The sequence below is a fragment of the Mytilus edulis genome, chromosome 9 (assembly GCF_963676685.1).
Source record: "Mytilus edulis chromosome 9, xbMytEdul2.2, whole genome shotgun sequence".
Taxonomy (NCBI): domain Eukaryota; kingdom Metazoa; phylum Mollusca; class Bivalvia; order Mytilida; family Mytilidae; genus Mytilus; species Mytilus edulis.
In genome coordinates, this window is record NC_092352.1 from 33,931,185 (window position 1) to 33,997,704 (window position 66,520).

The 66,520-nt window shown below is 32.2% G+C and overlaps 2 protein-coding genes across 3 annotated transcripts; both read left to right on the forward strand.

Moving 5' to 3' along the window:
• The first annotated feature begins 4,920 nt into the window (after nucleotides 1-4,920).
• On the forward strand, nucleotides 4,921-16,312 carry LOC139488190 (uncharacterized). 2 transcript variants are annotated; one of them, XM_071273644.1, is made up of 5 exons: nucleotides 4,921-5,336; nucleotides 9,534-9,617; nucleotides 10,422-10,575; nucleotides 13,375-13,445; nucleotides 14,720-16,312. In XM_071273644.1, the coding sequence occupies exons 1-5, from the start codon at nucleotides 5,129-5,131 to the stop codon at nucleotides 14,920-14,922; spliced, it is 720 nt and encodes a 239-aa protein (XP_071129745.1). In that variant the 5' UTR covers nucleotides 4,921-5,128; the 3' UTR covers nucleotides 14,923-16,312. The 2 variants fall into 2 exon arrangements, with proteins under 2 accessions (XP_071129745.1, XP_071129746.1); XM_071273645.1 differs by having other exon boundaries at nucleotides 4,968-5,336; nucleotides 14,723-16,312.
• Nucleotides 16,313-18,661: 2,349 nt separating this feature from the next.
• LOC139488191 (uncharacterized) lies at nucleotides 18,662-25,933 on the forward strand. Its single transcript, XM_071273646.1, has 5 exons — nucleotides 18,662-18,955; nucleotides 24,221-24,289; nucleotides 24,541-24,661; nucleotides 25,185-25,225; nucleotides 25,459-25,933. Exons 1-5 carry the CDS (start codon nucleotides 18,787-18,789, stop codon nucleotides 25,617-25,619), a joined length of 561 nt encoding a protein of 186 aa, XP_071129747.1. The 5' UTR covers nucleotides 18,662-18,786; the 3' UTR covers nucleotides 25,620-25,933.
• The last annotated feature ends 40,587 nt before the right edge of the window (nucleotides 25,934-66,520 follow it).

Here is a 66,520-nt window from a genome sequence, read left to right on the forward strand (position 1 = left end):
CACAAGAGCCTTAAATTCCGAAAGGCTTTGCAAATACATATGAGGTAAATCTATTCCCGGGTAGAACCCTACTTTTTTTATCAATTCAAAGTCTAGTAACAGTTGATTTATAAATTTATAAATATGATCATTTGAATAATATTTCAGGTCAACACAGAAGTGCTGAATAATGGGTTAGTGATACCCTCGGGGATGAAAACGTTTACCAGTAGTTCCCATCGATCAAGCCTTAGTGTTTATTAAAAAAGTTCGTCAAAATCACCATAGAAAAAGCTAACTCTGCATTACCGGTGTACAAGAATATATAAACACATGTACAAGTAGCACAACAAAAATAAAAGGAGTCGTATTTATTGGCAAATTGTATCCCAAATTGTTTTACTCATACAATCTTTTTAACCTGTTCTCTCCTCCAATTTCATTTTTAGCCATTGTAAAAGAAAATAGTTTAAGATATAAAGTGTTTTAAATTAGAAAAAAGTTTGTCCTCAGTGGAGAAATAAATAAATGGGGAGAGTTCATGGGACACAGATGATTTCCACACTTGCATTAGCCATATAATGTTATAAAGGGACATATCTCAAGATTTGTAAAACTGACGCTACCCAAATTTGTACTTGATCTGAATTTTGATGCTATTAGCAATATGCATACGTTTCATAACATTTAGTTGTGGCAAACTTTAGTAAGTGAAACGAAACGAAAAATCCAGCAAATTTTCCATTTGTAAAGGGAAATAACTCTAGAACTTTAAAAGTGACACCACCAAAATTCGAACTTGATCTGTGTTTTAATTTGTGGTAATTAGCAAACTTGATCTGTGTTTTGGTGTAATTAGCATTGTGTATAAGTTTCATAACATTTGGTTGAGGCAAACTTAAGTAAGAGAACGGAAACAAAAAAATCAGCAACTTTTCTATTTGTAATTTGTAAAGGAGTTTTACTCTAGAACGGTAAAAGTGACGCTACCGAAATTCAAACTTAATCTGTGTGTTGTGGTAGTAAGCATTGTGTACCAGTTTCATAACATTTGGTTGAGGCAAACTAAAGTTACAGAACAGAAATTAATATTGGGACGTATGTACTGACGGACGTAAAGACAGACAAGGTTAAAACTTAAAATGCCTACTCCGCTTCGGTGGGGGCATAACAATCCCACTTGATCTTGTAACAGAGGTACAAGGTATATTTACAAAATGTACATGAATTCATCTCATACTGTAAAATTTAAAGCGCAAAAAAATAATTTTTAAAACATTTGTTGTATTTGCATTTTTTTCTCATTTTGTTTTCTTTTGAATATAAATATGTAAATACAACTTGTTAAATCGTTTATTTTCTATTTTAATAATTCATGTTTACAAAGGGAAAACTTCAAATTAATTTCTAGACTTACAAATAAAGATACAAACAAACAAAATTTGCAGTTAATCAAACTGATGCCTTTGAAATGAAACATACCGGTTTTGTATTGGCAACTGTACTTCAACGTACTTTTTATACACACAGAAACGACATACATAATCTGAAACAATAGAAATTCTGCAATGGCATAACAAAATCTGTTCAAAATGTAAATATACAAAATACAAAAGAAACGTTCATTAACCCCTCCTCCCCGGCTTTCTATAAAGGTGGCAGACTTCATTTTATTTTTGCAGTTGGCGGAAAAGCGTTTTGCATTTTTTCCGTCTGTCCGTTCGCTTGTCCTTCCATTCTTTAATATATCACACATTTTGCCGCAACTGCTCCTGACTTGCCAGAACAATTTGAACAAAATACTTACCAGGTTAAGTTGGGCAAACAATGCATACATGTATGTCATAATCAGTAGCACGTACAGGAACATTCAGGATTATTTTTTATATAAGGCCCGACAATAGGATATTTTAGCATGGGCAATGAATACTATGGCCTGGCAATAATTGAAAATAGCAAGTGTGTTTCCAAAAAACAGGATTAAAACAATATGCTGCCCTGCAAAATTGAGGACAATAGGTGTGTAAAAACAAATAATCCATTTTAGCAAATATAAAATATTTCATTCGCAAATAATGTTCCGTGTAAATGAAATAAAGCTAGACGTCTTTAATAAAATAAGTCAATTCTCACAACCGTATTTTTCCTTCTTTTCAAACTACGAATTTGTAATTATGTTAGGTAAGTTATCCGGTATAGCCAAGTAAGCAGTTTTGATCGTTTAAAAAAAACACTATACGAATGCTCTGTTGATGTTTTGTTGCAAGGCAGTATATCTGTACCTTTTCGAATTACTCTTGACCATCAACAATTTTTAACATCTTGCGGTTTTAAATTTTTTTCGTTGAAAAATATTCGCTTAAAAACACCTTATACATTGTTTTATCGAAAGTTTAAGATATAACTACTTCTCAAAGGTTCCCAACTAAATATTTTAAAATAAGTAAGCCATAATGCAGTAAAATTGATCCCGTAAAGCAAAATATGCACAATGCCTTAAAACGTTTGACAATGAACCCGTTTATATTCTGAGTATGTCATCCCAGCAGCAACAAACTATGAAACACTCTTAACTTAAACATAAGAAAATGTGAATCTATATCATTATTCAAAAGAACAAATGCGTACCCAAACTAGTAAGGTCCCAACGCATTATTATGTAGGATATCGTCTTGCTCAATTTTTTCATGCTCGCTTAAGAATGGATCCATTCAAGAAAACATATGATGAAGTGGCTGTCCCAAACGATTGGATTACAGCTATCATCACAGCACTTTTTAAAAAGGGAGACAAAAGCCTGTCAGTAAATTATAGACCTGTTTCATTGACGTCAGTTACATGCAAACTCATGGACCACATCATTTTTAAACACATTATGCAACATCTTGAAAAATATGAAATATTAGTCGATTACCAAAATGGCTTCAGACAGAAAAGATCATGCGAATCTCAATTAGTAACAACAATTGAAGATATCGCAAAACATCTAGATAAAAAAGAGCAAGTGGATATGCTTATATTAGATTTCAGCAAAGCATTTGATGTAGTGTCTCACATACAGCTTCTGCGGAAATTAGAGCACTATGGAATAAATGGCAATATCATAGAGTGGGTAAAGGCATTGCTCACACAATGACAGCAGTGTGTAGCAGTTGAAGGCGAAACATCTACAAATGCCTTTGTAAAATCAGGAGTACCCCAAGGTACAGTTTTAGGCCCATTGATGTTTCTTTTGTACATTGATCAATGATATTGGGGATGCCAGCAAGTCAAAGTTGCGACTTTTTGCAGATGATAGCCTATTATACCTAGCAATAGACTGCAAAGATGACTGTAACCATCAACAAAAAGATCTGGATAAATTGATTGACTGGGCATCTAAATAGCAGATGAAATTTAATTCCTCAAAATGTTATGTTCCAAGAATAACTAACAAGAAAAACCTATATTACATAACTATAACATGCATGGCCAATTAAATTTTAGAAAAATATAAGCCAAAACCCATATTTAGGAGTTCAGTTTACCAACAACCTGAAATGGGATATACACATCAACAACATCACGGCAAAAGCGAATAAATCATTAGGCTTCCTGAGGAGAAACATCGGCAAATTCCCAGAAGAAATTAAGAATAGAGCATATCAAGTCATTGTCAGACCAAACGTCGAATATGCAATCAGTGCATGGGATCCATATCAAACACCACATCAAACATACAGATAGGAATGATACAAAGAAGATCAGCACGTTTCATTAAACTCAATACAGCAGAGAACCTGGGTCAGTTACTAGTCTACTGAATGAGCTAAAACTACCAGCATTAGAGACAAGACGGAAAATAAAATGGCTTTGCTTGTTTAACAGAGCTTTACATAAAAAGATAGCCATACATATTCCAGATTATGTAGAACAACAAGGCAGGACAACACGGCAATACCACCGAAGTAAATTAGAAACCTTTAAACTTCAACAAACACATACAAATACAGCTTCTTTCCGCGTACCATCAAAGACTGGAATACCCTATCAATAAGAGTGTTATATAGAAGATGTAGAGGCATTTAAGAACAGCCTCGCATATTATTTAACAGAGTAGTCACGCAACAAACATTTGATTTTAATTTCACATGTAAATATGTTTTTAATGAGCAGCATATTGAATGACCAAATTATTACTTGCGTGATGGGTCTTCGACCCTTTGCATTTCAACGTAGTAGATGTAGATGTAGATGTAGATGTATATTCAAGTTCATCGAATTCTCGCCTATATATTCCTTCGCAATTTAGTACTCTCCAAATTGTCGTTGTGGTGATGTAGAAATAAATTCTCACTTCCTGATATTTTGTCCCATATACTTGTATCAAGACATGCATTAGCTTCTGTTTCAGTTCTTCCTATCCAAGTTGACACACACATTTTTCTATTTGGATCAACTGTACTCTCAGATAAGCAAAATAATCATTTATTTAGTTTTGTGTAGAAATATATTATCAAAAGCAAAGGTTTTAACCCTTGACACAAAGTATTTCACACTGAATACATTACAAAAAAATCATAATTATTTTTAAATCTTTTTCTTCTTCTCTAATATGTTTTCCAGCTTCATATTCATAGATTTATAACGGAGCATGCTATTATTTATATTTATGTATCATTGTTCAATATGTGTCTAATTATTTGTGTTAAAGGAGACAAACATACTTGTTGCTGAATCCGAATTATTTATTTTATTTGTATCATATCGTTTTGTGATAATTTATCGGAATAAATATTGTTTAACTAAATCCTTGCTAAGAGTCGCATATCATTTCTATGAATATATGGGAGATAACCATGTATGTTTTCATTTCTCAAAAAATATTTCACGATTTGTCTCCCTTTGTAAACAATGATAAAGCGCGTACAGAGTATTTCATCATGTCTAAAAATAAAAATCACTTCATTAAATATCGGCTATTTATGACAAACAATAAAATATTAATTATATTTGGTGTGTATTTCTATTAAAATTATGTATTTCGGCAACTGAATTATTTTTTTTAAATTAAAATTTGAACACTTCAAATCGTTTGGCTTCCTCTTATCATATGTTTTGAATGTGGATGGCTGCTTGTTTTTTGGTGTGTCAGTGAGCGATTGTTAAAATGGTTTTATTGAATCAATATCTTAGTCTTTTGAATGCTACTTATCTTACATTTCAATTTCAATGTTGTGATACTTACTGCACATTCCCGGGGGAGACGTGTGATAGAAGCAGGGCGGAATTCTGTGTTTGTAAGGCATGTTTCTGCCAAAACGATTCCACATTTCTGCAAAAGGAACCAAGAGAATGCAGAGCTCATTGTAGCATAGGTAAGCCATCGATTTATACTTAATATATAGTATTAAGATAATATAAGAAAAAAATATACTAGAAATTATTTTAAAAAATCTTGAATTTATCTTCTGTACTTTGAGAGACATGATAATTTTTGCCCTCCCCCTTTTTTAATTTTTATTATTTTCGGTGCTTGACTTGCATGATTATAAAGACACAATATTTATAATATATTGTTTTTACTATCTACAGCGACTACTGTTAACATATAGAGTTAAAAATATATAATAGTAATAAAAAATCTTTGGGGAAAACGAATATATGAAAAAGGGCGAAAGTGCGTAAGAACGTTATATGGTACATTTCACTTTTAAAATTATGGTTGAAAAGGCCCTGCAGTTTACAAATTGTCGAAATTATCTATAAAAACATGCATATTTTTTTTATTTTTTTTTAATACATGTATATTAAATAAATTAGATTTAATTTTCTGATCACACCTTAAATTTTATTTGAAACTGACCATTCATTGTTTTGGAAGCCGTCACTAATTTTCTTGAAAAATTATTTTGTCTCAGAAGGGAAAAAAATACATAAATTGTTTTCATATTGAACGTTTTGAAAATAAAGAAATTGATAATTTTAAAAGCCAAATATAAATTGTTCTGATCAGACAAAAAGAATGGTAGGTGCTCAAGTTTAAATTTCAAAAAAATTACTTTGTCCAAAATATCATTTTTTAAATTACTATTATTTATACGGCAGTGTAGAAGGAACGTGCATGGCGAAAATAGAAAAAAACAATATATTTTTATGAACATTTTTATTTTTGTAACTTCAATTCCAAACGGTATTTTATGTTCAGGTCCAAGATGAACACGTCGTGTTTAAATATCGTTAATATTCTGAAAATAGTATCTTTAATTAGTTATTCTTAGTCTTTCCCCCTTTAATTCTGTTTAATTTATTAATTGAACATGTAAACATGCGTTAAAATAAAACAAAATATAATACATATGGGTCTAAATTATATAAATATATACATTTGTAATAAGGCATACTAAATGAACACATGATGCAGTTGGTCGAGTTTGAATACGATGTATAGGCAAATTGACTTTTAAATCATGTCCGAACATGTTTATCTCTTGATAACTGAATCCTGTAACAGTTTTAACTTTAAATATTATAGTCTGTCATCGCTGTAAACTATCTTAAAATCTTGGCTTACATGATAGCATTTCAGTTTACGTTTGTGTGTGAGTGTTTGTGTAATTTTTTTTATATACGATATAATTAATGGTGAGTTCCATGCTTTATACAGACTTAATTATTATAATAAATCGGGTTTTTTTTCAAAGAAATTTATCCATTTTTTATTGAGAAGAGCTGTACATGTAAAATCAGAATATTCAGTACCCACGGTGTAAAGAAGAAAGAGACAGATATAAGCTTTATAATTAAAGTCTTTTAAAGAAATATACCCTTAATTTGGTGGAAGATGAACAACATTGTTATTTTTTTTTTTTAGCTTACAAGGATGATAGGTCTTTTTCAAGGATATAAAAAATTATTGTTATAGCTTTTCATGCTTTTCTAATTCCCAATAAAAATGTTTCTGTCCTTAATAAAAAAAAAAATGAAATACAAGTAACAATGATAAGCATGGTAAATATTTCATTGTTCCTGGTCTGCCTGGAATAAAATGACTATGATTAAATAATATATGTAGTTATATATGTCTATATGATCATGTTAAAATATTGAATACAATTTTATTAGTATACTTTATTAGAAAAAAAAACTTTTAAAACACGTTCAGACATGTTTATCTCTGACTTGACAACTGAACAGTGTGACAATTCGAACTTCATCCAAAGTCTGTCATCGGTATAATAATAAATATCTTGAAATCTAGAAATTATGACCTACACGAACGCATGAGTGTGTGTGCGAATTCTTTGTATACCAAATAATTAATAGTGAGTTTCATGCTGTATACGAAATCATAGTTTACTGTTTTGTGTGTATTAATGTAAATTAATGCTTGCTGCCCACTATCAACCCTTAATTCGACAATTTAATAAATTATTCCTATTCTTATAATATTAAATTGTATATTGGTTTTATATCATAATGATTTATCCTTTTTCAATATTCGTTGTAAAGAAATTATAATGTGACTTGAATGACCTACTGAGCTAATATGAGTAATGCTGAGTGAACCCAAATTTTGTTGAATCAGCATAAAATGTGGTTAGCGCTTATTTATTATCAATGACTAGCAAAGATCTGTGTTTATTGCTAGTTTTGTTGTCCTTGTTGAACAACTGTCCAGACCAAATAGTTCATAATTGTATACGTTTTAAAAAAAATCTGACTTTAAATTCATTACATAGTTATCAAAAAAAATTTTAGTTGTGTAGTAAACAGTATCCTTAATTTCTTATTCCGTGATTTTAAATACATATAATTATGCATAAATGCACGTGCATACAGTTTTTCAGATGTTTTGTTTATGATGTATAAATCTTATACGATCTCATTAATACCCTATAAATAGATAAATTGATTCATCACTTTTAAATCAATATTGGTTTGCTAGTCGTGCTCATCAACAAAAAATATAATATTATGCGTTTAAAAGTTTTCCTGTTAAACAATATTTGAACGCCAACTAAGTTAAAATTAACAGATTCAAATATTTATTGCCGTATTAACTTTAAACATTAAGTTTGTGACATAAAAAATAAGTAAACAATATAATTATACAACTAACATGAATTAGATTTTATTTTTAATTATAATTGTAAGTATTAATAAATTCTGATGCATTTCCTTTTGTGTCGACTGTATTGGAATTCCCGACACCACTGGTCTCCATTTTATGATTTTGCAATGGACAAGGGAAAGATCATTTAACTTCTAAAAAGGGAGGGGGTTTCTTTGCCAAAACAATATGCTGATCCCCAATTTGATAAAAAAAAAGAAGATGACAAAAGAAAATATTCTGAATCCAGTTTTTTCAAATACCTTAAAATGTTAAGTTTTGAAGAAAAGAAGTAATCTTAAGAAATATTCTGACTCAGACAAAAAAAACCTACCATTCTTTAAATGGTTTCTCCCTTAGAAAGATAAATAATTAAAATTCACATATATACTAAAGCATACAAATCAGTTATTATTTATCCTTTTTTTGTTACCATTGCGTTTACATGTTTACGATTTATCTAGGGAAACTTACTGTTAAAAATGCTACACAAAACCCGCTGCATTGGCTTATATGTGTGAACGTTATTCGATAACGTCAGGAACGATAACTCATGGCGTAACGTCATTCGGTATCGTGTTACCTTAATTCATAAGACAGTGATATTTTAAATAATATATAATTTATTCTTCAATATTGCACATTGTTTAAATTTCAATGTGCCATTTTTTTCTTCTGATGGTTGAGATGTCACAAACAAGGATATTTGCTACTTAAATTAACATGCTTTTAACAAGACTGTTATAAATTGATAGTATATAAATAGAGGAACTTTAAAGGCAGAAAAAATGAAGGGTCCGTGTGTGATTGTTTTCGAGATATAAATCATTGAGAAAATTTGGTGGGAACGGATTCTCTGTAGATTTTTCAAACATTTATCATTGGCACATTTATTACTGTTAAAAAGTAAGGAAATTTTAAATATCCAGTATTTAATGTTTTCAATAATTATAAACTATAAAATATAATTAAATTAATAAAAGAAAAGTAGGGGTAAGTGGCAAAAAAAAATGTTTATGACACTACATGGATAAAACCTGAGGATTCCGAATATCTAGCAGAAGTTCAAAAACTAGAGAAGCAAACATCCTTAAATCTAGCTGCGAAACCGTAGCTCATAGGTCAATATGATTTTTCCACAAATAGCCAAAAAATATCATAAGGACATTTGAGCCACGGTTCCGCAGCTACCCTAAAGCTAGCCAAATTCTTCGTGTGCAAGGAATCTGTAGATAATCCAGTGATTGAAACTGGTTGCTGTCTGTTATATTTGTTTTTAGTGATAAACAGACCGTTAGTTTTCCCTTTTAATTGTAGCCTTTACACAGAATGTGTTTTCCTCAATGTTGAATATACGAACGTTGAACTTTGTTAGATCCTATCTTTGTTCTTGTCTTTATACCACGACCCTAATATTTACTAACGTAAAACACTCTATTTTGTTATTCTCTCGTTATTTTAGAACGATTTCGGAAATATGCACTCGAAGATGACGAAAAAGCTGATGATAAAGACAATATTCCTGAAACAACTGAGAAACAACAAGGTATATATATTGAACAACCGTCTATTCTTCAAATCTCACACATATTATTTTAAAACAATTTTGGGTCTTTGTACTATTTAAATTTTCTTTTATTTGGAATAAATTGCATGAACTAACGTCTACATATTTTTTTTCAATAACAAAAGGGCCTTGTGGGATAGTCTTATCACTTTTTTTTTTGCGTCTGTCGTTGTCCGTTAACCTTACATATTTTCCTTTGAATCTAGCTACTGGGACGGGTCTATTGAAACCAAAATAGGCCACAATTATCCTTTGGGATATCTTGTGTTGAAAAGAATTGTTCCCGATTATCCCGCCAAACAATCTAACGAGACCACCAAGGCTAACACAAGAATATATGGGTAAAATGCAAGTGTTGTATATTATTTTAAAAACGCTTACAGTTAAAGAACTTTTATACGACAGGGTAAAAATTTTGTCCATTTTGGCCGAAAGGTAAGACAACTATTATTTTCAATATTCTATTTGTGGTAACTATTATAGTTGACAGAGGAAAATTTTAAATATTAAAAAAAAATATCAACAAAACAAAATCAACAATCGGGTCCAAAATGGCCAAATTATCAGTCGACTCCTTATAGGAGTTATTGCACTTGAATGACAAATTTTATTTATTTATGGTAACATATGTCTGAAATGTGATTCATTATATCTTTATGTTGTGTTCCTGTTTTCCTGTTGTTTTTCATTTTCTGTTGTATTCAAAGTGCTGTTAATTTTTGTCGGTGTATTCAGACATCCTTTTAATGTAATTTCCTTGACCTCTTTCTTTTCTATATGTAGATTGTGTATTGATAACCACACTTGGTATTGCAAGCTTCTGTGGCAATGTAATTGGCTTAATAATCGGTATAGGACTTGGTATCCGATATTGTCACCATGACTGCTCTCTGAAGAGGCATAACAAACAAACACAGAAACAAGCAGAAATTGAAAGGTACTTGCAATATCAGAGTTGTGGATATGGTTTCAAAAAGTTGTATTGTTAGAAAAAATGTCAAAAATCCTTGCCGATCAACTATTTTTATACATCCGTTTACGGGGCGTATTATGGTATACCGTTGACCGTCCATCCATCCGTCATTCCGTCCGTCATCAACATATCGGACATCAACTCAAAAAAGCTTTAACCAATTTGCATAAAATTTTGGGGAATTGTTTATATCTATTGACGTGAGCTTGTTTTTTTTTTAAATCAATTTTAGATTTAACGTTTCCGAGTTAGGGGGTTTTATTCATTAAAAAAAGGGATTTTCCCGTGTTTGGTCAATAACTCAAAAATGCTTTCACCAACTTGCAAGAAAGTTTGGTGAATTGTTTATATCTATTGACATAGGCTCCCTCTTGATTTTAAAAAGTAAAAATTTTACGTTTCCTAGTCACATTGTTTTAATTTTAAACAAGAGGCTGTCACAACGACAGCAAACCGGATTTATTTACATTTATTTGTGTCCTGGCAATATCACAAGAACCATTACTGATGAATAGTGAAATTGAAAATCATCAATATCAAATTTGACCTCCATTTTGTCATCAGTATCAACATTTTGAAATAATAATATTTGAAAAGCTTAGATTGAATGGTTCATGAGTAAATGCAACAACGTGAATGGAAACACCATTTTACAATCTTTCAAGAACCATAACTCCTGAACAGTAAAAGTCAAAATCGTCATTATGGAACTTGACCTCTATTTTGTCATCAGTAACAACATATTAAAATTTCAAAAGCTTTGGTTGAATGGTTCATGAGAAAATGCACGGACACGACGGGAAACACCATATTTCAATCTTTCAAGAACCATAACTCCTGAACGGTAAAAGTCAAAATCATCATTATTGAACTTGACCTCCATTTTGTCATCAGTAACAGCATATTAAAATTTCGGAAGCTTTGGTAGAACAGTTCATGCATAAATGCACGGACACGACTGGAAACTCCATTTTTCAATCTTTCAAGAACCATAACTCCTGAATGGTAAAAGTCAAAATCGTCATTATTGAACTTGACCTCCATTCTGTCATCAGTAACAACATATTGAAATTTGGGAAGCTTTGGTAGAACAGTTCATGAGTAAATGCACGGACACGACTTAAAACTCCATTTTTCAATCTTTCAAGAACCATAACTCCTGAACGGTAAAAGTCAAAATCGCCATTATTGAACTTGGCCTCCGTATAGTTGTCAGTAATAACATATTAAAATTTTAAAAGCTTTGGTTGAACGGTTCATGAGTTAATGCACGGACAACATTTGATTGTTGCCTTTCAAGAACCATAACTCCTGAACGGTAAAAGTCAAAATCGCCATTATTGAACTTGACCTTCGTATAGTTGTCAGAAATAACATATTAAAATTTTAAAAGCTTTGGTTGAACGGTTCATGAGTTAATGCACGGACAACATTTGATTGCCGCCCGCCCGCCCGCCCGCCCGACCGCCCGGCCGCCCGGCCGCCCGCCGTACATCCCCAAATCAATAACCGACATTTTTGTCACAAAAATCCGGTTAAAAAGGGAGATTTTCCAGTTTTTGGGCAATAACTTAAAAATGCTTTCATCAGTTCTTATGATACGTTGGCGAATTGTTTATATCTGTTGATGTAAGCTCCCTTTAGAATCTAATAATTTTACATTTTACATTTCTATGTTATTAGGTTTTATTCATTTAAAAAGGGGGGATTTTCCAGTTTTAGGACAATTATTTATAACTCAAAAATGCTTTCAGCAGTTCTCATGAAACTTTGGTGAATTGATTATATCAATTGATGTAATCTCCCTTTTGATTTTCATAAATTCAAATATGACATAGTGAAGTAATTGAACTTAGTTTATTCTTTCAAGTGTGACATGCGTATCATGCGCTCATGGCACAGCTGTTTAAGAGTGATGCACCTTAGAAACATAAATTTGATTTGCATTGTAAAAGCTTTCACGTGTACAATTTTTACTATATTTTTTTGTATCCAAATTATCAAATATCATATTGTTATGCGTTTACTTTTCTACATTGGTTAGAGGTATAGAGGGAGGGTTGAGATCTCATAATCATGTTTAACCCTGCCGCAATTTTGCGCCTGTCCCAAGTCAGGAACCTCTGGCCTTTGTTAGTCTTGTTTGATTTTTAATTTTAGTTTCTTGTGTATAATTCGGAGTTTAGTATGACGTCCATTATCACTGCACTAGTATACATATTTTTAATGGGCCAGCTGAAGGACGCTTACGGGTGCGGGAGTTTCTCGCTACATTGAAGACCCATTGGTGGCCTTCTGCTGTTGTCTGCTCTATGGTCAGGTTGTTGTCGCTTTGACACATTCCCCATTTCCTTTCTCAATTTCATATCAGACATTTCAAAGTCATATAACAGTAATGTCTCTGTCAATTTCGATATCAAGGGAAACTCATTAAAAATATTTGATCAGAGCTTTTATGTTTATTTTATGTGTACAATATCAAATGTATTAATAGATTGCAACGCAAAAAATTTATGTTTATAAAGGTTTTTAAAAGTTTTAAGGTTATGAGCACCCTGCTGTGATGATTGGCCTTAATAAATTGGCTCTGTCATAATCCTTTAATATCTATGAAGGTAGTTTCAGTGTTTCTTTTGGTGTCATCACAATCTTGTAAATATTAAATCTAAACTTATTTTTGCTCTATCATAATCCTTTGATAATTTGTGTTCCCTTTGGTGTTATAGTTTTAATAAGTAAGCGTACACTTTTTCCTTTTTACAGTTTCATTGGAAGAAAAGACAGTGGAATAAATGACGAAAGCGGAGATGAGTCGGGAGTAGGAACGACTTTAGGTGAGTTCGATATGAAATTAACCTTTCAATGATATTTCATAATTGGAATAACACAGAAATAGAGGTTATATGGTATAGAACTACATTGTATACAGTAAGGCCGAGATTACATTTCTCCGAAGACTAGAGAATTCCCGTGTTATTAGAGGAACAAAATTTTCATTGATGCGCTTCCTTTTGTAAGTTTTTGAGGTCTTATTTTAAAGGCATCGTGAAGATCTTTATAAGAAGATTTGAACAGAATTAATCCCAAAAAATAAAACGATTAAACTAAACAGTAATTTGCGAATACAATTTATATTAATGAAGTACACTGTATGACTAGTATGTAGATTATATCGACCTCGTTCTTCGTCTTCGGTAAATATCATTTGAACAGGTCCATATATATTTAACGTATAGACCTCGTCAAAAGTCCAAATTGAATCATAAATACTTTTCTAGATAACTTTCCCCCCCGATATCTGAAACGATGCTTTATAGTGATTGGTGAGTCCGTTCGTTCGTTTGTTGATATGTCCAACTTTTTTACCTGTAACTGCTCGACTGAGGTGCTTGGCTCGTTCGAAGAATATCGCACACATGATGTACACGTGTCCGTCGTCTCCTCCTAAACTCCTTATCATGATAATCTTCTTGAATTATATACCATATAGTACCTTTGTGATCTTCTACCATAATTTTTTATCTAAATACTTGTAGTTTTGTGGGATTTCCTTAGTAAGTTGTGGATATTATCATTGTTTATCTACATATAGAGAGTTCACAATTGTTTTGTATACAGAACGTCATATATAGTATACGAGACGCGATGTAGAGGTCCTAAAATTTTTGCAGAATATAACTTAAAGAGAGAACAGCAGAAATTCAAGCATGCATTAATTTTTTTTTATTAATTTATATAATAGGTTATATATTAGGTCACAATGGAATAGAAGAATCGTACAGTCAGAATGTAGTGATTATGAGTTTTGACGTTGGTTGATAACAATTAATAATTTTAGATTTTATTAAAAACAATATCAAAACGGAATTTATTAGTTATATAGTTAGAGAAATTATAAGAAATTCGCAAACCAGATATTTTATATTGACATGTAGTAACCGTTTATTGCAAATCTTTCTATGAGCTAACTATTCAATCCACTGACTTTGAAATAAACAAATGAACTACTGTGTCTTTTGTCAAAAACATAACTGTTAAATAAATATGGATATTAGTTTTAACTCGTGTATTTCAGACACCATTATCGATTCAGAAATCTTTATTTCAGTAGAGTTTAACACTAGAAGAATTCTCACAAATGCAGTAACAGATGACATCAATCGTCCATCAAAAGTTCTCATATCCGGCCAGCGACATGACTTGGACGACAGCTCTCACACTTTTGAGCAGAGCCAACAAGAAATACCACAAGAAACTCATGTGGTTAAAATGGTCAACAACGTACCAACTGAAACCATTCAAAACCCATGACACTGACCAGCAAAATTATTTCTATGTATATTTTTGTATCGTCTGCTCCCATATATAAATGCTTTACATGTTCACATTTAATGAAAAATTTAACGCGTGTGGTTTTTTTTTATATCATGCTTAGTTAGTACATGTATGTATATCATCCTAGCATATATATTGTTTTATTTTAAAATCAGTTAAAACTGAAATACTGGAGGGTAAATATAAGAATCTTGTTTATAAAAAGTCACAAACCATAACTGTGTTCAAATAATTTCGTTGATCTCTTTTTTTTTTGATACATTTAAAATGTTTAGGTTTTATTATGACAGTATATATATATGTATGTTTTTCTTGTAAAAAAATCAACAGATGGAATTTTGGTAACAAAACAAATATGTGTTTTTTTTTCTCTCTTTTCACGATTGTTTTATCTAGAAATTCATTATAAAGTTGATATAAATTGTGGCCAGTATTAACAATGTACTTATGAGAAAGGGAATAAAAACGCTACTGTTTCTAGCTCTTTAAAAAAAAATATTTATATTATTCGTCTTTTAAAAGTTGAAAAACTTTTATTTTTTGCTGTTGTAAAAATGTACAATTTACATGTAGATTCTATGTGTAATATCAATTGCTCAACAGAAGAAAATATCTTTTACTGGTCAGGTGAATGAAAATAAATGTGTATATGTATTATCAGGCGATAAATAAGTTGATTTTATTGAACTGTGTTCAAAGGGAGACAAATCTAACAAAGATCTGTCTGTGGCTTGTGTGATCAGTATTTTACACATGCAGATGCTTAGACATCAGGGAACTCATGTATTTTATTCTTTAGTCTTTTACACTTTTAAAAACAATAGGAGAAATTTTAAGTTTATCAGGAAGTCTAAAACTATTGAAAAGAAACTTAGGGTTACAAATGTAATTACTATCAAACATGTGTAATACAGTGGCGGATCCAGGAGGGAGGGGTCCTTTTTTGGACGATCAATGCATTTGAATGGGAACATGTAGTTGGACCCCCCACCCTCTGTCCTTGGTTAAGAAAATCCCCCCTTTTAAAATGGCTGGTTCCGCCCTGTAACTTCAGAGAATTTTAAGAACAGTGACTAAAAAATCCAACTAAAAGTGTTTTATTTTGTGTTGTGTTGTATTTCAAATTTTATTTTAAATTTAGTTTTGCTTGGTAAAAAAATAAATACAGACATTTTTTTTAAATCATGAAGATACATGTACTTATTGATTAAGATTTTACAAGTTTTATACAATCATTCATTACATTTCAATTTGTTCGGTGCTGTGTTATTGTTGATGTTAATTTTAGTTTACTGGCTCAAATTTTATTTCAATTTGTTAATATCATTTTGTAAGGTAGATGTATACAATAAATTTTATTTTCAACAATATTGTGTATTTTTTCAAAATTTGTGCATCTACCCATGTAGCAGCACCATTATGACTTTCAATCAGTTATAAAAAAAAAAAACCCACAACAAAGTATTAATTAATAATAACATATTGAATGAAATTAATTATCAAAAATTGACATAAAAAAATACAGGATGACAATTAAAAAAGGAGAGTACTTTTCTTATATTTCATTTTAGGATATTTTCTTTTTAGTTTTTAAACAGTCATGGAGACTTTGTTTAAATAGATATAAAAAGATGTGGTACGAGTGCCAATGAAACAACTCTCCATCCAAGTTATAATATGTTTAAGTAAACCGTTATAAGTCAAATGACGGCCTTTAACACGGAGCTTTGGCATACATCGAAAAACAAGGTTTAAAGGGTCCCATAAATGACTAGTGTAAAACCATTCAATCAGGAAAACCAACAGTCAAAAATATTTAAAAAAAAAAGAGAAATAAGAAACACTTATGGAATCACATTTACAAACGATAACAACAGGTTCCTGACTGGAACGCGTGCAAACAAATGCAGCGGGTTTAAATGTTTTAACAGGCGCCAACCTTCACCATAACCTGAAATAATAGTGTAACATCACAACTTAGAATTCAAAGACACACTCAAAATATCAAAACTCAATCAAAAGTCATCTGAACATAAAATCAAGTAAACATTCACTAATAGAATAAATGACACAATGTAAATACAAAATTAATTTTTAAAAAAGGAGGGTGAAATGTAAATCAAAATCAGTAAGACAACCATGACTTTGGACAAAATGCCGTTTAAATAAAATAACGTACACAGGAGAATAAAAATAATTGTGTTGTTAGAAGTACATGGAGTACAAGATGAATAAAGTTGTTGTCCATAGTACGAAAACAGAAGTGAAAATTTATAGTCATACTAAATACTTAAGGTGGTATATATTAGAAAATTTGAGACGAAATATAACACAAAATAAAATAACATCAAATAACAAAAAAAAAAATGCAGAAGTACGATCTGAGAATACTGGCAGTTACTGACAGCTAGTTAATAACCAAAAACAATTAATAATAATAAAAAATCATGGTTCAGAGACTAAAATCAACTTAAACACAGCCCAGGGATTAGTGGCTTAACGTTTAAATAGTGGTTATCTGCTCTTCTTCGGATTGTTTCTTTTTGACATATATTCCCCATTTCCATTCTTAATATTATTATAAGCTCCAATCCTCCCTTTTCCATATGAATCAGTTGAATAACAAAGAGCTCACACAAAAACCACAAAATGGAGCAGCAAGGAAAAAGTAATCAAATCTGAAAATAATTAAGAATTGAATGCTTCTGTTTGTCCAAAGAAATACTGGGTGTCTGTCTGTCCGTCCGTCCGCTCGTCTGTACTCCCAAATGTTATGACACTTATAAACAAATATTTATAACACTGTACCACAAAACACAGATCAAGTTCAATATTTTTGTGGTCACTTTATCCGTAATTAAGTTATGCTTCTTTGCAAATGGAAAAAAATGCTGATTTTTTTTTCTAACTTGAGTTTGCCTCAACCAAATTTCATGAATCATATACGGAAAGCTTATTACCACAAAACTCAGATCAATATTTTGTGGCGTTGCTTTTACCGTTCTAGAGTTATTTCTCTTAAAAAATGGAAAAAATCTGATTTTCTTGTTTCCATTCTCTTAAAATTAATTAGAATTGACTCAACTAAATGTTGTGAATCTTTTACATATTGCTTCCACAAAACTCGGACCAAGTACACATTTGGGTAGCGTCACTTTTACCGTTCTTGAGGTATACCCCTTTATACATGTATATTCAAGCAGCGGTGGTTAAGCAAACAAAAATCATTTAGACACATAGGCAATATTTCGCATGTGTTGGCTTGGACTTGGAAAAAAAGGAAACACTTGTAAGTCTCGGGTTGAACAATTTTTGTTTTTACTCAATTGTTAAAAATGCAGCTGTACTCAAAGGGAGATAAATCATATTTTATACGCTGTGCATTTAATTTACATGACTGGGTTGTGCAATAAGAAAATTTTATGAACAAATAAAAGCAAACAAGGTAAAAAAAAAAGTTGAAATAAAAAAAGAAAAGAATGATATAAAATTATTAAAACAGAACGAAAATACACAACAAGCAAAGTATTTTATTATGAAAATCAAAATGTATTCTATTTTTAGGAAAGGGGGTTATTAACATTCTGCTTGCCGATGTAATCCTTATTAGGGATGGTCATATCTCTTGGCTTACGACTGTGTTTAGATTTAAATTGAAGTGTTCTATTTTCTATTGCATATCACTTATAAATAGATCAATTGTGCATACATGTGCATGTACATAAAGATTTTTTTAGTTTAAGAGTCCCATCCCTAAATCTAAATTTAGTTGGGGAACTTTCCTACACACCTTTACATGATCAAGTCGTTTACGTATAATGCGTTAGGAAAACATTTGAAATGGCGACAGACAATCTTTCTAAAGGACTTCTTGAATTATTTTCACCTTTCAGTGTTCAATGTGGAGATACTGCCTGTACATGGCCTACAGAAATATGTAACAGAGATCGTAAACAATTTACTATTTGTAAAGGAGCGTCCCCTATGACTTATATTCAATCCAATTTTGGTAAGTCATTTTTTTTCTGTTTGAACCAACGTCCATCAGCATTTCTTTATGTGTTTTGTCTCTTATCACCACAAAACGACTCATTGCAAAGGTTAAAGACAATGGCAACGTATATAACGTTAATCTTATTGTAGGCTTATTATTGAATCAATCATCGTTGTTATTTAGAGATTCCGTAGACTTGTTATAATCATTTGAGTTTTAGATGAACAAATACTACTGAAATTTTAACGTAAATATAATTTAATTTTTATAAAATTTAATTTTGCTCCAAAGCTGTGCCCTAAACTGTAACCGTTACAACTCTGTAATCTGAAAGTTTAAATTTTTATGCACAATTTATCATAGTTGCCTGGGGCCGGTTTCACGAAGCTATCCTAAGACATGTCATAAGACATATCTTAGGACATGTCTTATGATCCTCTTATGACTATCCTAGGACATATCTCAGACCTCGTCTCGAAGCTGTCTTAGGATCATCTTAGCTAAGACATCCTAAACCTGTCGCAAGTTCTTTAAATTTTCAAATAAAAATATGATCTACGGAAAAAATTCATGTAAATGTAGTATGTCTTACCATAAATTATTCTAAACGTATTGATTAATATAATGACATAATTTGCAAAATAAATATAAAAAAATAAAAGTAATTTATATATAAATTATCTTTAAACAATACATCAATATAAATATGAAATTTTCAATGCAAAATTAAGAAAAAAGAATATAAAATTATGACATTGTTTTGGTACAAGTGAGTTGAATTCAATTTCGACTTTATTGGTTATAAAAGGTTAAGAGAAAAAATCGTGCAATTTTTATATCAATACATCGAATTTTCATTGTTGACAAATCCTGATAATCCGTCAATGTATATATGTTTTAATCAGGAACAGGAGAATAGATAATTAGATAATAATAAGATATTTTTTTTCTAAATTAATATAAAAAATGAGTGTAATTTATATAAATAAACGTATAACTATCCTAAGACCATCATAAGACACCTCTCGCGTTGTCCTAACTTTATGACCAACTTTAAGAGATGTCCTAATTTAGGACCGCTTTGTGAAACCCACTTAGGACTAAGATATGTCGTAAGACCATCCTAAGACATGTCCTAGTCCTAAGACAGCTTCGTGAAACTGGGCCCTGGTTTGCTGTTTTTTTATTTAATTGAAACAACCTACACATTCAGTTATAAAAGGTCTTTCCTTTTATGTGCTTTAGAAACAGGTACATGTACCTTTTTTTCCTGATTAGTGGGAAAAGTACCGTTTTGAAAAGTTTGAAAAGTAGAATGCAGGTTAGGAGAAATGGCGGGTAATATTGTTATCAATGCCCCGAGACAGAAGGATACATTTCAGGGAGCTTTAAAGTTTACGTTTATTAAAAAAAAATGACATTGTTTGCTGTACATTTATCTACTTTGAAAAAAAATATCGGTGATGTTTTTTATTAAAATTAGTACAAATGATCTTCATACAAAATCAAGCAAAATGCTAAATAAAATCAGTTGAAAATGCATCTGTTACTGATATATTACAGTTTGATGTCGCAAAAAATAGCATTTCACGTTAACCGAAAAAAAGTCACAAAAAGCGCTTACGACATCCACTGAGGTCAGATTTCAACCTGCCAGCGTTGAAATATCTTAACACGATGTTGAAGAGCTTGTACATTTAACATATTTACAATAAACGAAAGGACTGATCATGCAAGATTTACACCAAAACCGCTCAATCGTCAACAATCGGGTTAATCCATAACTCTCTTCCTATGATTGAGGTACACAATGTAAGGAATCGGCCACTTAAAGACGAGTACAAGATTGCATTTCATTAAGTAAACACACAATTGAATTATCCTTGAAACATGATAGATAAAGTGCTCCTGTGTAAACAATGATCCTTTCCTAAAATGAGAAATTATGCCTTCATTAACACATACTGATTTCAGGAACTAGTGAAACTTTTTACTTTTTTTCACTAGAGAATAAATATATAAATGTATGCGGGAAGATACATTTGACCTTGTATTGAACCGTAAATATTCTTATACATTATACTTCAAAGCTGATGACCCTTTAACAACTACAGGTAAAATACATGTATATATACACATATGGAATTGGAAACTCAAAACCTATATATAAATCATGGTTAAAAGGTGTTCCTTATGTAGCCATTCGTCGGATTCATATAAATAGAACCTACATAACAATGATTTATTACAACTTTATCTAAAAAATGCGTTAGAAATTTTGGAAAATAGAATCAATTATGACAGCTAAAACGTAGGTTTTTAAAAGTAAAATAGCGAAAATACCAACTTCTAAGGAGAATTCAAATGTACATGTAAACATACTAGTATTACCGCCTTTCAAGACACTGTTACTGCATCTAAATATATGTTACAGTGAATTTCTATAATCAGTGATTATGTAGAATCCCTGAAATTTTCAGGGATTATGTATAATCACTAGAAAAAAAGTCAGGGATTATACATACTAACTGAAATGAAGAAATAGTTTTAATTTGTAAAGAAAATGAATAAAAGTCAAATAATTTATGCTATAAATGATCATAATAAAACAGCATTACACTGTATAAACATAAACTGTAAAATGTTCAGCACAAATTATCAAAATGATAACCCTATTTTTTTTAATGTTAGGTACAATATATTAAAATATTAAACACAATATATTAAAATAAATGCCTCACATCTGTTATTACCACAATATCCACATTTTAGAAACCATTTTCATTCACATATCGAATCAGATTTTATGACCCGCTTAAGAGAAATAAAGTGTTCATTAAAAACATCTGTAGGTACCCCCCAAAAAGGGAATTAGCAACACCGAACTGGTTCAAGCAAGAAACCATGTTTTTTGGCCAGGCGATATCCTTTTTCAGACTTTTGGTGAACAATGATCATTAAGTTTTTTGGTATCCCCTTTCCTTTTTTACCCTGTGGAATCATGCTAAGAGAATATTGCACCAAATACCAGTTTCCTCTAAAACTTTTGTTCTAATAGTCAATCCTTAGTTTTTCTATACATTTAGATGCGTAAGTTCTCTCTGTTTAAATTTCTTGTTCATTTGAACAACAAAAAAAAAAAAAAACAGATGTTCCTCACCATTTGTTTTCCATGTACCACAAATAACATGCTCTGTGGATTTACAAATAGAACATGAATGTCCATTGGACTCTGGCTTTTAATAAACAAACAATACATGTAAAGTTATTGCTTTAAAGTGAATCTTGATAATATTAATTTTGAAAGTCTTCAACTTTATCTCTAAACATTCAGTTGGTTGTATCTTTAAGATCATCTTCTGTGTTTAAAAGCAAAATTATTTCATCTACAAGGAATATGAAAGTATGATTTACTTGTGTCTAATCCATTTTGCTTTAATTCAGCAAATAAAATATGTTTAAACTAAACTATGAACGTAAAAAATGATGATTAGTCTATATGTAGTTTTCTTTTTTATCAAACAAAGGATTCTTAAATTATTCATAATCCCTGAAAAAATATTAGGGAATTTGTAGAATAATTATTAAAATGATCAGTGATTAAGTAAAATCACTGGTCATTTTCAGGGATTATATATAATTACTAATGATTTTAGTGATTCTACATATTCCCTGAAAAATCAGGGTTTCTACATAATCCCTAATTATACAAATTCACTGTAACATATATATATGAGGATAACGGAACACTTCATTAAGGTAGTACCAAACATCTTCACTAGAATTAATTTGGTTCGTTTGATTTTCATAAAATATACAAAATATTTACTTTGGCCCTACGACAAAAACAGAAGAAAAAAAAAACTTGAACCACATACTTTAGCGGAAAATTTTCGTTGGACAAATAGCAGTTTGACTAAAACTTATTTTGATCATTGAGAAGCTTAATATTTCCTGAACAATAAAACGTAATTAAAACGTTCAGCTGATTTTCACAGAGGTATCTCCCTGTAAAGTTATGTACTACCTTAAGTGTGTTTTTCTCTCTTTTAAATTTAAATATCCTTATTGAAAATTTCATTTTAAGTTCATTAATGTTTTTAAAAGTATTTTGGTCTTTATGATAAATGAATACTATGTCTTGTCATGAGAGTCTATATATGGCAAGCCGTTATCGTCAAACTATAATGTTTAAACCATTTTTCGAAGAAAAATACAAATATATGATTTATAAATAATATTGAGAATTGAAATGGAGTATATGTCAGAGACAACAATAGACCAAAGAGCAGACAAACAAAGGCCCCCAATAGGTCTGCAATGCAGCTAGAAAATCCCGCACCTGTAAGTGGGTCTCAGCTGGCCCCTAAAAATGGGTACTAGTTAAGAAAAAATAGTTACATACTAAAACGTATATCCAAATTACAGAAAGTCTGATATAAAATAAACAATTAACAATGCATTGACTTGATAACATATATCAGTATTTCGTGTGCATTTTAGTCTTGACGTCATCTTATTTTACTTTCAGTGTTGACATTATTTTTCCTTTTTTTTAGATAAACACGCCTAGTACATGCGTTACTCATTTCCAGCTACGGATTCAATTGAAGTTCACACGAGGTCATATTATTCACTTGCAAGTCAATAATTCATCAGCGATGTTTTTTGTGCTTATTTTGACAAATTTGGTCCTAAATAGCTGCTTATAACGAAATGTTATTTCAAAATTACGCATTTATTAGTACATGAAACCGTAAATCGTAGCTAATGCCCCATTAAAACATGTTTTCTAAAATAAATTCCTTGATACACAAAAACATTTAATAAGGTTTGAGCTCTCTCAGAAAAGGTTGACCTAAGCTGAATTTGGCCAAGAACGTACGAGATTCATATATTTAGTGTTGTTTTCATTTACTATCCCTTGATTAATACCGCTGCATGTAGTCCCCGGCGCGTTCGTCAGTTTACAAGTCAATGCCTTGGCTCTAACATAATAATCAAAATTCCTCTTTGATCATCTAAAAAAATCACTTAAAAAGTTGAGTTTCACTAACAGGCAAATTTGGTCTTATCTGAATCTGGCTATAATTTTAAATGGTAACTTTTGGTTACTTAGCGACTTACTTTTTACGTATTTATATATCCCTGGCTTTCAAATGTTTAGGTGTTGGCCTTCTTGATGAACGTTAATACGTTTTTTTCATAGACAATTTAAAATGTACCTGGTATGACTTTTATGGAACTCATATAATGAAAGCATTTTTATTTTTCCTACAGATGAACATTTCAAAAGCCTATGCAGGAATTTTACAGAGGAGATTCAACCAATAAATAGTTATTCCTATGGTAAGCAGCTTCATGGGTTTCAACTTTAAAGTCATTAAGTTTATTCTCATAAACCCCTAGAAAAGTATTCTGGAAAACAATTTATTTATGTATTTTTTTTATAACAACATGTACATGACTGTACTTACATGCCAGACTGACCTTTAGTTCATTCTTTGGATCAATCATTTTAATTTTATGTTTATGTCCTTTTTTTTCCTTTTATTTTCACTCGATTTATATCTAAGGTTACTTTTTTTTTTAATTTTCAGCCTACTTATTTTATGGAAGTATCACACTAAATGTTTTACTGTTATTACTAACCATGTGTTTAGTTATCCGTTTTGTGCAAATGAAACAACAAAAGCACACAAGTTCGAAGGAGAAAGAGAGGTAAGCAATAACAAAATTCATGTGCATGTTTTAACTTTCTAATTAAAAATCTACGAGATATAAAAGTTAAATTTTCACCATTTCATTGATAACAATAGTGTATAGTATGAAATATTTGAGCTAAAATAATACCGCTTTACTACAGAAGAAATCATACTAGTGCAAAGACAACAAGCATATGACAATGCTACAAGCATGGAACAAAGCTTTGTCTTGTATTACTCTTCGATTTCAGATAGGGAGGCAATCTGAAAAAATCAGTTAATTAGATGGCGTCTAGACTAAAATACATACAAAACGAATTAAATATTATCAAGCCCATACCTGTAAATTGTTTATTATATTCTTTTCATAGTTTGGATAAATGTTTTACGTTGTTATAATAAATCAAATATTAGAATTTGAGTCAAATCGGTGAACATGAATGAACAAATAGAGTACTTAAGTATATTTGTATATAAATTCTCAAAAAAACAATGGTAATATTGTATAAAAAGTTGTACGTATTTTTTCTTCATTTCAGTGAAAATCAAGTGAAAAAGTCTGGAATTACCAGTACTATGTGTAAGTACGTCTGGGTGTTTTTAAATATCACTTGTGTGGAATTGCTTTTCATTAAGGCTGTTCAATTGGTAAGATGATTTGTGTTTTAAAGTTTGAAACTCAAATATATTATTTGTGTGTGTGTGTTGCTTATATAATAAGGTCACTATACATAGGTGATAATATGTAAAAAATGATAAATAAAAAGGGAAATAGATATATATTTTAGTTTGGTTCTTTTTTATTTTGTTTAGATCTCAACAGAGAAGAAAAGACTTCGAATACTATGCATCCAACGGAAGACAGTGGGAAGTTGCTTCTGAGCAGCAGTCATAACAGTTATGATTTAGAAAGTCAACAGTGTTCGTGCTGTTCCTCAGCTACCTCTACTAGCACTGAACCAAAAAGTGTATAAACATTGCTCAAAGGGACTATCAATGTCCCGTTATTTTACCGGTGGAATCGTCATTTTAAGAATTTTGAGAACATATACAGGTATATGAGAAATGATAACCACAACAGTTGAATTTAAATGTGTTCATCTTGGGTTGTGTCTTTTTTTTTTTTGGAGGGACGAGAAAAGTTTTCGCGATTCATTCAATAAAAAGATTCTTGTGTTGATATTGAAAAACTTATATGCTGTAAAACAATTTGATTTGAACATGTTTAACAATGATAGTTTTCTGTTCAAAATGCAGGGTATTTAATAAAGAGATAACATTAAGTTTTAAACATTTGAATTTCATCAATATCCAATATGGCCCCGTTTTGAAGGTTCGGCGATTGATGTAAAAACCATTTAGGTGTTATTTTTCCAAGTCCTTGATCTTTTTATATATCTTTTGTCAACATTATGTTTTAGCAATTAGGTCGGTCTGTGAATGAAACATGATTTTTTTAACTGCGCCTTGTACATGAAATCAATCTTACTTTCAAAAATACAGCTTGGCTTTTATTGATCAAAGCTATATTTTGATAAGGTGTTGTTGATTATACCTCATCACGTGAGTGTCCCTTTAAAACGATTTCATTCTAGACAAATTCGCAGACTTCAGAAAGAGAGTGACCCATGAACGTGTACATTAGTTTTTAATTAGGGGCCAGCTCAATCCCGCCTCCGATGCGAGATTATCTCGCTATGTGAAAGATGAATTGGTGGTATTGGGCTACTTTCTGGTCTGTGGTCGAGTTGTTATCTTTATGGTACAGTTCTTGAGACAGGCGCATACATACATAATGTGGCGGTGTTAATCATGTTAGCGGGACCCCAACCCTCCCAATAGCCTTTGACAGTGGTGTAACAGTACAACAGAAGAACGAACTATTAAAATCAGTTGATATAGGCTAAACTCATCAGATGGATACACATAGAAATACATCTAACAAAAAACACTAAAGTGCTCGCAGTTACTGACAGCTAGTTTAAAGATACTAACAAGTAATAAAAAAACATGCATCTTAGACTAAATTATCAATCAGTACACATCCAACATCCAATGGCTTTAGTGTAAAAGAATCATAAACAGTGAGAGAAAAACATGACCTTGCGCAAAGCCAAGATAACGACAGATTATAGATTCGTGAATGCTTATATGTATATAACAATAATATTTAGTTTGCTTTCAATTTACTGATAACAAAAACAATATTCAATGTTCTAATTAGTGTTGAATTCGTAATTAGTTATCAAAAGTACCAGGATTATACCTTTTAGAACAAGTTTATTTCAAGGATCGATAAGTTTAACAAGATCGTTTCTAAATCTTGAGCACGGTAAACAACATTTCCGTAAAAATGAGGATGTGTTATCCCGTTTAAAATAAGTTTTCTACGGATACAACCAAACTTCAAAACCAAATCTGTATTTCTATGGAAGAATTTCGTAAAGGTTTGAAGTAATTTGTCTTAACGAAACCCCTGGCTTAATAATTTACCAGTTATACATTTTTGTACATCGATTACGTTCGTAAAAATCAAAAACGGTCACAACAGACACGGAAATAGCGACCTAGTTGTGAAATATAAACACCGTTATATAGTGCCAAAGGAACATCATAATTCAAAAAGGGAAAATGAACAATACGGAACGAAAAATCTTCCTTTAGTCGTAATTTCAGTGTGGAGTTTCCCGTGTAAAACCGTAATGTCTAAATCTAGTAAAGTAGTAATAACCGTTTAAATTTGATTATTTAAAGTAAGTTCCTGTGGGTAAATTTATTTAGAAAATTCTTGCTTATTTAACAAAAAAAATCATCAAGGTAACGGTAAGAGTTGTTGAATTTATCACTTGAATGCAATTTAGGTAATTTGTTTTCCGAAATATTTGACAATATAATTAAATTTTTCAACTTGTTCGTAATAAAACCATTCAAACGAGAAACGAGAAAACCAACTGCCTAGATATAGGAAGATGTGGTGAGAGTGCCAATGAGACAACTCTCCATACAAATAACAATTTAAAAAGTAAACCATTATAGGTTAAAGTACGGTCTTCAACACGGAGCCTTGGCTCACACCAAACAACAAGCTATAAAGGGCCCCAAAATTACTAGTGTAAAACCATTCAAACGGGAAAACCAACGGTCTAATCTATATAAACAAAACGAGAAACGAGAAACACGTATATATTACATAAACAAACGACAACTACTGTACATCAGATTCCTGACTTAGGACAGGTGCAAACATTTGCAGCGGGATTAAACGTTTTAATGGATCCAAACCTTCACCCTTTTTCTGAAACAATAGCATAACATCACAACAAAGAAAAAGTCTAAGTACAAAAAAATGAAAGATAAACAAATATGTTATACAGCAACAAACAAAAACTACTACATATAATAGGCTCCTGACTTGCAGTTAGGACTGGCACGTACATACAGAATGCGGTGGGGTTAAACATGTTAGCGGAATCGGAACCCTTACCTAACCTTGGACAGTGGTGCAACAGTACAACATAAGAACAAATTTTGAAAATTAGTTGAAAAGGCTTAACTCATCAGATGAATACGAATAGAAATATACATCTCGGAAAAACCCAGAGTGGACGTTGTCATGTACTTTTACATCCCACCAACAAAAAGATACTAAGTACAGATCTGATAGTACTCGTAATTACTGATAGCTGGTTCAAATGCCAATAACAACTAATAAAAAAAATTATGCAACTTAGACTAAATATTTGTGACCCCTAAGTTTTCTAAAGCTACTGATAATTAATAGTTCATATACTTGTTTGCGTACAGTTAGCTAAAATTTTGAAACGAGGATATACAGAGATGCTAGATACCAAAGGGACATTTAAACTCATAAGTAAAAAATACACTGACAACGTTATGGCAAGGACAAACAACAGTACACAAAACACACCATAAGAAAATAAACACTGAGCATTAGGGAACAAATCAAAAATCTGAGGGATTGCTTCAGGTGCACCGAAAGGGGAACAACTGGTATTGGTTGCATTTCTCAAGCTTTATATATTTTTTTTAAGAATCCAGGGCCGGTTGTTTTAAAAAGAGACGGGGTAATTATGCACTAGATAAATTCAGTTGTCTAAAAATTGTCCAGTGTCTAAAAAAGCTTATCACCGGATAACGATTGTAGTGTCGGTCGGGTAGTAAGGGTAAATTCTTATCAAGAGGCTATGTATGGCTGCGTGTTTGCTTTATGATGTGAATCAAACCTATAGACAACAGATTTATGGTGAATTTCACAGTGAACCATAAACCGAGTCTGAATTTCAGGTGAGGTACAGACCTAGTTGACACACAGATCCAAATTGTTCTGACCTTTTACGGTTGTAGTAAATTTTATGTAAGTTAGCCGTATTTGGCACAACTTTTTGGAATTTTGGATCCTCAATACTCTTCAACTTTGTATTTATTTGGCTTTTTAACTGTTTTGATCTGAGCGTCACTGATGAGTCTTATGTAGACGAAACGCGCGTCTGGCGTATAAAATTATAATCCTGGTACTTTTGATAACTATTTATGATTATTGTCACTATCGGGTACAATTACTATTTTAATCAGAGTAGCAAGACATTTCGGCAACCAGGTTCTCAGACATAATGACATCCGTTTTGGAAATTTCGGGATCAGAACAATATTGAAAACAATTTCTTGCGTTCGAAGCGCTTTCTGGATTTATCTTCATCAGGAACGCTCAAAGCCAAACATTTGAAATCCGAAGATGTATAAGTACCGAAACCGTTGAAGAGCTATATGTAAAAAATACCTAAAATAAATAGCCAAATTCATCCAAAGCCAACTTTGCCTGAGGAAGTTTAAACCTTAGTTTTTTTTATAATTTCAAAATTTATAAACGGAAAATTTTAGGAAAGTTTGTTAAATCATGTCAGTATCGAAGTATTAACTACTGAGCTGATTATACCCTCGGGGACCGATAGTCCACCAGCAGAGGTATCGACTCAGTGGTGTAAAATATTGAAAAACAAAACGTTTAATAATTTCTTGCGTCCAAAGCGCTTTTCTTGGTTTACCATCATCAGGACAATTCAGGACCACGACAACTTATTTCAGATTCTCAGGTCTATTGATCGTCGTCTACCAGGGAACCTTCAGCTGCAATGTTTGTTTGGTGGTCGATTTCGGAAAGCTCTCCCGACGGAAATTTCCTGACATACTAGTACCTATTTAAGTCTGTTCTTTCCATAGGTAAAAGGAAAATGGTTTACAGATATTGTATCTGCAGTAACAATTAGATAAACCATTGTGAGATAATTAAACTAGAGGCTCTAAAGAGCCTGTGTCGCTCACCTTGGTCTTCTGCATATTAAATAATGCACACGGATAAATTCATGACATAATTGTGTTTTGGTGATAGTGATGTGTTTGTAGATCTTACTTTACTGAACATTCTTGTTGCTACAAATATCTCTGTCTATAATGAACTTGGCCCAGTAATTACAGTGGAAAATATTTTCTACAAATTTACAAAAAATTATGAAAAATGTTAAAAATTAACTATAAAGGGCAATAACTCCTTAAGGGGTCAATTGACTATTTTGGTCATGTAAACTTATTTGTAGATCTTATTTTGCTGAACGTTATTGCTGTATACAGTTTATCTCTATCTATAATAATATTCAAGATAATAACAAAAAATGGCAAAATTTCCTTAAAATTACCAATTCAGGACAGTAACCTAACAACGGGTTGTCCGATCCATGTGAAAACATCAGGGCAGATAGATCTTGACCTGATAAACAATTCAACCCTGTCAGATTTTCTCTTAATGCTTCGGGTTTTGAGTTATAAGCCAAAAACTCCATTTTACCCCTATGTTCTATTATTAGCCGTGGCAGCCATTTTGGTTGATTGGCCAGGTCACGCCACACATTTTTTAAACAAATTACCCCAATGATGATTGTGGCAAAGCTTAGTTTAATTTGGCCCAGTAGTTTCAGAGAAGAAGATTTTTGTAAAAGATTACTAAGATTTACGAAAAAATGGTTAAAAATTGACTATAAAGGGCAATAACTCCTTCAGGGGTCAACTGACCATTTTGGTCACGCTGACTTATTTGTAAATCTTACTTTGCTGAACATTATTGCTGTTTACCGTTTATCTCTATCTATAATAATATTCAAGATAATAACCAAAAACAGCAAAATTTCCTTAAAATTACCAATTCAGGGGCAGCAACCAAACAACAGGTTGTCCGATTCATCTGAAAATTTCAAGACAGGTAGATCTTGACCTGATAAACACTTTACCGCATGTCAGATTTGCTCTAAATGCTTTGGTTTTTGAGTTATAAGCCAAAAACTGCACTTTACCCTATGTTCTATTTTTAGCCATGGCGGCCATCTTGGTTGGTTGGCCGGGTCACGCCACACATTTTTTAAACTAGATATCCCAAAGATGATTGTGGCCAAGTTTGGATTAATTTGGCCCAGTAGTTTCAGAAGAGAAGATTTTTGTAAAAGATTACTAAGATTTACGAAAAATGGTTAAACATTGACTATAAAGGTCAATAACTCCTAAAGGGGTCAACTGACCATTTTGGTCATGTTGACTTATTTGTAAATCTTACTTTGCTGAACATTATTGCTGTTTACCGTTTATCTCTATCTATAATAATATTCAAGATAATAACCAAAAACAGCAAAATTTCCTTAAAATTACCAATTCAGGGGCAGCAACCCAACAACAGGTTGTCCGATTCATCTGAAAATTTCAGGACAGGTAGATCTTGACCTGATAAACACTTTTACCGTGTCGGATTTGCTCTAAATGCTTTGGTTTTTGAGTTATAAGCCAACAACTGCATTTTACCCCTATGTTCTATTTTTAGCCATGGCGGCCATCTTGGTTGGTTGGCCGGGTCACGCCACACATTTTTTAAACTAGATATCCCAAAGATGATTGTGGCCAAGTTTGGATTAATTTGGCCCAGTAGTTTCAGAGGAGAAGATTTTTTGTAAAAGTTAACGACGACGGACGACGACGGACGACGGACGCCAAGTGATGGGAAAAGCTCACTTGGCCCTTCGGGCCAGGTGAGCTAAAAAATATATATGGCTTTAGTTTGGTTAAATTGGACTGTTTATCGTTATGAGTCTTTATCTGTTCACGAGTTTTTGTATTTGTTCATTGATTGACCTTCTTTATAACTAATGTTTCGGTGTTGAATGTCATTTGTAAATTAGTATTTATGTTTGTTCTCGAGTTTTATTAAATGTTAGGACCTTATGTCTAATTTAAGAAAAATAAAAAAATTCTAAAAGTATTTGTAGATCTCGTCTTTAAACGAACATCAATCAATAAATCAATTTTTATTTCAAACATCTCAGTTGTCTAATATTTATTTGATAATTGTATATGGCAGATTGAAGTGTTGGTTCTGAAGTCTCATATACTGGCGATACACTTGTTAAATGAGCTGCTTGTAGGTGTAGACTGTGATGATGATATAAATGTTTCACTCCTGACGAAAGGTAGTGATCATGCTATTCCGAAACTTTAAGAAACTAGAAGGAGCGCAAGAGTTGATGCCGTGTCTTCACTTATGGAACAGGATCTGTCGATACATTCCGGGATGTGTAGAAATGAAACTGTAAGTTCAGCAGATGCCAGAACTAACGCAGGTGAATTGAGCAGAAAATATTTTATTCATCATGATAGTTTTTGCTCAGTTTGTGTTGAGCCTTTTTACATCTTTATAACTTTTCCTGTAAAAGACCGATTGCAACATGGTAACAGCTTTTGACGGAGAGAACGGATTAATTAGTTGAACTGGTGATAAACCCAATGACGAACAGTTACAACAGGAAGATAAAAGTAAAAAGTCTAATATTTGTCTTCATTCTTTAACCAGAGACTAAAGAAAGCACAACTTACCAATCCCACATTACCATTGAATAAGATGGAGATCATCTAGACATCAAAATATCTCCCTTTTTGTTGGTCCACTAGACTATGCATTGATTACAGAAATTTTAATCAAGTAACATAACAGGATTGTTAACCACTACTATTGGCGTATGACTCCCTAGACTACCTGTTAGGGGGAGAGGGGGTCTCAAGCCTATAATGAAGTTAAAAATACTTAATTGTTGCACATTATAGTCGTTCTATTAATAAACAAGAACATATTTATAAAAAATTCTTAAACCACCACTGCAATAGACTTCTGGTTGTCTCGCAGATCTGAATCGAAACAGAGACCAAATTAGCAGACAAAAAGAAAAGGTGAACATAGTTGATATACGTTTTCAACATTTTAAATTTTTTTTTACTGTTATAAACCTTTTTCTCGTATCAAACATAAAATAAAAGAACTAGCAAAAGATATGTTTTTGTCCCGGCCGATAAAGCTGCTGATAATATTATTATTATTTGACGTAAATTTTACATTGAGGTTCTGAAAAGAGAAATCATCAATTCACCAACACTCCAACTGACTCCGTTTTTAGAAAACGACTTCTGTAACAAACATAACCTTTTAACTACCGCTTTACTAGCAGAACCAAATACAATGAAAGTCCCAACTATGTATTGACTTCCGAAGCTACACAAAACTCCTTACAAATATAGATTTATTTCGTCTCTAGGCCATTGTTCCACTACTAAATTGTCTATTCTTCTTACCAGAACACCTGGTACCATCAAAAACCTGATAATAAATTGTTCAAATAAGGCCTTCGAAAATAGTGGATTTAATAACTTTTGGAGTGTAAAGAACTCGTTGGAAGTACTTGATAAATTGCATGCTTATATTTGGGATTTTCAATCTGTTCAAAGTTTTGATTTTTCTACCCTATATACCACATTGCCTCACATTCTCATTAAGAAAAAATTCACACAACTAATTAAATGGGCATTTAAAAAGTCAGAATGTGAATATATAAGTTCAAACTCTTTTTGTTCATTTTTTAGTAGCAATAAACAAAAAAACTATGTCAATTGGACATGCTTTGATACTATATCTACCCTTGAATTTTTACTAGATAACATTTTTGTTCGCTTTGGAGATTCTGTATATCGTCAGGTTATCGGAATTCCAACTGTGCACCACTTATTGCGGACCTTGTTTTGTATTGCTAGGAGATACAATTTATAACAAAAATCAGCAAAGACCCATCAAAACAAAATCTGATACACAAATTAAATAATACTTTTAGATATTTGGATGATATTTTGGCTCTCAATAATGACGAATTAAGTATGTATACTAACGAAATTTATCCTGTTGAACTTACTTTAGATAAAGCTAATACTAACAACGACCACTGCCCTTTCCTCGATCTTGATATCTATATCAATAACGGAAAGCCTAATACTAAAATTTATGATAAAAGAGATGATTTTTCATTTCCTATCGTTAATTATCCATTTTTAGATGGTGACGTTCCCTTGTCACCATCTTACGGTGTTTATATATCTCAACTTGTACGATTCGCTCGTGTATGTAACAATGTTTAGATTTTAACGAGAGAAATAAGTTTTATTGAAAAAATTATTACACCAGGGTTTTCGATATCACAAACTAGTCAAAACATTTCCTAAATTTTATCATCGGTATAAGGACATCATTCGTAAATATAGATCAACAAGCCGACTTCTTATACGTTCAGGTATTTCACATTCAATTTTTTATGGAAATATTCTTTATAAAGCACAAAAATGTCAGTATTCACCCAGAAGCTAACAAAACCTTTAAATAGACTTATTAAGAAGGGATATAGTTACGATACTGTTGTCAGGTAATTAAAGATCGCATATTTTGGCATAAATATTGATTCACTTATAGGGTGTTTGCATCGGAACTAAACGCATTTATTTAAAAACCAGTTGTTGGCATTACACGGGTTAAGTTCTTCTCATATATGTTATAATGGTATGATACGGGAAGGATTGTGCCTGATATTCATATGATGAAGGCATAATCTTTCAATCAGTTTAATTGAAGTCTGGAGCTGACATGTCAGTTAACTGCTATAGTAGTCTGTTGTTATTTACTTATATGTATTATTGTCATTTTGTTTATTGCATTTTTGCGCCTGTCCCAAGTCAAGAGCCTCTGGCCTTTGTTAGTCTTGTATTATTTTTAATTTTAGTTTCTTGTGTACAATTTGGAGTTTAGTATGGCGTTCATTATCATTGAACTAGTATATATATTTGTTTAGGGGTCAACTGAAGGACGCCTTCGGGTGCGGGAATTTCTCAATGCAATGAAGACCTGTTGGTGACTTTCTGCTGTTGTCTGTTCTATGGCCGGGTTGTTGTCTCTTTGACTTATCCCCCCTTTCCATTCTCAATTTTATTAAAACATTATTAAAAAAGTTGCTAGAAAACAATTCTGAACAACCTGAGTTGTCTGAAGTTTAGGTCCATAGCAAAAATGTTTACAAGTTTAAGGACATCATGGATTTTTTTTTATAATAAACAAGGGTGTTCTTTACATAAAGCATTTCGAGTTAGATTTAAAAAGTTACTTGTACAGAACATATTGAGAGATAAGGTGCTCCAATGTTGCACAATTATCCAGGATCTGGCCATATTGGAGTCAGTAACACCTTCAGACTGGCTCGCACCAAATGCAGAAAAGCTTGAGGTGACCTTGGTCAATATGCGTTTGGTGCATTTACGCATAGCTATTGACCAAATTGGTCCATTAAAATAAAATAAGTTTGTATAGTGTCTGATTATTCTACGCGCTGGTTAAACGCATATCAAATACCAGATATCAGAAACCTACCGTATGTTATAAAAATAAACTTATAAACTTGTCTGATCCCCTCAGTTCTAAAGACTGCTTGATAAAGACTCCAATATGACAAGGTTCGGGGTGAGTTTGAGAATGTTTTTTAGTTTATTAGATGGATTGAGATGTTTATTATTTTTTGTATTGTGACATTAAAATAGCAATATGTCAAATTTGTTTGCCTATCTAAAAGATTATGTATCATTATTTCAGTTATTTCAGATGAAATAATGGTACATAGTCTTTACGATAGGCAAAACAAATTGCACTTATAACATATAACATTAAAATAAATATCATATCAAGTAGTAGAAATTTTTTCAGACTTCGGTTATGTGATTAAGCAGTCAACTCAATCTAAAACCATAAGTCATTCAACCTGACAGACTCAAACCATATATTTGTTAATCAAGATTCAATAATATAAAAATTTATCCAATATTAATAATTGCTTTTCACTCTTTAGTAATCTCTTATTTTGCATTACAATTAGAAAGATCATATTATAGGGAACATGTTTACTAAGTTTCAAGTTGATTGGACCTCAAATTCATCAAAAACTACCTCGACCAAAACCTTTAACCTGAAGCGGGACAGACGGACGGACGCACAGAACAGAAATGGTGCATAAAAAAGGTTCTATAATCTTATCAAGAAGCGGGAAAGAAGCCATTCTGATCGCCATGGATCCGAATTGAAATGTAATACTGATGGATGTAGTTTTCCTTGTCCCGAATCAATAAAGTATATGCTGAGAGACTACACGACAGAACAACATTTCTGCGTTTAAGCCTAAGATTTTGAACCTGCCCGAAAAGGTTTTAATACAAGGGTAGTCCAGAGAAAAAGGAGTGCCAACAATAATAACATTCTCGCACCGGTCAACGTAAATCCAAGAAATTTTACCTCTGAATATTTAATGCGTCCGATATCGCCTGAAATATCCAACTTTTTTTAGCAGTTCATAATCAACCCAACCTTCGAATTTGGAGTCCAATCCACCAATCACCACATCGGTACTATCAGTTACCACACATATTTCTACAACACCTACTTTTTCAGTTACCAGATGGAAGTAAGTATACGTGTTTTACTTCTCAAAAGCGTAAAGCTGAAATTGCAGTAAAAAGAAAATAGGTTTAAACTACTTTGACCTATAATGGTTAACGTTTAAAGATTGTTACTTTGGATGGAGAGTTGTCTCATTGGTACTCATACCACATCTTCTTATATCTTATTGCTTTCTTAAGTTTTCAGGCAAATTCTTTCAAAGGCATGATGATTTTAACCTTCCCATTTCGTAAAAGTCCAATTTTAAGCATTTTCCTTTAGAATTACACGTTTTTGCAAATATCCGCCAAAGGAAGTTTTCAAAGATATTAGTTTAAGATCTATGTCGGAAAGGACTGGATTATCCGCAAATTTTAAATGATTTATATTTTCAATCTTATTATTATCACTTATGGACATAATGTATCTTGATGATGTTTCCAAATTGCAACAATGTATCCCTTTTCTCGTATAATCATTCCAAATGTGTAAATTTTCCAATTGTGTTACATATGTATCATGCAAGCCATACTCCCGGTCATACTTCGATTACATGTAACCTAAGGAAAGAACTCATTCAGAATCACTTGTCGACATAAATATTATCATGATTAAAGTTCTATTTCTTATAATGTAATTTAAATTTCTCCTTTTGGTCTCTTGTTGAGAGTTGTCTCATTGGCAATCATACCACATCTGTGTAAACTGCAAACACAAAATGCTTTCATATATTTATATTTTATTTTCATTATATAACTAAAGAGTAGATTAATGCAAAACACTACAACAGTTTAAGATTACACATTAAATCTTCTTTTTATACCAATTCAATAAAACTAAAAAAACAAATTTCTGTATTAAACATAAGTAAGATAAGAAAAAAACAATATTGTAATTTTGAGATTTTTAAATGCGGTTGTAATGTGACCAGAAAACACCCACAATTCATTCATGAAAAAGTCAAGTGTGCGAACTTATATGGCAAACATGCAAAAAAAGGTTGCGAGTTGAATCAGGATATCCCCCCAAGAAATGTTTGATGACACCACTGCCACACGCAGCAATGATCAAGAGACCAGATTTAACACAATACACTGTATAACAAGAAGTGTAAGTGAAAGACTCGGGAGTGTTAAAGTCGAGGTTCAGAGGGAAAAAATATAGCTGTACAACTATAAATTAAAAAAAAATTGAGTGGCTGCAGAAATTTTGTCAGTATAAAACAAAATAACATTATCTCGAGAAATAATATGTTGATCCTCACAAGGAAAACAATGTTATCTTACATGTACCTACAACATATTAACTATTATTCTCAGCATATTCAAGTTTTCATTCAAAAATATATGAATAACAATTTGGCACATACACAATATAATATCTTTCGCCAATTAGTGCCCATCTTGACACTTAAAACAAATTTAAATAATGCCAATTTTTAAATGTAGACGGGACGAAACCTATCGAAATGAGATGGGATGTTATTTCATAACAACGTTCCGATCAAGATTAAATCCCCAGCACTTTTAATTATGAACAATGCCGGAACATCACAAGCTTCCTTAACGACGTCGCCCATAACGACGCTATATTAGTTGTCATGAAGAGTCCCAATGGAAGGATGAAATCGATTGAACTGGAACTGTTAATTTGTTTTCAGTTAATTTTCTGTTATTCATAGGTGTATGCCAAAAATTGTTGGACAATTGCCATACAAGTCACCTTAATTCATGGAAATCATGAGCAGCTGCTTCAAACTGCAAAATAAGAGCATAGATGACGGAGATCCACTATTGAAGATGGAAGAAGGAAATGCAGTTGATATGGAACTAGCAACTGGCACTTCCGCTAGGTGGCGTCCCAAGTCAATCAATAAATAAATCACAAATGGCGACCTTGATTGACATGGTAATTTATACGGGGATATATGAAAAGTCCTCTTTCCGAATGTTCCGAACGTATTCAAATTTCATAAAAAGAATGCCCAAATAAGGCGTATATATGCGTTAACAATCATAAGACACACCTTTTCATTGATTAAAAGCAACGTGAAGTGGAAATTTTGTAGAATAATTAAATTTTAAATAATATACGGTAAATCGACGATCATTTTTCACAAAATCAATATTAATTTTATATATTTTCAAATGATATAACAGTCCTTTTTTGTCGTTTTTCATATGTATTTTGTGAAAATAAAACTGCGAAAATTTAATGAGGGGAGATAATTCCGGCGAAATCATACTTCCGGTTTTCTGAGCAGACGACAGAACTGACTCCTGAAATTGAAGTTGAAGTTGTTTTTATCGGTAAGTAGCCATTCAGGGTCATTATATTAACTTTTAACAGACACATGATATCATACTTAAGTGTTAATTATAGATTATACCACTACTACTTGTGTTGAAGCGTGAAATTATCACACTGAAAGTGAAATGAATTTTGAAATTGAAAATGAAATTTGAATATCCTTCTTTGGAATGGAACACAGGCACTAGACGTTTTGGCCATAGTAATAAAATATTAGCAATGGGAAGAAAAAAATATATATTGCCAATATTTTAGTACTATTACAGAACGACAAGTGCCAGTGCTTGGAATTATGCTCCATGTTAACTGCTCCTTAAGGGTGAAGTTTAAATCATGTTGTTTATTTACTATAGTATTATGTATTATGTTTTAGATTTATGAGTTTGACTATCCCTTTGGTATCTTCCGTCCCTCTTTTATGTATAAAGTATAGTATACTGTATAGTTCTTATATTATAACACAATAAATAATGTTACAGTGCAGCATGTTCAGCTACACACACTGACAGTGACACAGTTACAATGACACATGTTGATAGTTTTAAATTATTTTACATTCATGATCCTGATTCGCACACATACAATGATACATGTCCATGCATGTTGGTTAGTAATTTAAATTACACTTAAATCATTGTCTGAAAAAGACCTTGAATTGGATGAGAATTATTGTTTTGCCATCTCATCTGTATTGAATTAATGAGGATAGGTAAAGGGTTATGTTTTGCCATATTTATTTCATTGATTCACTGAAAAAAAGCAACAGTAGCAATGTGCAAATATTTTATTTTTCGTTCATCATGATATTGTAACGTTTTGCATGTAACTGACATATTAAGTACTTCTAGTAGCAACTAGCTCATATTTTCACATGTTAAAACCTGAAATAGATGTTTATTATGAGTATGATAATCTTATTATGCCCCATATATGGGCATTATGTATCTGGTCTGTGCGTCCGTCCATTCGTTCGTCTGTCCCGCTTCAGGTTAAAGTTTTGATTAAAGTTATTGGATGAAATTGAAGTCCAATCAACTTGAAACTGAGTACACATGTTTCCTGTGATATACGATATTTCTAATTTTAATGCCAAATTACAGATTCCCCCCGCCCCCCATTTTCACGGTCCACTGAACATAGGACATGATAGTGCGGATGGGGCATCCGTGTACTGGGTACACATTCGTTTTTTTAATTGTATGTCAAATAACTTGAGGGTTTTTTACTCTCATTTCATGTTTGAGGTATCAGTAAACTGTGGACACATTTTTTTGTTTTCAGATTGCTGATCATCTTCTTTTTTTTTTAAACTGGATTCGGACTCAGACTATGCAGACAGTAACTATCAGCTAACATCCCATAGTGAGCTATCGTTGGAGTTTGATTTTGATGATAGTCCAAATGAAGCCTCATGTATATCGTCATTGACGATACATGTACTGACAGTCAAATAGTGAGTTAATAATATTAATTAACAAAAAATATTTTTATTAGGAAGCAACATTTTGTTTTTGTATAACAGTATAAGGTTTTTTTATATAAATTTATTTTTTTAATAATGTTTGTGTCAAAGAAAAAAATTATATGCTTTTACCTATGATAATTGCCAAATGCTTTTCTGTATGCATGCTATCACTCATAAATATGAAAGCCATTACTGCGCAAATAAAAATAAAGTAAAAGAAAACAAACGAATATATAAAAAAAGAAGATGTGGTATGATTGCCAATGAGACAACTATCCACAAAAGACCAAAATGACACAAACATTAACAATTATAGGTCATCGTACGGCCTTCAACAATGAGCAAAGCCCATACCGCATATAGTCAGCCGTTCATTGAAAAGAAATATTTTTTTTGATAGATGATGAAAGAAATATTTTAATACAGATTCGTATGAAAACACAATTTTTTCATATGATTTTAAACTTATAGATCTAGACACTAAACAAATTGTTTGGTCATATATTTCTACTGGTAGTCCTTAATCATGTTAATTAGTGCATAGCTTAATCATGTTAAGAAGTGCATATATTAAATGCTGTAGTTTACTGAATTACTGGTATATATTACTACACATGGGCAAGCTGACCTCCCCCCTCCCCCAGGTTGATGCATTCTCTAATCTATTTAGAATTTAAGTTAACATATAATTTAGAAAAAAAGTATTCATAACACATATCAATATAGATCACTTCTTTTTTATTAGGTTCATGACAGGTACGCAGAGACACACATTCCAGTTCCAAAAATATCTTTACGATTCGTTTCATCATCAGATTCAGATTCAGAAGATTTACCACACCATAAGAAACAAAAGAAAGAACAGGTAACCAAAATAGACAATAAAGAAACCAGCACACAAACTGTTTGCTCTGGTGATTTCATAACCAACACGGTTGGTATATTGGCCATACCACTCGTAAAATCTGAGAAAACAACAAATCAACACAAACTCTTGTAACTGGAACAATTCTGTCCTTCAGTAAATTCATGTTTATTGAATAGAAAAATTTAAAATGGAAAACTGTTTGAAACTGGGTATAACTGAAGATGATTTGAAAAATAAAACAATACGCATAAATATTTTACAAAAAGAACTAAATTTTGGATTGTTAGTTGAATTTTACAATTTCCAATTTATGCAACATTGATATAATCAGCATTAATGAAAACGCCTTAATATCCAAATTCCACCGTCAGTATAAATTACTCAAAAATAAAAGAGGACTGGCTAGGTTAGAAATTTTGAATCAGCAATTTTTATTACCACTACAGACATGCTCAACACCGAAGAGGAAGCCATGCAAACAGATTGATCCAAATATTGAACTTGTTTCAGATTTACAACAGTCTTTCTGTCAACAAGAAATTAAATTGAAAACAGTTAATTTCAAATTGTCAGATAGAAGAGAAAAAGTTAAACAAATCAGTGAAAAAAATAAACAATTGAAAAGAAAATTAGATAGGTCATTCAATCGTGAAGATGAAAAGTCAACAAAAATACAAAAATATGAATTAGAAATAAATTCTTTAAAGAGGGAACTGAAGAAGAAAACTACAGAAACTACTTTACTGAAAAATATACTTGATAATGCCAAAAAAAAGTCTACCAAGTATACAAACTTGTATTATGAATCAAAGCGAACAGAAATAAAATTAAATAAGGAACTTAAGTCCACTTCAATTGAAATTAGTAATGCTAAAAGTGCACTGCAAGAAAAAGAAACTGAGTTAAATAAAGACAGAAAATTAAATGAAGAATTAAAAGAATGTCATACAAGTATTGAGTATCTTGAATCTTTACTACAAGACACACCCGAGTTGATTCTCTATGATGAAGATCTTAAAAAATTTAATACTAAAACAATAGAATGTGTCATTAACCTTAGCGATTTAAAAGTGCCAATTGAGAAAATATCACCTGTCATAAAGCAAATTGCAGATATATGTGGTAAAATCCCAAACAATCTTCCATCAACTAGAACTATAGAAAGAATGATAGACAGCAAAATAGCTATTGCGCATAAACAAATAAGCAATGTTCTGTCTAATAAAATCGATACAACTTTGTATACAGATGAGACCCGTAAGTATGGTAAAACACTACAAACATATATTGTTACTGATGACAATAAGACATCTTATGTATTAGGCTTGCGAGAAATGCTTGATAAAAGTTCAAAATCTTGCGATACTTTTAAAGAAATATTGAAAGACATAACTGACCATTGTTATGAACAGGAGAAAGATAATGAGAAACAAGCAGGCTATGAACTTTTATGCCATTTGAAAAACACGATGTCTGATAGAGCTTCCACTGAAAAGGCATTCAACGTTTTGTTGGAAAATTTTAGACGTGAGATTCTTCCACTTATTATCGAGGACTGGAACAAATTAGATGTCACTGAGCAATGCCTAACTTCTTTTGTGGATTACATTTAATGGTTGGAATAGCAGATGTATGTGAAAAAGCCCTTTATAAATTTGAAGAAGCTTTTTTAGAGGGTAAAGATATAGGATCTGCACATTATCCAGAGCTAAAAAGATTTCATAGGCATGAAAGTGGGACACTAAGACTAATACGAACTGCGTGCAAAGTATTTGCTGTTGGAGAAGATGAGAAAAGTGGTGCCAGTATGGCTTGGATGACATTCCTCAAGCAACAGGGAAAAAAAACCCTATTTATTCGTTTTAAGCACAACCGCTTTAACTTGGTGTTTGTGCTTGGTCTAGCATGCTATTTCCACAAAACTTTAGCCTCTATATTTTTAGATACAGTTCATGGAACTAACAATGGACTCCTTAGAGCAGTTTCCCTTGATATTAAAGAAGATCTTTATCTTGCAGGCTGCAAAAGCCTTGGTTTAATTTCAAAACTAATAACAGGTCCATTGTGGCGTTTGCTTGAAAGTCCAGGCCACATACTGGAAATGAACAATAAAATTGAGAAAGGAAATGGTGAATATGTCAAAGCGACAACCACCGGACCATAGAGCAAACAACAGCCGAAGGCAACCAATGGGTCTTCAATGTAGCGAGAATTCCCGCACCCGTAGGTGTCCTTCAGCTGGCCCCTAAAATATGCATAATAGTACAGTGATAATGGACGTCATACTAAACTCCGAATTATACACAAGAAACTAAAATTTAAAATCATACAAGACTAACAAAGGCCAGAGGCTCCTGACTTGGGACAGGCGCAAAATTGCGGCGGGGTTAAACATGTTTATGAGATCTCAACCCTCCCCCTATACCTCTAGCCAATGTAGAAAAGTAAAACAATAACAATACGCACATTAAAATTCAGTTCAAGAGAAGTCCGAGTCTGATGTCAAAAGATGTAACAAAAGAAAATAAATAAAATGACAATAATACATAAATAACAACAGACTACTAGCAGTTAACTGACATGCCAGCTCCAGACCTCAATTAAACTGATTGAAAGATTATGTCTTCATCATATGAATATCAGGTATAATCCCTCCCGTTAGGGGTTTAGTATCATACTATCATAAAATATATGAGAAGAACATAACCCGTGTCATGCCAACAACTGTTTTTTTTAGAAATAAATGTGTTTAGTTCCGATGCAAAGACCCTATCAGTGAATCAATGTTAAAGCCAAAATATGCAATCTTTAATGACCTGACAACAGTATCGTAACTATATCCCCTTTTAATAAGTCTATTCAAAGGTTTTGTTAGTTTCTGAGGAGAATACTGACATTTTTGTGCTTTATAAAGAATATTTCCATAAAATTTTGGATGTGAAATACCTGAACGTATAAGATGTCTGCATGTTGAGTTATATTTACGAATTATTTCCTTATACCGGTGATAAAATTTAGTAAATGTTTTGACCAGTTTGTGATATCGAAAACCCTGGTGTAATAATTTTTCAGTAATACATAAATTTCTCTCGCTAAAATCTAATACATTGTTACATACACGAGCGAATCGTACAAGTTGAGATATATAAACACCATAAGATGGTGACAAGGGAACGTCACCATCTAAAAATGGATAATTAACAATAGGAAATGAAAAATCATCTCTTTTATCATAAATTTTTGTATTAAGCTTCCCGTTTATGATATAGATATCAAGATCGAGGAAAGGGCAGTGGTCATTGTTATCATTAGCTTTATTTAAAGTAAGTTCTACAGGATAAATTTCTTTAGTATACATACTGAAGTCGTCATTATTTAGAGCCAATATATCATCCAAATATCTAAAAGTATTGTTAAATTTTTGTATCAAATGTTGTTTTGATGGGTCTTTGCTAATTTTAGTCATAAATTGTAACTCATAACAATACAAAAACAGGTCCGCAATAAGTGGTGCACAGTTAGTCCCCATTGGAATTCCAATAACTTGACGATATACGGAATCTCCAAAGCGAACAAAAATGTTATCAAGTAAAAATTCAAGTGCATAAATAGTATCAAAGCATGTCCAATTGACATAGTTCTTTTGTTTATTGCTACTAAAAAATGATCTAAAAGAGTTTGAACATATGTACTCGCATTCCGACTTTTTAAATGCCCAGTTAATTAGGGATGTGAATTTTTTCTTAATAAGAATATGAGGCAAAGTGGTATATAGGGTAGAAAAATCAAAACTTTGAACAGATTCAAAATCACCAATATATGCATGCAATTTATCAAGTACTTCCAACGAGTTTTTGACACTCCAAAAGTAATTAATTCCACTATTTTCAAAGGCCTTATTTGAACAATTTATTATCAGGTTTTTTATTGTACCAAGTGTACTAGTAAGTAAAACAGACAATTTAGTAGTTGAACAATGGCTGGAAGATGAAATAAATCTATATTTGTAAGGTTTTTTGTGCAGCTTCGGAAGCCAGTACATAGTTGGGACTTTCATTGTGTTTGGTTCTGCTTGTAAAGAAGTAGCTAAAAGTTTATGTTTGTTACAGATGTCGTTTTCTGAAAATGAAGTCAGTTGGAATGTTGGTGAATTCGTGATTTCCTTTTGCAGAACCTCTATATAAAATTTACGTCAAACAATAATGATATTATTAGCAGCTTTATCAGCCGGGACAAAAACAAATCCCTTGGCTAGTTCTGTTAGTTTATTTTTGATACGCGAAATAGGGTTTTTATAGTTTTTGTTGAGGGTAAAATGTTCTTTAAAATGTTGTATTCGAATATCAACTATCTTCATTACTGAATTAAAAAAAGAGTCCAAAGATTTTTTGTCAGCTTTTTCCCGTTTTACCCATTTCAAACAGTAGGCGCGGAGTGAGTCGTTGACGATATTACGACACTCATTCCAGTTAACAGTTGACGGGGGACGATATTTAGGTCCTTTACTGAGGAATGATTTTAACTCTCGGTCGCGAACGATGTTAAGGTCTCCTGTTATAACATGGGAAATTGGTCCATAGGTGTATTCTGAATTACTGCAATTACACGACATAGGTGTATTTTCAGTGATATTTACATCTTTACACAATTGGCTATAATTAAACACATATTTTCGGGTAGATTTCTTGTAAATATAACAAATGAGAGGGAGTTCAGTATTATCAAAATATCCAGGAATTTGGTCTTTAACAGAATGGTCGTTAAAAATACCGGCAATATTTACAAAATCAAAACCTTTATTGACATACTTTATTTTAATAAAATGTTTTTTATGATCTTCAGGGCGATCAATATTTGGAAACAGTTTAGAATAACAATATGCCATTATAATTTGGACAATTTCATACTTAGGACTGTAATATGAAATTGTGTTGCAATCCTCTAAAATTTTATTTAATTTATTTATAGGTAAAGAACAAAGCTTGGTTAACAGATAATGTCTGCCGTTGTTTTTTGAAATGGAAATTAGGTCCGAAATATTTGTATGGTTGGTCCGAAATTTTCTTTGATTGCGATTTTTTCTGCGTCCATGAGAACGATTTTTACGAACAGTTTTAGAAACTATATCCAAAATGTTAACAGAATCGGTTCTTGATATATTGCCAATTCCCATGATATTATCATTAAGACCGAGAGGGTAGACTGTCTGTAATTTTTTAATCCAATTTAATTCATTTATTTTTCGTGATCGTACAAACTTGGAATGAGATTCACCAGGCTGCTTATTTACTACTTCTAAAGGTTGAACTGTTAAATATTTAATAGGATGACTGTGCTTCTTAAGATGTTGATAAATGATACTTTTGAATTTATTGGGTCTTTTAAAACGATACAGGTGTTCTTGCGTGCGTTTAGATAAATATCGCCCAGTTTCACCTACGTACTGAATACCGCATCCCGGTTTGTTTCATGTGAGTAAATAAATAATACTGTTAGTTTTTCAAGTAATATCAGTTTCAAAATTTAGAGAAAATGTGCGACCATTAAATGTGGACCTTACTGTATTGTTGGTGGAAAGACGGGGACACGTAAGTCATTTTTTGGCATGACACTTATCGATAGAAGGGTAACCACGATTTTTATTGTTAAAAACGTTAGCTATTGTAGTATTTTTAGATAAGCGATTCTGAAGATTGAGACGTGTAGATACCCTTTGAACGAGTTTAGTATTTAATATTTTTCTATTTCTAAGCTTCATATTTGTTTTTTGGTATGTAGATTTATTACAAAGGAGCAAAGACTGGCGTCCAGAATATGAACCATCACACAGTAGATTAAATTGTGTAAAAATGATAAAACTGTTCGGCTCAAGACGTCAAATGCTTATTGTCATAAGTTACCCGACAAATTTAACAAAAGATAGGGTATATCAAGGTAGCGACTGACGTCTGACTAAATAGATGAATGGGGCTGAATATTAAAATACTACTTTTTGATAGATATTCCTAAAGTAATGAACATAGAGAAGTTCTCGCTCGGACACACACTCCATAATCTAGTATAATATAAGAGCATAAACCTTAAGCACGGGGAGGCACTCTACTGTCTCCACACGGCACTAAAGACCAAGTTTTATAAACAGGTAATAGACTTTCTAGTGAAAGGAGTTTCAGATACAGAATTAGCAGTAAAGTTTTGTAACGGTACAGAATCACCTTTTGACACGGACATAAGTACAGATGACAAATTACTGCAAGATTTAGTAAAAGAAAATACAGATGTGGATGCAATTGTTGTTCCAATGGTTCAAAATTTATTCCAGGCTATTCATGAACTATTAAGCAGACTTATAATAGATCATTTACCTGGTGGAACTTTTTGGGAACCACACTAGTACACTTTGTTATCAAGTAAGTCTGCTTTTTAAAAAACACAATAGGCTACCTGAGTTTGTGTTTGGACAACTAGACCAGCTGTTGCGGTACCGGCCAAATGCCACTGTTCTTACCAATGAATCTTTTATAATGTATTCACACAATAAGACTAGACACTGGTTGTCATCACTTGATGAGATCGAGAAAAAAAAACTAATCACAGAAAGCATGAAGGAAGGAAAAGAACAAAGACAGTTATTCAGATCAAGGTTAGCTGATATACAAATACAGAGAATAGAAGTACAAAAACAGAAACAGCAACAGTTACAAGAATTGGAAAGGAAACGTATACAGAAAGCTGAAGATATGACTAACATGGTCTGTTATTATGGTCTATGGCAAAATCAAAACCAAGTGGAAGAAGGTCTTTCCGTCCTTAAAAGTGAAAAGGAGAAAAGGGCTGCTTTAGAAGCTCAGTTGAAATTCCGTAAGACTGTTTTGAAACAGAAACATCCTGACAAAAAGATTTATAATTTTTCCAAATTAAATGAAAGGGGAAAATACACAAAATTAACTATTCAACAACTGAAAGATAATGTCGAGACATTGATCAAAGACACCCTAAAAGAACCAACACATGCAAATGCAACACAGGGAAGACCCCTCTTGGTTGGGAAAACTATAAAACATTCATTTAGTGATGGCAACATTTACGATGGATACGTCATTTCTATGGTACCTGGCTTTTCTATGTGGTACAATATAAAATATGAAAGGGATGATGCGATCTATGCCTTCAACCTAGTTGATGACATGGAAAAAGGTGATCTTAGCATTGTTGTGGCCAACCAGTGAAATGTAAGCGATCACAATATGTTCTGTTCATGTTTTCTTTGGTTTGGATTTTTATTTTGTTTGTTATTTATATCAGTCAAACCTGTCTTTCATGACCTCATTTTACTTCAGTATATTGTTATACTTTCAACAAAAACAAAATCTGTATCTGATGGCCATTTTTGAATAACATAGATTCCATTATTTGTCTGAATTCAGGTTTTACTGGTTTTTGGTTCATCTGTTGAGAATAGACTAATAAAGGTTTGTCTGTCGTAATACATGTAGAACTCCATTGCATTTCTAGTTGCAACAATTTAAAGAATCGCTATATAGTCTTTTTATATATTTATTTTAAATACCAAGTCAGAGGTATTTTTATCTTTATTTTAAAAACAGAGTCAGAGGTGCTAGGTTCTTTTGTACATATTTTGATTGTGTTTACCCAAATTTGACAAAAATGAAATATAGATGTATACAAATAAATACCAATATCTCTATTTTATTTAATACATATTTTTTTTTCAGTTTATGATATATACCTTTTTTTGTAATTTATGATTTGTACTAACTTCTGTTGTGTTACTACTAATCTTAAGTTCAGGATTATACTTTGATCAACAGCTACTTATTTCAATACATGCAGTCCATTTAACTGTTTAATATTTTTCTTATCTTTTTAAATTGAGAAATCTTTCTTCGTACTATATATTGTTTCTGATGAACAAACATTAATACATATTTGGTCCAGTAATTAATAAAAAAAAAATGTCATAAAAACGCTCAAGTAATCACAATGAAAATCCCCACAAGGAGGCTCCATGATGTATGTGATACCCTTTGCAATCAACTCTGTCAAATATCATACATGTATAATAAAACACTTATGGTTTCTTAATGTTGATGAGTTTTTTTCCTACTTTTTCAGATTTTCCATTCTCATTAGTGAAAGCCTTGTTTTGAAAGACTTAAAAGGATTTACAAGCTGTGTAGCCAAAGGATGGCTATTTTTTAATGCAGTTTTAGCCAAATGATGGCTTTTTAAGTTTCATTTTATTTTTCATTAAGTGGAAATACATTGACATAGTACAGTAACTGTTATAAGTGGAAATGTATATATTTGTGTAATGAATATTGTATTTTGTGTATTCTCCCCCTTTTCAAGATTTTATATGTAGTTCGGTATAGGAAGATGTGGTATGAGTGCTAATGAGACAACTCTCCATCCAAATAACAATTTATAAAAGTAAACCATTATAGGTCAAGGTACGGTCTTCAACACGGAGCCTTGGCTCTCACCGAACAACAAGCTATAAAGAACCCCAAAATTACAAGTGTAAAACCATTCAAATGGAAAAACCAACGGTCTAATTAACAGTTATAGCAATAGTGTTATTATTTACTTTGCTCTTTTTAAGGTTGTGTTAACAAGTTTCATCATTTATACATAAGTTTGACAGTTTTAATTAGTCAGCCAAATGTTTTTCAAGGTTGTTCTTTGTTTCATAACTGAAATTTTACTATCAATGATAGACATTTCCTGTTTTGTTGGCCTAGTTCGCAAAGCCCTACCAGCCCTCCTCTTGGAGCTGTAGTGCCCTACTAGCCCTACTAGTTTATGTGTCACTTTTTCATTGGTTAAGGGAGTTTAGTGTTTTGTAATTTTTTAGGTTAGTTAGGGGAGTATAAATAGGGGGGAGGCATTATTTTAGTCAGTACGAAGTCAAGAATTTTTTAGTCTGTATTGTAACTTTATTGTAATACTGTCTGTTTACTATGCACTGTTAAATTGCGTATATTCTACATGTATGTCTTTTTAATATAAGTTGGAACTTATCATTGACTTTCAGTTTCTAATAGTTATACACTACTCAAGAATCCATTTATAATGTATGTGACCAGGAACATTCTCAGTACAATGCTACCTGATTCATGAAATTTAACAATACTTTGAGGATCAACCTGAGACAAAGCAGAGTACCAAAGGAGTATTAGGAAATTGCCATCACTTCCATTCGTCATCGTCAGGTTCAGGCATCTCTGGTTCCCCCAGTTACTCGACCATCCTCTCTTTTTTGTCAAATTTGCTAATATTTCAACGGTTATTTAGTCAAGATAGGCTTTTAGATAATACTAACTTTTAGATATTCCATGTTATATGTCTTAAAAGTGTATTTAATGGTGATAAAAATCAAAATTTTGAAAATAATGTGTTTTTTGTTACATTTTCTCACATTTGCATGATAAACGTATGGGGGTACCCCTATTCAACGCCTCAGTTTTATCTTATCATATGCAATTGTACACAATTGTTTTCATATTTTGGTAGCTCTAACTATATTAGATACTTTAGTATGCTGTTTAAGCATATTTAGAGAAAGTAAATAGTGTAAAAAAAGTTAGGTCAATATTTTGATAAATAAAAAAAACACCATGGATAAATAATAGTATGCAACATAAATATTTGAACCCATTTTTTTTTTTTTTTAGTAGTTTTACTTAAATTATTGCATTTTTCATTAATATATGGTCTAAGTTAACAGTACAATCAATAAAATTACTTTTTTTTTTTTTTTTATAAAACCTCTGCCAGTTGCTAATGGAACAACTGTTACATGACATTGACATGCCTGAAAAATAAAAACCGTGATGCGGATACTAACAAAGATAAATTAATATATATTAATATTAATATATAATTATATTTTCTTTGTTGATTTAAATTGCTGAACATTTTTGGCATTTAACGTTTTTATCTTTCAATTTTATTTTTTTCATTAAGCTTCTTCATGGTATTTAAACATCTCGCAACTGGAAAAACAACCAATATGCACAAATCCAAGAGTACTCGCAGTTACTGAGAGCTAATTCGAGGAATATATGTATAAAAAAAGGCTTATACCACATTTTTACGTTTCCTTGGTGTGATAATTTTCGTTTCACAAGCGTGTTTTTCCCGTATAATGCTTATATTCTTACGTCATCATTTCTATGACGTGGGGTACATCATTCATAAAAAAGCATATGACGTGGGAGTACGATTTGAATAGCCCAGGCAATATATTCATATTTTACCACGGGTTCGTACTCAAAGCGTTTGAAGGGTTTAAATTATATGAATAAAGGATTACTAGCTAGTAATATCAAATCAAGTAGCCAACAACACAATGCATTATATTATTAATATGGGCTGTTAATTTAAATGTTGTTAGTCTTGAAGAATCATAGTTGATTGTACATTGGTGATTATTGCTTATTGATTTTGAAAAGCGGACTATTTTATTTTTTACAGAGTTTGTCTTTAGTGCCGTGTGGAGGCAGTAGAGTGCCTCCCCGTGCTTTAGGTTTATGCTCTTATAATATACTAGATTATGGAGTGTGTGTCCGAGCGAGAACTGCTCTAGTTCATTACTTTAGGAATATTTATCAAAAAGTAGTATTTCAATATTCAGCCCCATTCTACTATTTAGTCAGCCATCAGTCCTACCCTGATATACCCTATCTTTTTCGGGTAATTAATACTGATAGCGTTTGACATTTTTAGCCGAACAAATTTATCCATTTTATATAACTTAAATTATTGTATGCTGGTTCATATTCTGGACGCCAATCTTTGCTCCTTTATTATATAATTCACTAACAAAACAATTATGAAGCTTAGAAATGGAAAATTACTAAACACTAAACTTGTTCAAAGGGTATCTACACGTCTCAATCTTCAAAATCGGTTATCTAAAAATACTACCATCGCTAACATTTTTAACAATAAAAATCGTGGTTACCCTTCTATCGATAAGTGTCATGCCAAAAAATGACTTACATGTCCCCGTCTTTCCACCAACAATACGGTAAGGTCCACGTTTAATGGTCGCACATTTTCTTTAAATTTTGAAACTGATATTACTTGAAAAACAAACAGTATTATTTATTTACTCACATGAAACAAACCGGGGTGTGGTATTCAGTACGTAGGAGAAACTGGACGATATTTATCTAAACGCACTCAAGAACATCTGTATCGTTTTAAAAGACCCAATAAATTCAAAAGTATCATTTACCAACACCTTAAGAAGCACAACCATCCTTTTAAATATTTAGCAGTTCAACCTTTAGAAGAAGTAAATAAGCAGCCTGGTGAATCGCATTCAAAGTTTGTACGATCACGGAAAATAATTGAATTAAATTGGATTAAAAAATTACAGACAGTTTACCCTCTCGGTCTAAATGATAATATCATGGGAATTGGTAATATATCTAGAACCAATTCCGTTAACATTTTGGATATAGTTTCTAAAACTGTTCGTAAAAAACGTTCTCACGGTCTTCGAACAAATCGCAATCAAAGAAAATTTCGGGCCAATCATACCAATATTTCGGACCTAATTTCTATTTCAAAAAACAACGGCAGACATTATCTGTTAACAAAACTCTGTTCGTTACCGGTTAATAAGTTAAATAAAATTTTGGAGGATTGCAACACAATTTCATATAGCAGTCCTAAGTATGAAATTGTTCAAATTATTATGGCATATTGTTATTCTAAATTATTTCCCAAAATTGATCGCCCTGAAGATCTTAAAAATTTTATTTAAACTATTTATGTCAATAAAGGCTTTAATTTGTAAATATTGCCGGTATATTTAACGACCATTCTGTTAAGGAACAAATTCCTGGATATTTTGACAATACTGAGCTACCTCTTATTTGTTATATTTACAAGAAATCTACCCGGAAATTTGTGTTTAATTATAGTCAATTGTGTAAAGATACCGCAGTAATTCCGAATATATTTATGGACCCATTTCCCATGTTATAACAGGAGATCTTAACATCGTTCAAGACCGAGAGTTAAAATCATTCCTCAGTAAAGGACCTAAATATCGTTCCCCGTCAATTATTAATTGGAATGAGTGTCGTAATATCATCCACGACTCACTCCATACTTACTGTATGAAATGGATAAAACGGGAAAAAGCTGACAAAAAATCTTTGGACTCTTTTTTTTAATTCAGTAATGAAGATAGTTGATATACGTATTCAACATTTTAAAGAACATTTTACTATTAACAATAACCACAATAAACCTATTTCTCGTATCAAACATAAACTAAAAGAACTAGCCAAGGAATTTGTTTTTGTCCCGGCCGATAAAGCTGCTAATAATATTGTTATTGTTCGACGTAAATTTTACATTGAGGTTCTGAAAAAGGAAATCACCAATTCACCAACATTCCAACTGACTCCATTTTCAGAAAACATAATCTGTAACAAACATAAACTTTTAGCCACCGCTTTACAAACTGAGCCAAATACAATGAAAGTCCCAACTATGTATTGGCTTCCGAAGCTACACAAAACCCCTTACAAATATAGATTTATTTCGTCTTCAAGCCATTGTTCAACTACTAAATTGTCTATTCTTCTTACCAGCACACTCGGTACAATTAAATACCTGATAATAAATTGTTCAAATAAGGCTTTCGAAAATAGTGGAATAAATTACTTTTGGAGTGTCAAGAACTCGTTGGAAGTACTTGATAAATTGCATGCTTATATTGGTGATTTTGAATCTGCTCAAAGTTTTGATTTTTCTACCCTGTATACCACATTGCCTCACATTCTCATTAAGAAAAAATTCACACACCTAATTAAATGGGCATTCAAAAAATCAGAATGTGAATATATATGTTCAAACTCTTTTAGGTCATTTTTTAGTAGCAATAAACATAAAAAAATAAGTTAATTGGACATGCTTTGATACTATATATGCCCTTGAATTTTTACTAGATAACATTTTTGTTCGCTTTGGGGATTCCGTATATCGTCAGATTATCAGAATTCCAATGGGGACTAACTGTGTACCACTTATTGCGGACCTGTTTTTGTATTGTTATGAGTTACAATTTATGACAAAAATAAGCAAAGACCCATCGAAACAACATCTGATAAACAAATTTAATAATACTTTTAGATATTTGGATATTTTGGCTCTCAATAATGACGACTTCAGTATGTATATTAATGGAATTTATCCTGTTGAACTTACTTTAAATAAAGCTAATACTAACAATGACCACTGCCCTTTTCTCGATCTTGATATCTATATCACTAATGGAAAGCTAAATACTAAAATTTATGATAAAAGGGATGATTTTTCATTTCCTATCGTTAATTATCGGTTTTTAGATGGTGACGTTCCCTTCTCACCATCTTACGGTGTTTATATATCTCAACTTGTACGATTCGCTCGTGTATATAACAATGTTTTAGATTTTAACGAGAGAAATTATTTATTACTGAAAAATTATTACACCAGGGTTTTCGATATCACAAACTATCCAGCGGAAGGACGCCTCCGGGTGCGAGAATTTCTCGCTACATTGAAGACCTGTTGGTGACCCTCTGCTGTTGTTTTTTATTTGGTCGGGTTGTTGTCTCTTTGACACATTCCCCATTTCCATTCTCAATTTTATAATTTATACCAGTAGCCGTTTTGAGGTTGAGTTTGGAAAAAGTTCCTTTTGGGATGAAATGGTGAGGCGTGTTCATCCAACAGTAATTATGGCAGCTATGGTTCAGACTGATGTTGGTAAGATACAGCCCATGGTGATTAAGACGGTAGGTATGACGAATAGGAAAGCCAGCTTCGTCATCTATCATTTTCTGAGAACTCAGCTGTATAAAGTAGGTTCTACTTCAAGTACACATGCATAAATGCCCCTCCGTACAGGACTAAAGATGAGTTGAGAGTACTTGTCCGATTGCAGACGGAATTGACTAACATAAGCCGACTTACTTAACACGACTAAATACATGAATTTGGGATAGAATAGTACCGTGACCCGTCTTATAGTAATGTGAATTCACACTCAAATATAAGAGGAAACATAATATTTATTCAATCATCTGTAAAAAAATATATTTACTTTGTGCTGATGTAATAAGAAGGAGTACTTAGAATCACTAAACATGTTTAGTCGCATGATTAAATAAGTTTGGCAACCAATACCACATAGGTGGACCCAATATCCTATGGAGGCTTCTCAGATTCCGGAAATGATACCGAATTTTATTTTCGTACTAGAATTAATGTTATTCAAAGCGTGAAATTTAAGAAGCCATTTTGGATATCAGGTAATATTGTACACAAGTTAACGAATTTATATCTACAAGATGTCAGAAATTTCAGTTAAATCGTTCTCTGATATACAACTGTCCATCAGAGAATATGAAATTGATACAAACTCTAGGTTTAGAGTGGTAAAAAAGTACAAATATATTTGATTAGAGGGAACAGGTAATTATACAGGTCATAGATGGAACAGGTAATTATACAGGTCATAAGACATATGTGTATGGCTCATAAGTTTCAGGAATCAAATTAATGAAACATGAAAAGATTAATAAAAGACACAAATAAACAGCTACGCATGATACGCCCGACGTCTGGTGTGGAAGTTCAATGCAATAATCAAAAATAGTTTATGAGAAAGTTTTTAGCAATAACCAAATATTGTTTTTGAGATACGGCGAGACATGTAAACTCTCCCCTCTTTTTTTTTTTTTTTTACATAAAACTAAATATCACTAAAATAAAATTTTGAATCAAAACCAAAAAGTATATAGATCTTTAGATTAATATAAAAAAGAAGTGCAAAGTTTCAAGCAATAATCATAAATTGCTTTTGAGATACGGCACGACAGGTAAAAAAAACCTCCCCCATTTTTTACAAAATACTCAAAAATGAAATTTTGAATCATCACAAAAAAATATACAGATCTTAAGATTAATATAACTAAGAAGTGTGTAAAGTTTTAAGCAATAATCAAAAATCGTTTTTGAGATACAGTGCGACATGAGAAAAAAACACACCCCTGTTTTAGTTAAAGTTTCTCAAAAAGTTTTTATTTTATTTTCACCAAAATGTATACAGATCATTTGACCATCATAAGAAACAACTATATTAAGTTTCATGAAATTTGGATAAGTCGTTCTCAAGTTATGGTGCAACATGTTTACGCCGGATTGACAGACGGACGGACACTGGACATTTGTATACCATAATACGTCCTGTGTTCTAGTTATAAAAATGTGTCGAAGGCAGAGAAAACAAACTGACCTAAATTTAAATGTACAAGACAACCCAAGGCCACCAATGTATATACTATAGACATATTTGAATTTGCACTTTCCCGTATGATGCAACTCCTCCTGGGATTGGTATCAAAAGTGAAAAAAACCTTTTACAAAAATTGTCTTGGTGTTCATCCCTGATGAATTTCCAAACGAAGGTAAACAAGAACAAAAAAAAGTATTGTAAGCCTAAAAAATATGCACATGTCTCATTAGCAATCATATTCACATTTCTTATGTTAATATTGTACTGTAAAACCAATATTACTTTTATATATATTAATATAAATGCAGACTTGTAATTTGGCAGATTTTTCTGCTGTCATGAAGAAGATCTGGTTCAGGGATTCCCAGCCAGACAGGTTTTCAACTTTGTACTTGTTTGGCTTTATAAATATTTTGATATGAGCGTCACTGATGAGTCTTATGTAGACGAAACGCGCGTCTGGCGTACTAAATTATAATCCTGGTACCTTTGATAACTATTTACACCACTGGGTCGATGCCACTGCTGGTGGACTTTTTGTCCCCGAGGGTATCACCAGCCCAGTAGTCAACACTTCGGTGTTGACATGAATATCAGTAATGTGGTCAATTTTATAAATTTCCTGTTTACAAAAGTTTGAATTTTTCGAAAAACTAAGGATTTTCTTATCCCAGGCATAGATTACCTAAGCCGTATTTGGCACAACTTTTTGGAATTTTGGATCCTCAATGCTCTTCAACTTTGTACTTGTTTGGCTTTATAAATATTTTGATATGAGCGTCACTGATGAGTCTTATGTAGACGAAACGCGCGTCTGGCGTACTAAATTATAATCCTGGTACCTTTGATAACTATTTACACCACTGGGTCGATGCCACTGCTGGTGGACTTTTTGTCCCCGAGGGTATCACCAGCCCAGTAGTCAACACTTCGGTGTTGACATGAATATCAATAATGTGGTCAATTTTATAAATTTCCTGTTTACAAAAGTTTGAATTTTTCGAAAAACTAAGGATTTTCTTATCCCAGGCATAGATTACCTAAGCCGTATTTGGCACAACTTTTTGGAATTTTGGATCCTCAATGCTCTTCAACTTTGTACTTGTTTGGCTTTATAAATATTTTGATATGAGCGTCACTGATGAGTCTTATGTAGACGAAACGCGCGTCTGGCGTACTAAATTATAATCCTGGTACCTTTGATAACTACTGACAGACACATGTTATAATTATGGTGAGTTCATTTTATCCGCATGTCAATATCAATGTCAAGCATCTTTAATTTGTGAACTGTTTACATACCGAAATTATTGTACTCCGATAAAAGATACAAGTTGATTCAATTTTAACAGTAGTTAGTACCATGGACTTGAAAAACATGAAATCCACTGTAATTAAGGATTTTTTTCGGACATATTTTAGGCTATTAAAACAAAAACAAAACATTAATAGCTTAAAACGGTTCAATTGATATGGTTTTAAATATATTTAAATATTTATGTAATCGAACATAGATTTCTCAAACTATACCGGTTTTCATTTAAATCAGTAATACTATGTCTTCAAAACAAAGTAAATTTCTCTGATTTTGATAAATGAATAATTTGTGAAACATTTAGACCACTAGGATTAGTACGACATATGAGAAAGATTTGATTTCGGTTGAGATAAACTTGGTTTTGGACAAGACACATGAGAAAGATTTGATTTCGGTTGAGATAAACTTGGTTTTGGACAAGACATATGAGAAAAATTTGATTTCGGTTGAGATAAACTTGGTTTTGGACAAGACATATGAGATAGATTTGATTTCGGTTGAGATAAACTTGGTTTTGGACAAGACATGTGGGAAGGATTTGATTTCGGTTGAGATAAACTTGGTTTTGGCAAATCATATGAGAAAGATTTGATTTCGGTTGAGATAAACTTGTTTTTGGACAAGACATATGAGAAAGATTTGATTTCGGTTGAGATAAACTTGGTTTGGGACAAGAACAGTCGGAAAGCCGACTCCGGTTTGACACCATTTCTTAAAGCAACAATGGAAGTCATGTGATTACCATATATGGGCATTTTTTAACCCAAAAAAGTGAAGCCCGTTTTTTGAATTTGTAGTTTTTTTGCATGAATTAAAACTAATTTGCTTTTAAGTGAACATTCTTGAGTGTATGAAAATTATATTCAATTATGGATTAAACTCATTTTTTCTCTCAAAATGTGTCTTCAAAGTCTAGCTGTTGACCCAAAAAAATGGTCACAGGAAATTAAAATCGTAATTTTCTTTCTTAACTTCTCAGGAAGCTATGCTGAATTTAAATTATGTTATGTTACATAACTTGGACTATGATATGTTAAAATTGTGCCACTTAATAATACGCTGTACTACGCAAATGTGCCACTTAGATGTATCGATATATCTGACGAAGCGGGGCCGATAGTAATTTACGAGTTACGTCCCTTTGTTTGACACTCTCATTAACAAACTATTATTATATTAAGCACCATATGCTGTTATTTACATGTGGATATTATTAAAATAATTTTACTAAATATATTGTGATACTAAAACATGTGGAAAAATAAATATAGAGAAACACATGTTATCACTTTTCAGAACTCAGTCTCAGTGAAATAGACATGACTATGTGCCAGAATTTTATTATTCCAAGGATTAATTTATAATATTTTGGTAAGTTTTTTTTACTGCTGTAGCCAAATTATTTCATCACAGAAATAAAATTCTACTACAGTAATACAAGGGGTAGCCAAAATATTCATGAATCTTGGATCAAGACAGGATTAATTGGTTATCAAAGGTACGGGGATTATCAAAATTATCAAAAACAGGAATTCCTCTTCATTACTGATACCTGGTCCTACCTTTTTCATTTAAACTTAAAAGAGATCGTAATGAAAGCATGTGAATTCTTCATTATTTGAATTAAAAGGAAAATAATTTGCAATCCTTGTATGAACAAACTAAATATAACAATAAATTTTGTCTCATTGATTACATGCTAGTTCTAATGAATGGACTCACATTATAAAAAAAAACCTCACTAAACCAATAAATAAATGGTTCTAATAATGAACTTGAAAATAAATAAATAAGAACAGAAAGATTCGGTTTAATATTTTTCTTCTTCTATTTAAAAACAAATTATGTTTTAGATCACAAGTCATAAGAAAGCACACTTCATTTTAGAATGACCATGCTTCAAATAAGAGTGATTAACATGCTAGTCTGAAAGAGATTGTTTTAAGTTCAAATTTAGAACAAGGCTTTTTTTATTTACAGGATCCCTCATCTATGGTGGCCAGATGCGTCCATTTCGCCTTTTCACGGAAACACGAAAAGGGGAAATGGCCGCATCTGGCCACCATACTCATCTCAATTTTTTTTTATATTATTCTAAACAATGAATGAGTTTTGTGTTAGTCATCTTAAGCAGTTAAGGTTGTGCACAGACAGTATAATATTTCCTTAAGTAGTTTTAGTTAAGTCCAACATTTCACTCACTTAAAGAAAATAATTAATCCAGTCAATTATTCACAGATGAACTCGCCATTGCTTTTTGAAACAAACACACTAAATGTGTGTACATTGTGTTTAGATAAGTTGACATCGATGTGTAAGACCAAAAAACTGCAATGTCGAAAAATGTCTTTCTTTAGGAATTTAGTTCAAACGGGGTTTCCTACGAGGAGATAGAACATTTGACTTGAGTATTTTGTTTTGAGTATTTTGTTTTTTTAACTTTGAGATATGTAGTAATAATTTTTTGTATAGTATATATACTCTTTGTTTATCGGTGAAAAAAGAAGAAAAAATAATATACAATTTCGCATAATTTATAAACGACGATCAACGGCGTTACGTAATTGTTAAAACACGGTAAATTTAACATGTTTAAGTATTAAACAAAAAATAATAAGAACCATGCTTAAAAAATTGAAAGAAATCTAGTTCTTACTCTAATGGCAAGTAAGAAACAGAAAAAAATCCAAATTGCCGCCAAATTATTTTTTCCGCGAAATTAACACTATTTCAGAATGGTGGGTTTTAATATTAGTCCCATTGTTGTCTTAAGAAAGTAGCAACAACGGTCATTTCTAAGGTCTTGCTTTCCGACGAGAAGCTGATCAATATGCAGCATCAATTCTATATAGCCTTTCCAGACCCAACTGAACACCCAACACGATCTAAGAGGAGAGGTGATTGAGGTCATATGCCAATTTCATCATAATTATGTAAAAAAAAACAATAAATGCTTTGCTTGTATATTTTAAACATAGTATATAAATGCCTAATTTAAATAATTTCACACAATCTGGTTGGCATATATTGATTGACAGAACTATGAATGTTTTACTTAATAAAAATGTACTAGATGTACTTATATTACAAAAAAATGTAAAAGTAGAAGAGAATAACAATCAAAACAAAGGACTAAACAAAGACCCACAAAACCAAAGGATATTTACATCAACAGTTATAAATAAGAAATAAGAAACAACACGTACTCCACTAAAATCCGGGAGTTAATCAGGTGCTCCGGAAGGGTAAGCATTTCCTGCACCGTATACGGCTCCCGTCGTGTTATTTCTTTGTTCAGTTCGGTAATGATGGAAGGTTATTATAACTGAGGAAGAATATCAGATATGATTTCTGACACACTTTTGTCATAATGGCCAAATAGAACTTTGAATATACACCAGACACATGCACATTAGACAACATATTAGAAAAATAGACAAGACTGAAGACAAAATTAATTGCTTTGAAATTATTCATATTTAGAATAGTTCTTTTTTGTAATTTTTGCATTCAAGGGTAAGCAATTTGATTAACTTCCAAATATTAAAACAATATTTTCTGTTTATTCTTTGACTGCATAATGGTCAACTGAACAAATATATGCTTACTGATATTTTCTAAAGATTGGAGAAAACTGTGTCTCCAGTAACCAACTTATTCTTTTTTGAAAATTAGCAGTTGGAATTGAAACAATATATCTGTTGTTTAAGTCAGCAAGCTTACTACTTGGAATAGATGACAGATTAAAGGAATACATCAGGAAAAAGGAATGGGAAGAAAACATCACCAGTGCCCCACATATGAGAGTACTACTAGAAGTATACAGGAAGACAACATTTTCCAAGGACAGGATATCCCGCCATCATAAATAAGATATTTTGGCAATCAAATGTAGATATCCAGAACCACATTGCCCTTGCAGTAAAGAAACAAGGAAATTGATCATATGATGCATAATGACAATGTGTGATAGGAGAAAAAATAATATGACACAAGGCAAAATTATATGGTATAAGACAAAAAACAAATAATCTGTAATGTGTGATGTGAAAGTCGTATACCTTATTTACTGTATATTACATGTATCAAAATCAACTAGATGGAACTTTGATTGCTGAAATAGAACAATTACAGTATGTTCTTTTGAAATTGATGAAACCAATGTAATTTGGTTACTTTAACTGCAGAAGAATTACAACAGCAACATGAGGTTAGTCGAGGGGCAGAGGAGAGACATTCGGGAGATGTCCAACACCATCACAGATCTGCAGATGAAAAATATTAGCATTAAGGAGCAGGTAGGATATTATAAAGGAATTGAGAATCAAAAGGTCTGATATTAATTTTGCACCGGACGAAAAGATGAATGTAAAGAGGAGGTATCATTTTGGCAAGGTCATTATTTGGAGTGTCATGATCAGATTGAAGCCTTTTTGAACCATCTTTCCATTTTCACTGACAGCGTTAGCATAACAGGTATTGCATTATTGTCATAAATCATAATGAATGATCATATGTATAGTGTTAAAGTTCCGTCCAGCTTTGAGAACACAGAAAAACCTTCTGAAAGCATTATTTTTTGGGAGAATCGTAGGTCATATGCAGAGGTAGTTAAATCCAGTGCTCTAGTTGACCATGACTTCTTTTATCATATCATACAGAATTCCCCATATCAAGTCACAGTGCTAATGACATTGATTACACTTTCGAAGGTGCAACAACGGTCATTTCTAAGGTCTTGCTTTCCGACGAGAAGCTGATCAATATGCAGCATCTATATAGCCTTTCCAGACCCAACTGGACACCCAACACGATCTAAGAGGAGAGGTGATTGAGGTCATATGCCAATTTTACCTTATACAGTCTTGGGCAATGGAAACTGTTTTTTCTCTCACTTTTTTAGTTAAATTATAAATGGAGACTTGAGTCTGAGTGATTCATATAGGTTAATTGCTTCCATATTGTCCAAAATTGGATTGTATGGAAAGATAGAATTATGGTAACCCAACCCATGATAAAACCATGACTCTTGATAAGTATATACAAGGCATGTTACTTGGAAGAATGTGAAATTCAGGCTGCTGCCACATTATTTGGATGTGATATATATATTTGGGTACCGCAGTCGCCTGTATATTTTATGCGTCAGTTCAAACCTGATCAAAACATTTTAACTCTACCAAATGTAGATATACTTTTAGAAGGTGCACATTTCAACCCTTTAAAGATATTTACACCTATGCCTATGGCTATAGCAACTTCACCCCAACATACTAATTTCAAGATCAATATATTTACACTGGAAGTTTGGTAAGTTTCATGATGTTAGGTATATAGACATCATTAGAGAAGTCAACATGGTGGAGCTGATGTGTATGAGAGTTGTAGCCAACAATATCCCGAAGATTATCAAGACTATTAAGGAGAAAAGGACTGGAACGAAATTCCTCGCAACGACTACCAGGATCTATTTGTTAAGTACAGTCTGTTGTAGGCTATGTGTTCACTTGAAAGAAGATGTACACTGATAACTGTAGGGCCTGAAGGTATCAACAAATTTGGGTATCACTGTGGAGCAATTTCAATTTCATTTTAAGTTGAAATCATGTGTATGGGTATGCATAATATGGTATGAGCGTATCGGAAGTTACTGGAGGGCAAGATTACTGTCGTGGAGTCAGGCGAACAAGATTTGATTTATGGTAGACTCTTGTTCGCTCTGTCGAGAAGGTTGGACATATATTTACCGGGTTTTTAATAACACGAATGTCCCTCTGGCATATTTCGCCCCACTTTTTGAGCCCTTACCCTACCAGGATACAATATGCCAGGTGAATAATTTACAAGATTGATACGAACAGTATAAGGCAGAACAACATTTATGATGTGAAATAGCAAGTAATTAAGGATGTTTCCTCCTCCATTTTTGATTTTTTACCAGATTTTCGGAATCCTCTGGTTTTATCCATGTATTGTCATTAAAAAATTCTGCCCACTAACCCCTACTTTTATTTCATAATTATATAACATAAAGTTTAAAAAGCCATATTTTAAAATTTTATAAAATTCTTGTTATTTTTTCATTGTTTTTGAAACAAATAGGTTGTCAATGATAAATATATGAAAAATCTAGAGAGAATTATTTCCCGCCAAATTTTCAATGGCTTATATCTCGAAAACGAGCACACGGACCCTCAATTTTTTTCTTCTTTTTTAGTTTCTTTATTTATATACTATCAATTCATAATAGTCTTAAAATAGTCAAAAAGCTTGTTATTTTTTAACAGAGTAGCGAACATCCTTAAGTACAGTTCCGGTGCTTTTTATAGCGTCAAGGACGGGTAAAGGAAGTGCCGCTGGCTTCCATCAAAGGTAGTAGATTTAACATTTTATTTCATAATGCTGCAGAAGTTTCTTATCTCCTTAAACAGAGAGTTGAATATGTACAGCAATAAACGGCGATCTCTGTATTTTATCTTATCACGCCGGAGCCAGAGCACTGGTGCTAGTATCTTAAAGAGTGACAGGGCCAATGTAGAGATTCATGGAGGAGTATAGACATGTTAGTGAGTTATTCCAGTCTACTAGCAGCTGTGCGAGGTATAAACCGCAATGAAAAAAGAGGAGTTCATCTTTAGTGAAAAAACAGTCCAGAAGGATAAAGTATTTGATAGATTGGTAAGTCCGTCCCCATAGTAAGACAACCTTACACAACATATATGTTATAGCTTTTGTTTTTATCTTTTAGGGTTGTTTTTTGAATTTGAACAATCACTTGAACTAGTTTCACTGGTTTTTCTTTAACTGACATGATAAACAAAATAAAGTGAATATAGTGTATTCTTGAAACTGACTTTAAATGAATATGTATTACATTGTACTCATTAATTTAAATAGTTTTATATCAATTTTTTTTTTAATTTACTAGTGACGACACTGCTGTTGCGCCGATCTAGTCGTTTGACAGATAAAAAAAAAAAGTGGTATACCGCTGTTCAAAATTCATAAATTGATTGAGTAAAAAACAAATCCGGGTTACAAACTGAAACTGAGGGAAACACATCAAATATGAGGAGAACCACGACACAAAATAACTCACTTAATAATTCAAAATTTGGTGACTATGTTGAACGCATCTATTCCATCGAAGTAACGACTTTCCAAGTGTGAACTTTCCATTTCTAAGTAGCAACATTCTAGCAGCACCTGCATACGGGGTATATATCTCCCAATTAATACGATATTGCCTATCATGATTTTCTTGATATAGGGTTGCTGCTCACAAGGAAGCTGTTAAACCAAGAGTTCCAAATGGTGAATTTGAAATCTCCCCTTCGTAAATTTTATGGACGCCATCACGAGTTGGTTGACCGTTATGGAATAACCGTTTTCACAGATAATATCGGACATGTTCCTTACGTCGTAACTACAATCCCCTTCCCTTTTATCAATGTGACCTACCAACTATTTACCGGATTTTTTATAACATGAGCAACACGACGGGTGCCACACTAGGAGCAGGATACGCTTACCCTTCCGGAGCACATGATATCACCGCTAGTTGTCAGTGGGGTTCGAGTTGCTTATTTTTTAGTTTTTCTATGTTGTGTTATGTGTACTACTGTTTGTCTGTTTGTCTTTTTTCATTTTTTAGCCATGACGTGGTCAGTTTATTTCTATTTTATGAGTTTTACTGTCCCTCTTTTAGGTAGATGTTACGCGAGTAAGGCGTATTAAATTATAAGCCTGATACCTTTGATAACTATAAGCATGTCGAAATGTATTATAGTATTGTTTATTTGTGTATTTCTCTGTCCTAAATGATCTTACATTTATTTATACTATAGTCCTGTTGTCATTTTAGTGTTATTTTTAACATTGCCATAAAAGCGCGAGGTTTAGCTAGCCACAAGACCAGGTTCAACCCACTATTATTTCTAAAAATGTCTTGTACCAAGTCAGGAAAATGGCAGTTGTTATCTTATAAATAAGTAAAGATGTAGTATGATGGCCAATGAGACAACTCTGCACAAGAGACCAAATTGACACAGACATTAACAACTATTGGTCACCGTAGGGCCTTTAACTATGAACAAAGAATGGGTAGCTATAAAAGGCCGTGAAATGACAATGTAGAAAATTCCAAAGAGAAAATAACGGCCTTATTTATGTACCAAAATGAACGAAAAACAAATATATAACATATAAACGAACGACAACCCCTACATTCCAGGCTCTTGACTTGGGACAGGCACATTCATACAGAATATGACGAGGTTAAACATGTTAGCGGAATCCCGACATCCCCCTGACCTGGGACAGTGGTTTAGTTTAACAGTACAACATACGAACGAAATATACAAATCAGTTGAAAAAGGCTTAAAGTCATCAGATGGACAACAATACAATTAGACGTGGACTGGTACTTGTAATTCCCAACAACAAAAAGACGCAGGTACAGAATTGAGAGTTCAAAGAAACTACAACTAATAAAATAAAATCATGCATTTAAGACTAAATTGGGGGGGGGGGGGGGGGGGGGGGTGAGGATGATTTTGAAAATAAATAACTCAACCTTGATAATCACAACACGAATGTGTCCTCAGTACACGAATGCCCCACTCGCACTATCATTTTCTATGTTCAGTGGACCGTGAAATTGGGGTAAAATCTCTAATTTGGCATTAAAATTAGAAAGATCATATCATAGGAAACATGTGTACCAAGTTTGAAGTCGATTGGAC

What these genes read in the sequence shown, in the direction of transcription:
- LOC139488190 (XM_071273644.1), top strand. Translation starts at nt 5,129, where the DNA reads ATGGTTTTATTGAATCAATATCTTAGTCTTTTGAATGCTACTTATCTT. An exon ending in CAGAGCTCATTGTAGCATAG is followed by an intron (nt 5,337 to 9,533) that starts GTAAGCCATCGA and finishes TCGTTATTTTAG; the next exon opens with AACGATTTCGGAAATATGCA. An exon ending in GGGAGTAGGAACGACTTTAG is followed by an intron (nt 13,446 to 14,719) that starts GTGAGTTCGATA and finishes TCTTTATTTCAG; the next exon opens with TAGAGTTTAACACTAGAAGA.
- LOC139488191 (XM_071273646.1), top strand. Translation starts at nt 18,787, where the DNA reads ATGGCGACAGACAATCTTTCTAAAGGACTTCTTGAATTATTTTCACCT. An exon ending in AATAAATAGTTATTCCTATG is followed by an intron (nt 24,290 to 24,540) that starts GTAAGCAGCTTC and finishes TTTAATTTTCAG; the next exon opens with CCTACTTATTTTATGGAAGT. An exon ending in TGGAATTACCAGTACTATGT is followed by an intron (nt 25,226 to 25,458) that starts GTAAGTACGTCT and finishes TATTTTGTTTAG; the next exon opens with ATCTCAACAGAGAAGAAAAG.